At 58.5% G+C, this 69,815-nt stretch overlaps 1 protein-coding gene across 1 annotated transcript; it reads right to left on the bottom strand.

The window, feature by feature from the left end:
• Positions 1–20,424: 20,424 nt before the first annotated feature.
• Positions 20,425–56,934, bottom strand: SH3TC1 (SH3 domain and tetratricopeptide repeats 1). The gene is made up of 18 exons (XM_082653177.1): positions 56,806–56,934; positions 51,054–51,238; positions 47,435–47,506; positions 44,982–45,109; positions 43,599–43,704; positions 42,700–42,846; positions 41,909–42,089; positions 41,018–41,094; positions 40,007–40,202; positions 36,640–36,773; positions 34,926–34,964; positions 31,472–33,298; positions 28,750–28,930; positions 27,490–27,640; positions 26,133–26,255; positions 25,302–25,452; positions 24,236–24,432; positions 20,425–20,769 (listed from the first exon to the last, which is right to left on the bottom strand). Exons 2-18 carry the CDS (start codon positions 51,190–51,192, stop codon positions 20,515–20,517), a joined length of 4,104 nt encoding a protein of 1,367 aa, XP_082509303.1. The 5' UTR covers positions 51,193–51,238; positions 56,806–56,934; the 3' UTR covers positions 20,425–20,514.
• Between the last annotated feature and the right edge of the window lie 12,881 nt (positions 56,935–69,815).

Raw genomic sequence — 69,815 nt, 5'->3', positions numbered from 1 at the left:
GCCTCATGCTGTGACGGAGTCAGCCCCCGCCATCCCACGTCTGTCACCTCTGCGCCACCTGGGGAGATTCCTGCTGGCAGTACTCACCCCCAGGCCGCTGCCCACACTGCTTTCCCTCCGAGTGAGCGCCCACTTCATCTGGGAGTGCCCTCTGTGTTCCCAACCCACGCAGGGTGCCTTTGGGGGACGGGGACACCTGGACAGACGGATGGACAGGGACGGATTCTTGTACAGGCAAAATGCTGCTCGCAGCAGGCTCCTAGGAATGTATCCCGAGGAGATGGACAGTTAAGGCTTTGCACAAACTCTGAGCTGTGATGCGTCCCACGGCGCTGTTTATGGCACTGAAAACCAGGTGTGACTTAACGCCACGTGGCAGGGGGTCTGAGGGATGGTGTGTCATGGGGCACAGCACTGGTATGCAGGCTTCCACTCAGAGCAAGTGGAAAGTGTCACTTTACCTCCTAGGGTGACAAAAGGGGTCACACCCCAGAGGGGCCCTATGATGCCATTTTGGTTAAACTTAGACAGGATGTATGCCTACACATCTTTCTATCAGAATCTGGAAGGAAGTTCTCTGACACGTGCACCACGGTGGAGGGACCCTGGTGATTTTTTTTTTTTCTTAAATTGGGGTATAGTTGTTTTACCATGCTGTGTTAGTTTCTACTGTACAGCGAAGTGAAGTGAGTTCCCTGTGCTATACAGCGGGTTCTCATTAGTTACATACTTTATACATATTAGTTAGTGTATCCATGTCAATCTGAATCTCCCAATTCACCCCCCGATACCCCACAGCCCCGCTTTCCCCCCCTTGGCGTCCATACGTTTGTTCTCTACGTCTGTGTCTCTATTTCTGCCCTGCAAACCGGTTCATCTGTACCATTTTTCTAGATTCCACATATATGTGTGAACATACGATATTTATTTTTCTCTTTCTGACTTACTACCTTTCTCTCCATTGACGCGTATGGAGGGTATAACTTTTAATAGTTGTTTCATAGAGATGTGTGTGTGCGCGCACGTGTGCACATGCATATGTGTGTGCAATGTGTGTGCGTGCACGTGTGTGTATGTGTTGATGCGGTGTGTGTATTGCTTTGGGTGTGCAGGGGCCCACCTATGTGTGCTCACGTGTGCATATGTGTGTACGTGTGTGTGCGTGTGCAGGGTGTGTGTGCTGGGTGTGGTGTGTGTGGGCATGCTCTGCCTGGGTGTGTGTCGGCGTCTGCGCTCTAGCCACTGTCCCGCCCAGCAGACAGTCCTGGTCCCCGAGGTGCATTCCCAGGCCAGGAAGAGAGTTCTTCCCAGACTTCCTGTCCTGGGACTCATTCTGGAGGGGGGAGGCCCATGGCCTCCAGTGGGGTCTGGGCAGGGGCCAGGGTGCTGAGAGCGCAGCGCTGGTCAGTTTCCCGGGGACAGAAACTTGCTTTTCCCTTTGCTACCACAGACCAGAAGAGCAGAGATTGGCAGGGTCTCAGAAAGCACCCACCCGGAGTGTACAAGTGGGGAAACCGAGGCCCAGGGAGGGCACGAACTACGCCCAAATCAGAGCGCACGTGAGCGGCACAGTGGGGACGTGGACTCGCGGCTCAGAGCCCTGCAGCTCCTGCCCCTTCGGCCACCCCCCCAAGGGGTCCCTCCCCCGCAGGCCGGCCGCTGGCTGCGCAGGAACAAAATAGACATGAGCCCTGCCCTCGAGGAGGTAGGTCCAGGAGCATTTATTGAGCACCGCCGCGTACACGGCCGGGACAGGCCAAGGGACAAGTTTCCAGTCTGCATTTGGCCAGAGTCTGCATTGGAAATTGTCCTTGAGACCACGTGCCCTGTGCAGGTCGCAGCTCTGCCACTCCCCAGCTCTCAGCTGTGAGCAACGACCCAACTGTCTGAGATGCTGTGTCCTCACCTGTAAAGCGGGGGTGACCATGCTGACCTGCCCCAGTGGGGTCAAGGGTGACCTCCCCAAAGTGCTGCCTGGACAGAGCTCAGTAAACACGCTCACGGCCTTCCATCTGCTGCTCCCCGACAGCCTGCATCACCCCTGCCATGTCCCCATCCTCTCGGGCCACGGGCCCCCCGCTCTGTGCCTGCACACCGGGGAAATGCCTGTGTGATGATGTCACCTGGGCACACCGACACAGCCACTCACTCAGGCAGTGTCCAGCCCTCTGCCAGGGGCGGGGAGGGCCGGGGGTGGTGGGGGACGGGCATGTCTGCGCACCCGGGAGGGTCTGGCCCTCTGTTATCCATCCTTCTCAACTGTCTCTCTCTCAAGTTGGGAAAAGTAACTGTTATTATTGTGCAGCTCATTTCTTACAGTATTGTGATTCCTACTGGTGCTTCTAATAATAGAATATTCTCGTGGATCATTTAGAAAGTAGGAAAGAATAGGCAGACCGTTTTTTTAAGTGTTTTTAAAAATTTATTTATTGATATATGTACATATGTATGTTTGGCTGCGTTGAGTCTTCATTGCTGCGCACGGGCTTTTTCTACTTGCGGCGAGAGGGGGCTACTCTTGGTTGTGGTGCGCGGGCTTCTCATGGCAGTGGTTTCTCTTGTTGCCGAGCAGGGGCTCTAGGCGCAAGGGCTTCAGTAGTTGTGGCTCGTGGGTTCTAGAGTGCAGGCTCAGCAGTTGTGGTCCACGGGCTCAGTAGCTGTGACACATGCGCTTAGTTGCTCCAAGGCACGTGGGATCCCGCCGGACCAGGGATGGAACCCGTGTCCCCTGCATTGGCAGGCGGATTCTTAACCGCTGTGCCACCAGGGCAGACAGTTTTTAAGGCTACCCCATCATAGTAGGTTGGATGGTGGCCCTGCAAAAGGTATAGCCAAGTCTTAACCCCCAGACCGGTAGGAATAAATTGAGTTTGGGATTGACATACACACACGACTATATATAAAGTAGATAACCAGCGAGGCCCTACTGTAGAGCACAGGGAACTCTGCTCAATATTCTGTAATAACCTAAATGGGAAAAGCATTTGAAAAAGAGTAGATACGTGTGTACGTATAACTGAGTCACTTTGCTGTACACCTGAAACTAACACAACATTGTTAATCAACTCTACTCCAATATAAAATAAAAATTAAAAAGAAAAAAAACAACAGACCCTGTGACTGTGAACTTCCTTATTTGGAGATAGGCTCGGGACTTCCCTGGTGGTCCAGTGGTTAAGACTCTGCACTTCCAATGCAGGGGGCGCAGGTTTGACCCCTGGTCGGGGAACTAAGATCCCGCATGCCATTTGATACGGCCAAAAAATAAGTCAAAAAAAAAAAGGAAAAAAAAGGAAATAGTGTCTTCATAGATGTAATTGAGCTAAGGGTCTTGAGATGAGCTCACCCTGGGTTATCTGGGAGGGCCCTAAATCCAGTGAAGAGTGTCTTTGTAAGAAACACACACACAGAGAAGGAGGAGGAGATGTCCACACAGAGGGAGGCAGAGATTGGAGTGATGGGGCCACAAGCCAGGAACACCTGGAACCCACAGAAGATGGAGGGAGCGGACTCCTTCCGAGAGCCTCTGGACGGAGCCCGGCCCTGTAGACTCCTTTATTTGGACTTCTGGCCTCTGGGGCAGTAAGAGAATCAATTTCTATCTTTTTAAGTCACCACATTTATGGTACTTTGTTATGACAGGTCCAGGAAATGAATACTGACTCCAACCCCAGCAGTCAGGGTGGACCCTGGCTGACAGGCGGTGTGTTGTCCTCTGGTCTTGAGTCTTGGGGCGTGTATGTGTGTGTGAGTTTGTTATGTAGTTTAGATCTTACTGACAGACTTTGTAGTATCTTCATTTTAAAAAACAGGGTTTCATGAAAAATTTCTCATTTTATCCAGTAATTTTCACAGAATGTACTTTTTTCTGATAATCAAATGTATATTACAAAAGACGTGTGTATTTCATAAAATTTGGAAGATACAGAAACATACACATAAGGAGTAAACATTATACTTGACGATGGCAACCAGAGATAGCAATCGTTTGTGCTTTTCTCCGACGCGTGCACCTCGCTCAAAATCTTGTCGGGATGTGTAAAGTGGTGCGGCCACTCTGGAAAATAATCCGACAGTTTCTTAAAAAAAAAAAGAAACCTAAACTAAACCTATACATAGGACTCAGCTATCGCATTCCTGGGTGTTCATCCCAGAGAAACGAAGACTCGCGTTCACACAAAACCTGCACCTAATCCTTCAGAGCCGCTTTCTGGGTAGTGGTCCAAAGCGATGACTTACATGAACGGTGAAGTCAACCGTGTGTGTCCGTCCATCCCATCCGCCCCGTGGACGCCACTCCCAACGCAAAGGAGGAACCCACTGATAAACACTGATAAACTTTCCCCTCCAGGACACCATGTGGAGGGGAAAAGTCAGTGTCACACTTCACATACTGTGTGATCCATTTATGTAAACTTGGAAGGACAAAATCACAGAGACGAAGAACAGATTCGTGGATGCAGGGGTTTAGGGACGGTGGGGAGGGTGTGACGTAGGGAGATGGCCGTGGGGGAGGATTAGCTGTGTCGCGCCTGCAGGGTGGTTGCGTGAATCTATATATGTGATAAAGTGGCACAGACACACACACACGCACACCTTCTAACGTCAATTTCTGTGCCGTTGTTACATAAGATGCAATCAGCTGGTTGAAGGGTACATGGGACCTCTCTGTACTATCTCTGCAACTTCTTGCAAATCAATAATTATTTCAAAATAAAATGTTAAAAAAATCCTCCTGGGAAAACAGACACCAGTCTCGGCATTTCAAACAGGTGATGAATAACAGGCACTGGGGCTTCCCTGGTGGCGCAGTGGTTGAGAGTCCGCCTGCCGATGCAGGGGACACGGGTGCGTGCCCCGGTCCGGGAAGATCCCACGTGCCGCGGAGTGGCTGGGCCCGTGAGCCATGGCCGCTGAGTCTGCGCGTCCGGAGCCTGTGCTCCGCAACGGGAGAGGCCACAGCAGTGAGAGGACCGCGTACCACACACACACACACAAACAAAAACAGGCACTGGTCACGGGACAGCAATGGAGGCACAGAAAAGCTGCAACAGTGCCCGAAGCCACCTCCACCGCTGGGGGCAGAGGAAGGAGGGGGGTTCCCAAGCTCTGGGGTCCCCTGGCCGCAGCTGGGGGAGATCTGGGGATCCCTGTCCCTCCCCCACTCTCCCGGGAGCTGAGCCCAGCTGGAAGCCAGCTGGCAGCCCTGAAGGGCTCTTCTCCCCCAGACACAGGGTGGATACAGGGAAGACGAAGGGGCGCTGGGGAAGCCGGGTCAGTGAAGAGCGGGGTGTGCATAGTGGACGCTCCCATCAGGGCTGTGTGTCACGTTTATCGACTCATGTCACAGAGCGACAATGTCCCCTTTCATTAAACCTTCTCAAAAGGATGCTTTAGGTGGCCACGTGTCACCTAGCCGGGTGGGTGCTGTCATCTATTCAGTCAACCCCGCCTCCTCGCACGGTGTGCTGCCACTGATGACACCGGGGTGAATGTCCCGGGCGTGAATGTTTGCAGGCATCGTGATGGTGTCTTTAGGGGGAAGTTCTGTAGGAGTAGTCGCGGGGTCACGGATATAAACTCCTTTAAGACTTGGCACTGAGGGCCAACTTGCTTTCTAGAAAGGTTCTACTGGTTCATCCCTCCTCCAGCAGGAGGGCCCATCTTGGTGCACCTTTGCCATCCTGGAGTCTTATCTCTGAAAGAATATTTGCTGCGCGCGGTACCCCTGCAGCCCAGCTCCTGCTGCCTGAGGAGTGTCCTTGGAAGGTGACGGGGAGGGTGTCCAGCACAGAAGGCCGGAGAGCCGCCTGTGCTCGGGGACGATGCCTGGGGTCTGGCCGACAGCTGCTCACCTCCAAACCCTCCCACCTGGCGGCTGCTTCCTGGGCCCTCCCTGCAGCCCTGCCCTCGGCCACACCCTGCAGCTGCTGGTCCCAGAGCCCGGCCCTGGCCCTGGCGTGGCTCTTCCTGGAATTGCCCTGGACGCCCCTCTACGTGCTGCTGCCTCACGTGCACTCACCCATCCACACATGGCATCCTGGGGACGCGCAGACAACACTGAGAGCTGGAGACGCTGGCTGTCGCACAGAGTCAGGCCCCTGAATGCTTCCCCTTTGTGGAACCCTCCCCGGTCCCCAGACGGGGTGTCCAGCCCCTTCTCTGCACGCACTTCCTGCTTTCTGTCTGCCTCATCTGATGGCAAGAGGAAGGAGCATCTGCCTCTACCCGCAGCGTGTGCTGCATCGTTCCTCCCAGCGGCCCCAAGGGGACCCCAGACCCAGCATCCACCCGGCAGGGGCTCCGTGAACCCCTCACCTCACTGATGGGACCCAGGTCTCTCAGGTACACTGTGTGGAGCCCGCCCGCTTCCTGTCGCTCTGAAACATGTTCACCCCTTCTCCCATCACCATGTTATAGACGAGAACCCGGGGCCCAAGAGGGGAGCGGCTGGTCCCCCGGCCCACAGCTGGCCGGCGTCTCTCCAACCTGAGGTTAGACCAGAGCGCCCTCCCCAGGTCCCGCCAGCTGCAGGAGGTTGTGATTCTGTGCAGGGGACACCGGGTTGGATGTCCCTGGACTGAAAGAGCCCCCATGGGAGTAGGGGATGCTGGGCTTTGAGTCAGAGGCTGTCGGAGCTTGGGGGCGCCCACGAGAGGCAGTCGACAAACACCCCCCCAAGTTCTAATCACCACTCGCTGAACTTGGAGTTCAGACTTCTGGTCTCCCACACCCCGTGGCGGGGGGCCGTGGTTTCTCTTCCCGTGTGGCTGGTGTTCAAACCGAGACTCAGAAGAGGGAAGGGCCCGTGTTTGACAAGGAGGAACGTGTGGGTTGCAGGGAAGTGAGAAGCAATTTTATGTCTTCTCACTGAAGCGCAGCATCGCGCCGCGGCCAAGGGCACAGGGCCTAGGTGGACAGCTGCATGGATTTCCACAGACAACACTCCCGTATCACCCCACCAGGTCAAGCAGCAGGTGGCGACCAGCCCTAGTTGTCCGCTACTGAAGCCAGGGCGGGGCTCACCGGCCCCGAGAGTCCAGGTAGACTGGACACAGCTCTCGCCCTCACTGTTTGCCAAGACAAACTCTCACGAACTGGGGGCTTAGAACTTGTTTGCTTTTGCAGTTCTGGAGGCCAGGAGTCTGAATCGAGGTCCTGGCAGGGCCGCTCCCTCCTAAGCCTCCAGGGGAGGATCCTTCCTGCCTCTTCCAGCTCCTGCAGGCTCCAGAAGTTCCTGGGCTGTGGCCACGTCACCCCAGCCTCCACATCTGTCACCACCTCTTCTCTCTCTTATAAGAACTGGCCTTTGGATGTAGGGCCCATCTGCATCATGATCTCATCTCCAGGTCCTTAACTAATTACACCTGCAAAAACCCGTGCTGCAAACAAGGTCACGTTCTGAGGTTCCGTGTGGACCTGAGTTTGGGGGATGCTATTCAACCCACTACCTGTCCTCAGGGCCTTCCCAGCCTCCTTGAGATTATAGCTACATTTTAAGCCTGACCAATAGGCAAACAATACTTGGCATGATTTTTTTACCCTGAATCGTGGTGCCATTTTATTGCCCCAGCTGTAGGCCAAGGGCCCTCATGCAACAGTTAAATAAATAAACCATCCAGGGGACAAGGAAAGCGTTGAAACTGATACAGGTGATGAGGGCAGATCTGTGACATTCACAGCCCCTACTGGACACCATCCAGGCCCCAGCTCCACCCCACTTCCCGTAAGGGTAAGCCCACCCCCATGTGCTGACCACCCCAGGGTTACCAGGACACGCCACCCAGGGTGCAGGTCGGGGGGAGCTGGGAACCACAGGCTGGGTCTGGGTTCTGTCCTTGCCAGCCCACGTCGCCTCCTTGGGCCTCAGCTTCCAGAAGGGGCTGGGGTCATACGGTCTCTGCAGGTGCTTCATCCTGAAAAAGCCACGTCTCCAACCATCCAGCCAGGACACGTGCATTTGTCGTGCAGGACACAGGACACGTGTAGTTCAGAACAGAAACTCCCACACGTGCATTCGTCAAACACGCAATTCACAGAAGTAGCCTGGCAACGTCTCTGCAGCAGGAGATCCAACAACGGTCTGCCTGGCCCGTCCTTCGGTGGAAAATATATACGACAATAACTCATGGTGAAAAACATGGCCTGGGAAAGAGGCGCTTAAGGGATTTCTGAGAAGAGAAAAGAACATTCTGTTCTGTGCAGAAATTCTCCGAGTCTCCCTCCACGTGGGTTCAAAGCCCTTTCTCAGCCACGCAAGGCAAACCTGCTGCCGTGTCCAGGGAGGCTGAGAGGCTCCCTCAAACCCCAACCCCTGGGGACACTTCTGTCCGCTTCCTGACCATCTTCACGGGAGGCTTACTCCTCCCGGACCCGCCTTCAGTCAGGAGGTCTCAGGCCCGTGCCTTCCTGTGCTAAGCCTCCTGGGAACCAGCCCAGTGCTGGGAGTGGCACAGACGGCGGATGGACCCACCCCAGGCCCCATGGTGAGCAGGACACCGGCGGGCAAGCCGGCAGTGACAGTCTAGTGTGAAGACTGCTGCACAGGGAGGTGTAGAGAGCAAAGTGGTGTCCTGGCGAGGCAGCCCTGCAGCCGGGAAAGGCTTTACGGAAGGGGCCATTCATAGTGGGTCCTGAAGGGCGAGTAGGAGCCCACTGGGTGGAGGAGGGAGCACGCATGTGCAAAGGAGGTGTGATGGGTGGATTATGGCCCAGTGCATGTGGGTCATCCCTGACATGCTTCTCCCAGAAAAAGATAAGAACAGGGCCATTTATTGAGAGTTTGTACTTTACAAACACACCCTCACATGATCCTTGCAGTAACCCCTGAAATCGACATCATTACCCCCATTTTACAGCTGAGGAAACCAAGACTCCAAGGGGGTTAAGTTGATCACAGGTGTAGGTAGCTCTGAGCTCTGGGCTATGCCTTGGACAGGTCCCACATGGTCCCTCATAGGCCCGGTGTGATTGTCAGGAGTGCCAGTGCCCCTGACAGCTCCGTTCCGAGGTCTGTCTGTCCACGTGGGCAGGCATTTCTGGGGGTTGCCGCTTCCTGAATTAGAGACAAGGTCAGTGCCCTCAAGCAAGGCAATGGAGCCGGGCAGACCTGGGTGGGAACACCGTTCGGCTGCTTTCTCTCCCTCCCCCCGATTCCTCTCCTTCCTCCTTCCCCCCACCACTGTCTCTCTCTCTCTCGCGCTCTCTCTCTCTCTCTCTCTCTCTCTCTCTCTCACACACACACACACACACACACATCTCTCAAAGGAAAAGAAACCCAGATCTCAGGATCCAGACCCCAGCCCCAGCACACAGCAGCCCTCAAGGGCACAAGGGACTCACACACAGCAGCCGGAGGGCTTCCACTTTCCTGGAGGAACGTGCCAGCCCCCGCCCGTGTTCCTGCAGAGCCAGTGGTGCCCACACAGGATCTGCGTTCCCAGGCTCCAGGCCACCCCCTTTCCCTCCCTCTGGGGCACTCAGCCTGCCTGTCCCAGGCTGCTGGTGTGGAGGGGACCACCGCCCCTGCCCACTTCTCTCTGGCGCTTGGCAGGGGGCTGCACACAGACAAGGGTCTGTTGAAAACTGCGCCCACATCCCATCTCCCTCACCTGGCTCTGTAAGTCCACCTACAGGGTTTGAGTTGCCTTAGGTGGCTGTGGGCAGCAGGATGGCGCTCTCTAAAATGCTCACTCCCTAACCTTGGGCTCTGGGACCTTACATGGCACATGTGGTTACATTGAGGACCCTGAGATGGGGCGTTCTCTCGGCTTATCTGGGTGACCCTGCATGCACTCACAAGTGTCCTTATGGGAGGGAGGTAGACCAATGGTGATGTGAAGATGGAGCAGGGTCACGTGAGGATGCTGCCCTTGAAGGGGCTGTGGCGTGACGCGGCCGCAGACAAGGAAGGCCAGCAACCAGCGGCGCTGGAACAGGCGAGGAGCCATTCCGCCCTGCAGCCTTTGGAGGGGGGCCCTGCGGACCCTGGATTTCAAACTTCTGGCCCCCAGAACTGAGAGCATACAATTCTGTTGTTCTAACCCAGCCAGTTTGTGGGCATTGGTTACAGCTGCCACAGGAAACGAATAGGTTCTTATACCTGAATAAACGAGTGAAAAGTTAAAAGGAAGGACTGGCTACCAGCCCAGATCCCTGTGTGCACCTGGTGTGTTTCCCTTGAGCCCCTGCCCCGCCACCTGCATTTTTCCAGAAGGGCCCACCCTGCACTGGAAGCCTGCAGAGGAGAAGGGCTTGCTTTGAACCAACGCTTGGAGCACTCCCAAGTCACCTATGGGCCCTGGCAAAGCTGGCAGGTATGGGTACGGTTAGGGCAGACCCCACCACGTGAGAGTCATGGCCCTGAGCGCTGAAAAGATCAAGGTTCTCTCTCAGGCTGCTCTCAGAGTCATCAGGGAGCGTTAACGAATTTTTTTTTTTTTTGGGCTGCACAGCACGTGACATGCGGGATCTTAGTTCCCCAACCAGGGATTGAACCTGGGCCCCCTGCAGTGGAAGCGCAGAGTCTGAACCAGGATCGCCAGGGAAGTCCCAGCTTTAACCAATTCTGTTGCCTGGTCCCCACCTTGAACCAATGAACGAGAAACTCAGGGCAGTGACCATGCTCGCTCCATTCCCGTGACCGTGTTACTCTCGGCTTTAACCGTGGCAGCCTTAGGATCTGAACCTGGCCACCTGGAGAGGCATTGCCCCCTCCCCTCAGTTCTCGGGGGCTATTAGACGACTCTGCCGTCAGGGAGGACCCCAGCTGCCGAGGAGACCCACACCCCAGTCCTGGATGTCACACTGCTGGCGGCCACGGTCCTGCCCAGGTCACCTGACATGAGCCCCCCACTCCATTCACACCCCTCAGGGGGCCTCTTAGCTCTTCCTGGTCCCCGAACTGGGTTCCGGGTCCCTCTGACTGGCTGTCACCCCAGACACGGCCGCTGCACCGTGGGGAGCCACATTGGACCACCTTCCTCTCGCCCCCCTGCTCCAGTTCGCCTAAGAGAGTTTGATGGGTTTCAGTTTCCAGAGGGCAGGGCGTGGGGCATTCTTCGGAACCGTCACCCTCTTCTGGTTCACAGCACCTCCGCCGCACCGTCTGTCTTCAGTGGACCCTTGACCGATTTTTTTAAAAAAGACTTTATTTTTAAGGGCAGTTTTAGGTTCACGGAAAAATTGAGGGGAAGGCACAGAGAGTTCCCATATATCTCCTCCCCACAGAATGTTCAGCCTCTCCACCGTCAGCATCCCCGCCAGGGTGGTCCCTCTGTCACAGTCACTGAGCTACAGTGATACATCGTCATCGTCCAAAGGCCACAGTTTACGTCGGAGTTCACTCTTGGTGCTGTGCTCTCTATAGGTTTGGACAAATGTACAATGACATGTGTCCATCCTTACAGAATCACACAGAGTGGTTTCATTGCCCTAAAAACTTCCTATGCACCACCTCTTCATCCCTCCACCCACCACCCTGGACTTTTTCCTGTTTCTACAGTTTTTGCCTTTTCCAGATGTCCTATAATTGGAATCACACAGTCCGTAGCCTTTTCAGATGGGCTTCTGTCACTTAGTCATATGCATTTAAGGTCCCCCCCACCACCACCATGTTTTTTAGTGGCTTTTTAGCCCTGGATGGTAGCTAGTTATCTATCCATCACCTACTGAAGGACATCTTGGTGGCTTCCAAGTGTTGCCAATTACGAATAAAGCTACTATAAACACGTGTCTGCAGGTTTTTGTGGGGATATAAGATTTCAGCTCCTTTGAGTAAATACTATTTGATTGCTGGAGCAAATAGTAAGAGTACGTTTCGTTTTTTTGTTTGTTTTGTTTTTTGTTTTTGCGGTACGCGGGCCTCTCACTGTCGTGGCCTCTCCCGTTGCGGAACACAGGCTCCAGATGCGCAGGCTCAGTGGCCATGGCTCACGGGCGCAGCCGCTCCGCAGCACGTGGGATCTTCCCGGACCGGGGCACGAACACGCGTCCCCTGCATCGGCAGGCGGACTCCCAACCACTGCGCCACCAGGGAAGCCCTGTTCCGTTTTATTTTTTAAAACTGGGCTTGTGAATAGTCCAATCAAGTCTAACATTTACTTCTTTTTTTTTACATTTTAGTTATTATGAATTGTAACATTCATACATAAAAGTGTACACATTGTAAGCAAGGCAGTTTGATGAATTTTCACAAACACATTCGTATAAGCAGCCTTATCAAACCCCCTGACAATACCAGCACCCCAGAAGTTTCCTTGAGCCCCTGTCAGTCACTAAGGATAATCGCTATGAACTGATTATGCCTGTTTTTAAGAGTACGTTTAGTTTTGGAAGGGACTGCCGCGCTGCCTTCCGACGTGGCTGCACCGTCCTGCGTTCCCACCAGCGGCGAGCGAGAGCTCCTGCTGCTCCGCGTTCTCGCCAGCGTTTGCTGTTGTCAGTGTTCTGGCTTTCGGTGGCTCTGATCGGTCTGTGGGGCCCTAATCCAAAGTTAGTAGGGACCTGCTTTCTGTGGTACCTTTTCCCATCTGTTAATCTAGGCTCATAATTGTAAAACTGTTTTCATCCCTTTGGCCTTTGCTCCGAACCGTCCAAGTCAAGCCCTTCTGGGATTAAAAACAAAGCCCACTCCATGTCAAGTGCTTCCGAGTCAAGATGGGGCAGAGAGAGGGGGCGAGAGGGGTGCCGTCGGGGCAGGGACAGGCTCTGGACTGCAGGACATAACCCCGGAGACTGGCCGGGACGGGAGGATCTGTGCCCCCTGAACCAGCGTTTCAAGATAACAAACGTCAGACGTCTGGTGTCAGACCGTGTGCAGCGTGTGTAATCTGTGCTTCTCGTTTAATCAGTATTTATGAGATTCATCGAATAATGGCCCTAATTCCTTCACTTTCACTGCTGGATGGCATCTCACCGCACAGATCAGGACGCACTCAATTCTCCCGTTGGATGTCGATGAAGCCTTCAGTGTTTCATTGTATCTGTCAACTTTTGCTGACAGATGCAAGGCAACAAGCCATCTCAACACTTAGTGGGTCTATACAATGACGCTTTTATGTAGCTCAGGCGTCCCTGGGCCACCGAGCAGCTCTGACTGGGCCGGCCTGGCTGGGCCGCTGAGCTCTCTCATGCCCCGGTGGCCAGCGGGCGGCTGCGTGATCGCATGATCTGGGACGGCCCTGCTCACGGGGATAGCGATCGATGAGGGTACCTGGGTCCTCCTCCTTGTGGCCTTTTGCTCTGCAGGAGGCTCGGCTCTCTCGCGTGAACGAGTCATTGCAGCCAAGCCCCCGTGCACAGCGTTTTTCGAGCCTCTGCTCGCATCCCACGTGCTAATGCCCGCTGGCCGAAGCCACTCCCCTGACCAATCAGGATTCAGTGTGCGGGAAGGAGACTCCACCTCCTGAGGGGAGGGAAGAACTGTGTCCGTTACCTTCTGCCACGTTCACCATCACGAAGCCGCTTCTGTGCAATCCTACGCGTCCCTGGGGCCCGTGTGAGGTTTGCTGAATATGAAGGTGTCGTACTGCTCTTGGAAATGGCTGTGCCTGTCCTAATCTCAGCAGCAGCGTATAGACACTACCCTGTCCGCGAGCTCACCAGTGCTTCCGGTGCTCTGGGATGAGCGGGCATCTCACTGGCTGGAGCTCATGGACAGGACTGCTGGTTGAGGCTTTGCAAACGCTATTGGCCTATTTGCTTTCTGCTTCCATAATTTGTCTGCTTCTATGTTTGTCCCTTTATGCAAAATGACTGTGTGTGTGTGTGTGTGTGTGTGTGTGTGTGTGTGGTTATATATGATGTTTTGAGATTATCTATCTTTATACACAGTTATATGTGTACAGTTATATTATGTATTATATACACGTGCATATACATATGTGTGCATTACACATAGCACACGCGCACACACACACACACACACACACACACACAGGTTGTTACCACTGCTCTGGATACGTGCATTGCAAACATCTTCTCCAAGCTTGTGGCTTTTTTTTTTTTTTCCTGAGATGTCTTTTCACGCACAGTGGTTCACAACTTTAATGGTAAACAGACATCAATCTTTTCCTCTTGTGCTCTTTGTGTCTTGCTGGAGACATTCTTCCTTAGCCTGGCTCATGGAAATATTCTTTTTTTTTTTTTTAAGAAGTTCACATCATTTCTTCTTTCCATATTTTGGTTTTTAATCTGACAGGAATGGGTATTTGAGGAGGCTGTGAGGTAGGGATAGCATTTCATAGGTGGGCAACTCAGTGTCCTTAGGTGGTAACTCAAATATCTAACTTCTCCCTGAAGATCTGCACACTTTATACCGTGTCCACATGCTGGGTAGTTCAATTCTAGGCTTTTGGTTTTTTCCATAGTTATTTCTTTATCCCCGTCCCAATACTACCCTGTATCCATGAAGTAACTTTGTAATAAACCATTGGATCTTATAGGGCAAGGATTCTGAACTGTATGATTTTCCAAATGGCATTTCCTAACTCATGTCTGTAAGAACGAAATTGACTTTCGTTCCCTCTTCTCCCAGGAAACTTGGCTTCGTAATAATCCTAAAAGCTGTCTGAGGCTCGCCTGGGGTTTTCTGTGTAAACAATTTCAGTTGGTGAATAATGGCCGTTTGTTTCTTCTTTAACAACCTTTAAGCCTATTTCTTTCTCCTTGGTTTGCTACGTTTTCTGGGACCTTCAAAGCGATATGGACTAGAAGTGGTGGCGGAGGCCACCTGGCCTCATCCTTGAACTTACGGGGAACACGTCTTAGGCTCCAGTAAATATGGTAGAAAACCGTTCTCAGGTCGAGGGGATCTGCTTCTTATTTGCTGAGAGGATTTATCGCGGGTCGGGTGAAAGAACACGCAGTGCGTTTCCTGCACCCGCTGCGGTGGCTCTGGGGGTCTTCCTTCGCTCTGTCGGCTGGGGACTGGGGTGAGACATCAAGGCCTGTGAAAGGCCACGAGGTGAGCAGCTGAGCTCACGGAGGCCCTGGCCTCCTTCCAGCCAGGACCCATCCGCACACAGAGGGCTGTCCCCAGGGGCCTCTCCATCTCGGCCACCCCGTCCCGGGCGGGGTCCTCTGGCCGTGTCCAGGAAAGCAGACGTCCAGGCCCGCCCATCCCCCCACTCGGCTCCCAGATCCAGGCCATGTCGGGAACAGGCGTGTCTGCTCGTGCTGGACAGCAAAGCCTGCGGTGTGCAGCCGTGACCGCGCTCTGCGGGGTCCTGCCTGCTGGCCTCAAGGAGGCTGCCCGGCCGCCTGAGTAGCAGCCGGCTCACGGCGGGATGCGCGATGCAGGCAGGGGCTGCCCCACGGGGTGGAGGGGAGAAGGGGGCCTGATCCTGGGCCTGTCCCAGTCCTGGTGAGGGGACCTGCCACTCCCGCTGCCCTCCCCGAGGGGCGAGCCTGCCGGAGGAGCCTGAGATACCAGTGTTGCAAGAGCTGTTTCTCCCTCCCTCTGACTTCTCTGGAATCCCAGCCCCGCCCTCCCCTAGCCTCATGGCCTCCCCAGATTGAGAGGTCCCTGGAGAGGTCTCCTCACCCTGTGGATGGGGCACCCGGAGCCGTCAGAGACGTGGAGCCCGCCCTGTCTGTGTGCTCCCGGAGGGACGGCCCTCGTTTCCTGGAGACGCCCCTATCCTGCATTCCCCTTCCTGGGACACAGGGCAAACCCAGCCCGAAGCCACAGGGATTGTGAAATTTTGGTTCTGGCCGAGGGAGACGGCTGGCCTGTTGAGCACAGTCCTGGGCAAGCAAGGGTCATGCTTGCGCCACAAGCGACTGCGCCTGGGGGAGAGGGATGCCCCTCAAAGCCCCTCATGCCCATGGATCCAGGCCCACCCCAGAAGATTGCTCTCTGCTCCACGAGGGAGGCCCTGAAGCCCAGGCTGCCCCGGGGGCTGCAGCTGCGCTGGAGGGTGGCTGAGAGCCTGGGGTCCTGACACCCGGGCCCCCGCCCCCACCTTTACTCCTGGTGCAGAAGTTGAACTTCAAGGCCTCACACATGGACGTGTAGAGGCTGGAGAGCATGGGCAGGTGGGTTGTGGGAGGGTGAGGATGGAGGTCTGCGGGGAGGCCAGAACGTGGGTCCTTCAAAGTGGGGCTCCAGGCTGCAGGGACACCTGGGGCGTGGCCTTGGTATTCGTTATCTGTGCCCCATAATAAACAGTCATAAACGTAGTGGCTAAAAGCACATCCGTTTATTATCTCACACTTTCTGTGGTCAGGAGTTGGCAGAGATCTCTGCGCAGGGTCTCAGCAGATTGTATTCAAGGTGTCAGCTGGGCTGTGACCCCATCTGAGAATCAGGGGCCCCTTCAAAGCCACGTGGTTGTTGGCAAAATTCGGTCCCCTGTGGTCGCAGGGCAGAGGTCCCCATACCCTTGAGGGCTACCAGCCGGGGACCACTCAGCTCCTTGCCATGTGGCCCCCTCTATAGGTATTTCACTCCATGGCTGTTTGCTTCTTCAAGCCTGTAGGAGAATTTCTGCAGCTTCAAATCTCTCCCCGCAGGGAAGGCTGGACCCTCTTCTAAAGGGCTCACCTGATGAGGTCAGGCTCACCCAGGGTAATTCCTGTTTGAGTGACTCAGAGTCAGCTGATTAGAGACCTTAATTACATCTGCAACGTCTTCACCTTTGCACATACATTACCTAATTATGAGAGTGAAATCCCATCACATTCCCGGTTTCACTCAGATTATACTGGCCCTTTTAGAATTCTGCCCCTTGGGACTTCCCTGGTGGTCCAGTGGTTAAGACTCTGCACTCCCAATGCTGGGGGCACGGGTTCCACCCCTGGTCAGGGAACTAAGATCCCACGTGCCGTGCGGCACAGCCAAAAAAAAAAAAAAAGATGGAATTCTGCCTTCCCTCTGGGTGAAAACACATCTTCATTCACATCAACGCTGGTGACCTTAAACCTGGGAGAAAATGCTAGGTGTTTATGCTGTTGTTAATCTCGTTAACAGTCTGACGAGGAACGTACCCCCTTTACGGATGAGAAAAACGAGGCTCAAAGCACATTGGCATATGAAGGGCACATGAAGGGTGCCTTCTGCTGGGTGCTTCAGGTCACACCAGGTTGGAGGGAGGTAAAGCCTGGACTTGACCTTGCACAAACAGACCCCCACCTGGCTGCCGACAGGTCCCACCACCTACACAGCCTGTGACTGACAGCCCCTCCCCAGCCAGGCGCTGGGCATCCAAGGAAGCACAAGCTGACTGCTCTCAACTCCCCCAAAATGCGGTGGGATCACGGACGGTGCAGACCCTGGTCCGAGGGGCATCTTACATCCCCTGAAGACTCTCAGACTCCGTTCAGGAGGAAGAGCTTCCGTGGCCTGCCTGAAGCCCTCTGCTGGTGGAAAGCTCCCTTCTCCCTGAGGTAAGCTTCCCCTTCTCTTGAGAACTCAGCCGGAGAATTCAGCTTCATGCCGAGACACACCCACCTCCTTGCAGCTCCCACCCGCCCGTTATTCGGAGGTGATGGGTTGCTGGGGCCCCACCATGATGACGAAGATGACAGATACGCACATACTTGAGATGTCACTCTCCCTCTCTGAGCTTCAGTTTCCTCATGCAAAGCTGGGGGCCAACCTGAACTTGGTTCTCCAAAGGTGGAGACAGCGTGCTGGCAGGGAGCTTCAGGGCCTCGTAGTCAGGAAGGGTGCTGTGTGACCCTGGGCAGGTTGCTTTCCTTCTCTGTTTGGGAAAGTGAGTGGGAGAGTCTTCAGGGACCCCCCACAAGGAGCGCGATTTTTATCCCCAGCCCCGGGGACTTCTCCAGGAGGGGCCCCTTCTCCCTGCTTCCATGGCTCCGCCCTGTGCCTGGCCCACGGTCGTTACTGAGCCTGTGCACAGTAAGGGCACAGTGAACCTGAGTGAGCAGGTGACTGGATGGACCCAGTGGAGACACTGTTTCTAAAACTGGGGCAGCAGGGCTTCCGGGCTGTGTGCCTACTGTGCGCCAGACGCATGCCCATCTCACACCTACTCTGCTGAAAGAGGAGATTGGGGCATTGCTGCCCGGGGCCCCGGCCACCAAAGGAACAGAGGAGGACCGGAGCCCAGTTGGCCTGGAGCCCAGCTGGCCTGGGGCCCAAGCCAGCCGCGCGCTGGCCTCCAGCCGCCTGCTTCTCGCCTTGGCCACAAGCGGGGGGCCAGCCACCCTGTTCTGCGTGCCTACTGTGTGCGGGCACGGTTTCTCTTCATGCTCAGAACCTTGAGGTAGGGTTTGGTTTTGGTCACAGATGCAGAGGAGACTGAGGGTCTGAGAGGCCGAGCGACCCGATCAGAGTGACTCAAGCTTTGGTTCGGGGCTCTGCAGCCTGCGGTTGCTGGAGCTCTTCCCGTAGCAATAAGCACCGTTAATAGGAAACAGGCCACTACTGGCCTGGACCTGGCCCTGCGCTGAGCCCTCTGCCTCTCGAATACTCACTTCAACCCTCATCCTCGCTTTAGCTGCGACCAGACTGGGGCTCAGAGAAGTAAACTTTCTCACCCCAGAGCCCACAGCTTCTAAGTGGGGAGCTGGGATTTGAACCCAGATGTTGGACAACCGAGCCTCGCCTGGACCTCCAGGTCTGCTGCCCGAGGGCAAGGGGTCCCAGGAGGCCAGAGCCCCCAGGGGGGGCCTGGGGTGGGGGACCGGGACCCCAGGCGGGAGGGGCAGGGGCACGACAGCTTGTGGAAGGTCAGGGAAGGCACGGGTTCCGAGGCACGTGGTGGGCCAGGAGTGAGCCGGCCACCGTCCCAGCCCATGCGGCGAGGCTGCGGGCCCATGACCTCGGAGAGCTGTGTCCCTGGGGTTACTGTGATGGGGCTTCCGGCTGCATCCAGCGCAGGTCACCCCGCCTCCGTGTCTCCAATTACAGCTGGCCTCCTCCTACCTTCCACACCCGCCCAGCCCACAGAGAAGGCAGCCTGGGGTCAAGGTTAGATAGAAGTTTTGTTGGCAGTTCTGCTGGGACCAGCTCCTTCCCCCAGGAGGTGCCAGTTCTGGAAGCTCTCTGCTGCCCCCTGGTGGGGGAGGCCTGGGAGGGGCCTGCAGCGTGGCAGGGCCGCTCTGGGGCTCCCCGACCCACCCCAGGACCAGAGGAAGGATGATGGAGCCCCCCTGCCCTCCTTCCCCGGGCCTTCCAGGCGCTGCATCCCGGGCGCAAAACCAAACCAGGGCTCTCCTGCCTCGGGAACCCCTCTCCAGGCTCCGTTTTTTTCTGTTAATGGGGAGGATGGGAAGTACAATGACTGCTTGAGGGTCCAGGAGATTTCTTTGGGGACACGAAAATGTTTTGAGCTAGACAGAGTGGTGGCTGCACAGCACTGCGAAGCCCTAAGTGCCACTGAACTGTTCACTTTAGATGGTTAATTTTATGTTACGTGCATTTCATCTCATGAAAAAGAGAAGCTTCGGGACGTCCCTGGTTAGTCCAGTGGTTAGGAATCCAAGCTTCCACCGCAGGGGCATGAGTTCAATCCCTGGTCGGGGAACGAAGACCCCATAGGCCACACAGCCAAAAAAAAAGAGAGAGAGAGAAGCTTGGAATAGTGCTGTGGGGTGGGTGAGAGCCACGGGGGATGCCCACGGCCTCTGAACCTGGCACCCTGTCTGGAAGTCAGGGAGCTGAGTTCAACCCTGCCTAGATTCCTGGTCCTTGGCGGGTTGCTGGGAGGGAAGGGGAGAGAGAGGGCGGGGAGGGCTGGGGTAGACGGCCCAGGTAAGCCTTTAAATACACTCAGCAGTGGACGCCACGTCGGGCTGGAGGCCCTGACACCACGTGTCCTGAGGGCCGACTGGGGGCTGGAGGTGGGACTGGCCAGGCTGGGCAGGAGGACAGCCAGGTGAGGGGCACTTGGACTCCCTTCTCCTGTCTCCATCACTTTCAGGACACAGAACTGGGGTAGAGAGGTATGGAACCATGTACCCGCGCTTGGGTCCTAATGGGACACATCACGTGGGGCAGGCTGGCAGAGTGGTGCAGTGGTTACTATGCTGGACTCTGGAGCTCTGCCCCTACCTACCTGCTGTGTGACTTCAGGCAACAGACCTAACCTCTCTGTGCCTCTGTTTCTTCAACTATAAACAGATATAACAGTCCCGACTTCACAGAGTGGTTTGAGGATTAAAGGCAGACAGAGCACAGTGCTGGACGTTCAGTGAGGGTCCAGGGAAGGGAGAAGAGGCCCAGGGAATCCCACCACCTGAAACTGGGGTTTGAGGGAAGGACTTGCCCAAGGCCACACCGTGAGTGACTGGCTGGGGGGACCTGGCCTGGGTCGGCTAGACTCACAGTCCTGCCCGCTCATACCCGAGGACGGGATGCAGCAGCAGCGTGGCCCCCGGGGACAGGGCCCAGTCCCCAGACACTCCCGAGGAGGCAGCCCAGGGAGGGGAGCCTGAGGACTCCAGGTTTCGGCAAAAAACATTTATTGCTATTTGACCCCTGCCCTCGTGCCCGCATTTCCCAGGAAGCGAGCCCCCTGAGACACTGGGACAGACGGAGGCCACGGCTCAGGACGGGGGCCCGGGGACCAGCCAGGCCGCCCGCCCGCGGCACCGCCCAGGGGCCACGTGTCCCCGGCGGATGTTAAGCTCGGTGGCAAAGGTCCGAGCCTTCTGGTAGAACAGGGACTTCTCCCGGTCCAGGAGGAAGTTGTGGTAGACGGCAGCCAGGCGCGCGTAGATCTTCACCTGCGCCTTCTTGTTGCCCAGGTCCACGGCCGCTGCCAGTGCCAGCTGGTAGTACCCGGCCGCGTCGAGCGGGTCCTGCCGGGGAGACGGCATGTAGTCAATAGGACGGCTCCGCACCGGGTGCTTTGGGGGAGCTGTCTCCCCCAAGGCTGTGCCCTGCCTGCCTCTCCAACCCCAGGGCTGCGCCCACGACAGAGCTCCAGGGGCACAGGACGCTTCATCGCCCCAGACGGGCCACACCCGGGGCTGCCTGAGAGCACCTGGAGGTCTGCGGGGGCCTGGACTGGTGTCTCGGTGGCCCTGGTCCCTCCTGTGCTCTAGACCCACTGGTCCTCCCCCTTCCTGGAGCCAGGGTCTCGAACCTCGTAGCACCCAGCGTCCCCTCGTCCTGGAAGCCTCTTCCCTGCTCACTCCTGGGACCTGGGGGGACATCTGTGGCTTCCCCTTGAACTGAGCTGGGGTCTGACCGGCTGCTCTGAGAGCGCCCAGCAGGGCTACCCCGGCCCAGGGTGGCCACGGCTTGACTCCCTCCAGCCCACGTCCACACTGATGCCAGCACGAACGGCCTTCCCCAGGCCAGGCCCAGTGCAAAGCCGCTCATGGGTGTCATCTCAGAATCCCCTGCAGCTCCAAGGGGGCGTGCCTCCCCCCAGGTCATGGGATCCCGTTTCAGACACATCTTTGCCTCAAACCCAGCGTTCCCAGGCTGGGATGTTCCCCAGCCCCGCCAACTCCTGTCTCCCACCCCAGCATCCCCAGGTCCTCCACCCGAGGTCACCCAAGGGACTGCTCTAAACCCAAACCCAGCCCGGCCACCCCCTGCTCACAACGCCTGCCCAGGACAGAGGACAAAGTCCAAAGTCACCAGCCCTGGCCCCTCACTACCCCCCGCCCCCCGCCGAGCAAGGACCCAGAAGACAATTAAAGCAGGTGTGCGTAGCAGTTCAGCGACACTGTCCCAGCCCCGGCCCCGGCCAGGCACAGGACCCTGTGTGGATGGCAGGGACGGGGAGGCCAACACGCCTGATTCTGGAACTACAGGACCACAAGGGTCGACCAGCATTGAAACAGAGGGAAGCTGTGGGAGCCTGGGAAGCACCTGACTCAGCCTGGGGTGGGATGGGAGGGCTTCCTGGAGGAGGAGGCATCTCAAATAATGGAAGGAATTGGCCAGAGTGGGCGGTTGGGGGTGGTGGTGTGCATTCCTGTGCATGTGTGCACATGTGTGTGTAGAGGCTAGCGGGTGGCAGACCCAGAATTCACACCCAAATCTTTCCTATCCAAGCCTCGCTCTTTCAGCTACGACCCACCACACACAGGCTAAAGATGGTCCTGCCTCTGTCCAGGTCCTCTTTCTCCTTCCCATCCCTGCCCCAAGCAGGTGAGCCCCTTGGTCACACACAGGGCACGAGGGGGCCGCTTTCCCTCCTGGGCACGTGGAGAAGGATGGGAGGTGAGGGAATTCTAAGGCCTCAGCGTGGTAAGGCAGGCGTGGCCTTGGCAGGGCGATCACGGTGAGGCTGTGGATGGTAGCACAGCCTGGGAAGCCCATTTGGAGGGAAGCGAAGGCGTTCTCTGCCCCTTGACCCCAGCTGCCCAGCCAAGGGAACCTGGCCTCAGCTGCAGCCCTGCCCTTTCCTTCCTGCCCGGAGTGACCGTGGAGGGATTAGCCCCCGTCCCCAGGGCTCCCTCCCAGCGTCAGGGGCCAGCGAGCGTTCCGCCTGGGCTTAGATCAGATACCTGGGGTCTGGAACTGACCCTGGCCTGGCTCACCCCCCCTTCCCCATCTTGGGTAAATCTGTTCACCTCCCCAGCCTCAGTTTCCCCTTCTTGTTTTGAGCTGAGGAACCTCACACGGCTCCCTGCTGAGGTACAGAAGTGATCATGCAGAACCTGGGGTGGTACGTGCTCGATGTGGCCCTATCCTCAGACCGTCCAGGGCCACAGGGCTCGGGGCGAACGGAGAGGTTGGCTCAGGAGAGGCTGGCCCCAGTCGCTCCACCACCAGGCCCCCCGCCCAGGAGGGGGGCCCTGATGTGGAGAGAACGAGCAGGGTCGCAGGGCCCCAGGGTGCCAGGGTGTGAGTCTCGGAGGCCCATGCCCGCAGGGCCACAGGGCTGCAGAGTCCCAGGCGCTGAAGGCGAAGTGCGCTATTCCTCATTCTACCGTAATTAGCTACCCACTCCTGGCCTCAGTCTCCGCCCTGTCCTGTGGACTCACCAGCTCCTCCTACAGCAAAGCATTTGAAGAGCCAACCACACAAATCCCGGACAGCACGGAGCCCGGACAGCACGGAGTCTGGACAGAATATAGCCCGGACAGCATGGAGCCTGGAGAGCACGGAGCCCGGAGAGCACGGAGTCTGGACAGCACAGAGTCTGGACAGAACGGAGCCCGGACAGCACGGAGCCCGGACAGCACGGAGCCCGGAGAGCACAGAGTCTGCACAGCACGGAGCCCGGACAGCACGGAGCCCGGACAGCACGGAGCCCGGACAGCATGGAGCCCGGACAGCATGGAGCCTGGAGAGCACGGAGCCCGGACAGCACGGAGCCTGGACCCCGGTGGGGCTCAGCCGCAGGGGTCATCACTGCCCTTGGGATCCCCCAGCACTGCCTGGCTCTGACAGAGCAGAGGCTGCAGTGACCACTTCTGACCACCATGTGTCACCAGTGCACAGGCTGGTCTGCCCTATAGGCAGGGGACTGGGGGTTGCCTGCAGGGAGTGGGGAATCTTCCAGGGCCATGCCAGCTCCTAGATGCCATTAGTTGGGGAGGGGAAAGGGAAGTGCTCAGCCCCTGGGCTGGGGCACCCTCACCCCTCAACCAACACAGAGCAGGGACACTGTGCAGGTGCTGTGCTAGACACAGAGTGGGGGTGATGGGGGGTGTCTGCCTGGACGGGGAGTGGCGGGGAACAGTAGAGGAGACATTTCCAGGCCCTTGTCTGCATCCACTGCGGGGCTCAGAGACAAATGGAAAAGCGGTCCCCTTCTCCTCCCAGTCCTGTGGCACCCCACCTCGAGCCCCAGGTTCCCTCTCTGTGAAGTGAGGTGATAACAGTGCCCCTACCCCCATCCAGGTGATGTGAGGATTCCAGGAAGGAAGCGCTCTGCACAGACTGGCGAGCTTCCTGGAGGAGACGCCAGGGCTTGGGTTGCACCTTGCAACGTGGGTCTCTGGGAATAACGGCGACCCTTCCCCTGCCCCAGGAATTTCTTTATCCCCCTCCCCCATTATTCTGTGGCTAATTCCTGCTTGACTCCCGAGACTCAGCTTTGCTCAGCTCCTCCAGGAGCCCTCCGCCGCCACCACGCACCATTTTGTCCTTTACCCAATGGCTGCATCATCTGTTCACACGTCAGCCTCCTGCACTGACCCTGGGCACTAGAGCGCAGGGCCTGACCCGCAGGGGGACTCGGAGAGTGTCCGCTGGCCTTGCCTCTCCTCACAGGAAGCCCACTGGGACCCAGGCCTCCCCGGTGTGTGTGCACGATGGCCGCCTCACCCCAGCGTCCCAGCCCTGCCTGCAACCGCCCACCTTGAGGTCGTAGAAGATGATGTCACCGAGCACCAGATACACCTTCACGTAGTACAGGGTCTCCTCGTCAAATTCCAGTGGCGAGGTGCAGAGCGAGAGTGCCTTGAGGTAGAAGTGCTCGGCCAGCTCCCCGTGGCCCAGCTGCTGGTGCAGGGCGGCCAGCCGATGGTAGGCCACCCGCTCGTTCAGCCGGTCCCCTGGAGACGCAGGGAGGGGTCACGGGTGAGGACACGGCTGCTCAGGGTGGCGGGGCACAGGTCAGCCAGGAGCACCCGGCCGTCACCGTCTCCGAGCTCCAGCAGGCCCCTTCCTGGCCCCAGACTCACTTTCCCATCTGTGAAGGGGACCTGATGAGGCCCGCTCCCCTTCTTCCTCGGGGATGCGGCAGAGTCATGGGTCACGCTGCCCTGGCTCTGGGCCTGCACGGACCCTCCTGGACGGGGGGCTTTGGTGACTGTTTTGACTGGAGAACCCAAAGTCCTGCGGTCTGTGCACCTGCAGGTGCCAGGGCTCTGGTCAACCTGCAAACACGACCTTTGGCCTCCCGCTGTACAGTCAGCGGCCCCTACCCCGCCCTCGGGGAGTCACCACACGAGGCTGTCTCCAAGATCTCCCCCTTCCAGGGCTCCCTGCTGAGCACCTACTGTGTGCCCAGCCCTCCTGGGCTCCCTGTCTCGGGGAAGACATTAGGCACCGAGGGATGCGGGCACTGAGGGACCGGCCTCTGGAAAGGGGACCGGGATTTGGCCAGCCAGCAGGGGCTGCTGGCGGCGAGTGGGGAAGGGACAGCGGGAGGGGACAGCAGGCAGAAAGGCACAGGGTTGGCCCGCCTGGCGCCTTGGCCAGCCTTGTGGTCAGCAAGGTGGGGGGCGGCGGGGGAGCCGCAGAGCTGGCGTTGCTCGTCCAGCCTGCAGCGCTTCCTGAGACCCCGGGCGGGCGGGCAGGGCGGGTGCGCTGCTGCCCGTCTCAGCAGCCTGGCCCGCAGGAGAGGCGCCTGCAGCCCGGGAGACGCGCGGCCGCGCTCAGACCTCAGAGGTGGAGGCCCTGGGCCCGGGGTGCGGCTTACCGAGGGTGACGCTGAGGGCCAGGGCCGTGTGGGCGAACTCCAGGCCCTCCTGCGGCGCCTCCGTCTCGGCCAGCAGCGCTGCCAGCTTGTTGCAGAGACGCAGCTCGGCCTCCTGGCTCCCCGTGTTCACGGCCAGGGGCAGCGCCCGGTCCTGCGAGCACAGGCGGGCGGGTCAGGCCTCCGCCCGCAGCAGCCAGCCAGGCCCGGTACCCTCCTCAGAGCCCCCACTAACCCACTGGAGCTTTACACAGCTCTGCCCCCCCAGGAAAGGCCAGCTCAGAGTGGTGTGACACCCCCAGCGTCACTGGGCCACGAGTAAGCTGGGTGTGAGCCTTGCCCATCGAGCTACACCACACACACTCAGGCCAGCCCTGACCCTCCTGGGTGGTGGGCGCCTGACCAGGAAGGTCCAACACCCCTCTAGGCTCTAAATACGCCGCGTTTATCTGTCCCCTGGGGCTGAGCCACACGCACTAGCTGGGCAGACGGACGGGGAGGAGCTGCCCTCCCTGGCAGGCACGTGCAGACCTGGCCCTGCTCCGGGTCCTCCCCCTGATGTGCTGTGTGTCCTTAGGCACACCCCTGTGCCTCTCTGAGCCTGTTTCTTCATCTGTAAAACGGGGACAGTCCTCGCCTCCCAGGGGTGTTTGGATCACGGAGATGCACGTCCTACGATGGTCCTTCTTTGCTCTGTCCCTCCCAGGCTGGGGCTGGGGGCCAAGGTCATCCCTGACCAAACCACCGGGAAACTAAACATATGCGTGGGGGACGCCGCCTCCAGGAGGGATGCCCCCTGAGGCCCACCCGCCTGGACCCACAGCCGCCGCTCACCCGGTAGAAGGACACGGCTTTCTCCCGCTCCCAGGTCCCGTTGAAGAAGATGTCTCCAGCCGCCTCAAAGAGCTGCAGCCCCAGCTTGGGGTCCCCTGTGTACAGGGCCGCGTTCTGTGCCACCTGTGGGGATGCAGAAACTCTCATGGGTCCCCCAGTGACCCGGCAGGGCGAGGCGGCAGGGCCCGCTGGGGGAAGCTCACAGCCACCTGCCGGCCGCCCGGGACCCTCTATCACACCGACACGGAGCGAGGGTTCTTTCCTCTCATACACCTCAGTCCCTGTGCATGCGGGGCCCTTGTCCCCTGCTGGCATGAGGACAAATCATCTAAGCTCTGTGTCCCAGGAGGAGGCCTTTCCAGCTGAGGCCCCAGGAGCCGGCACGTGTGGGCTGGGGAGGCGCTCGTGACGGAGCTCAGAGCCAGCCTCTGAATCCTGCCGGCCGTGCCCAGACCACAGCACCCTCTGTGCGGCTTCACCTGGGGCTCCCAAATCCTGGCTCCTTGGGGCCCCCTATCTTCCCTCCCGAGCACTTAGAGACACCCGACCGCATGTCCACTTGTCTCTCCCTCCAGAGGACTGAGGCTGTCGCTCCTCTGCCGCATCCAGGGCTTCGCACGTGCCTGGCGCGTAGTAGGTGCTCAGAAAAAAACGCCAAGTGACTGAGGGGACCAGCCCTGGTCCACAGTCCAGCCACACCCAGCGGCTCGCAGCCCAGACCTTGCTGCACTCCCGGGCACCTCTGGGCCTTTGCACCTATGAGTCCTGGTGCAGGAATACCCCATATGCCTACCACCGCCCTACAATTCAAACAGCCTCCGTGACCCCAGGCTGACCGAGCGCACCCCCTGCTCCTTTCTGTGCCGCAGCCCTGGCCCCAGGCAGCATTCCCTGTAGAGGAGGCTGTACCCTCCACCGGCCGCCAGCTACTGATCTGGTTCGTCAACCCCGGCCTGGCCCAGGGGAGGTACACAGCAGGTGCCCCCAAAGGAAAAGACCCACAAGGCTCTTGGGTCTCTCAATTTGTCACAAATCACGTCATGTTTGAGAAACTGTCAAAAAACGGAGCTTCTGTGATCAATGTGTTTTTTAAGGAGAAATGCCGTGCACTGCTGAAGCGAGTTCTGTGTGTCAGTTGAGCGGGCACGACATTTGCACATTTATCGAGCACTTGCTGTGTACCAACACAGCCGGGGGCACTGTCCCCAGAGCCCCTGTCCCCAGAGCTCAGCTGGTTATGGAGGATGCTGGAGGTCTGGGGCGGCGGAAGATGGCGCGGGCACCTGGCACGCGGCAGCTTAGGGGTGAGTGGGCGGGTGGGTGAGCGACCGCGCGCGCACGCCCGGAGCCCTCGCACCTGGATGTAGACATCCACCAGCTCGTTCTGCTGGAGGATGTAGTAGATCTTCCCCGCCTGCAGCCAGGCGTGCGCCTCCTTGTCCTTCTTCTGCAGGTCGATGTATATCCCCAGACTGCGCTTGGTGTAGTCCAGCGCGGATTTGTAGGCCCTGGAATTAGACGTGGGCGGTCAGAACAGGTCTCCCGGGCCAGCCGCCCATGTGGATTGGACGGGGCTCTCCCCGGGGCCGTCTGGTGACCATGGACCTGAAACGTCAGGAGCAGGAAAAGAAGCTGCCCTTCCCAGGCTGCTGGGAGATCCGGGATGAACGTACAGCAACTCGTCCAGCAAAGATGAAGGAGGCCCTTGGGACGGAAGCAGGCAGCACAAGGCAGGAGGAGCGTGCCGTTCGTCTGCCTCACTTCCCCAAACACAGGCCCGTGTCCCTTCCAGACGCAGCAGGGATTGTGGCCACTGGGCAGAAATTTAGAGATCGTCCAGGCTACTGGCTATCACACCAAGGGAAGATCGGAACCACCCAGGGGGGCTGTTCAGACACAGATCGCCGGGCTCTGCTCCCAGAGCTGCTGACTCAGGAAGTCTGGAGTGAGGCCTGGGAATGTGCATTTCAAGCCAGCGCCCCGGCAAGGTGGAGGCTGCTGATCCGGGGTCCCCGCTTTGTGGAGCATCGATCTAGGTCGCTGGCCCATTGGCCCTGCTGTGAAACTGAGGCCCGAGGATGAGAGGCGGAGGCCAGGACGGGCACACCTGAGTCCCGGGGAACCTGGCTCCTTCCCCGCCCTCGGGGAGCCCCCACGCTGCCGGGGGTGTTGGGAGACTCTGCAGGCTGTGTGGTCCAGCCATGTGTCACCCACCCCCGGTCAGGATGCTCTGGGTGGGCTTCTTCACGTGTGGTTCTGAAATCCTGTCCCAGGGAAGCAGGTGGGACAGTCAGCTGTCTCCAGTGGATGAGAATCCTCTGGGCACACGTGGCTGCTGTCCTCACATCTGAGGGGACAGACGAGGACCAGACTACCTCGCCCAGAGCTGGGCCAGCGAGAAAAGACTCAGGGCAGAGCGGGGTCAGCTTCCAGAAGCCACCACGGCAGGAAGAAAGGTCCAGAAACACATGCTCTGCCTCCCTTGGGGATGAGACCAGGCCTGCTGGCCCAGAGCCCGTCTGACCCTAAGGGATGAAATGGCCCTTGAGGAGGGGCTGTCCTAGGATGGTGGTCCAGCATCCTCACCACCCTGCCCGCTCCCAGGGCCAGCCCTCACCTCTCGGTGCCCAGGGACAGGTAGAGCTGGCTGATGGCCTCCAGGAGCTGCCCCTCCAGCACCTTGTCGGCCACCCTGCGGGCCAGCGAAAGCTGGAACTCGTGGTAGACGACACACTGGGCCTCACTGGGCATGACTGTGCTGTAGAAGTGACACAGCCGCTGGACGGCGTGCAGCTGGCCTGGGCGGGAGACAAAGGAAAAGGCTCCCATCATGCATCACAGCAACGTTTGCAGGGTCAAAGTCCCCTGCTGGGTGCCCGCCTCTGTGCGCTGGGGTCATTGCACATGCAGAGAGGCTGAGCGTCCTGCTCAAGGTCAGACAGCTGGCGAGCATCTCGAGACAGGGCCAGGCCAGGCATGTCACAGGGGCTCCAGGGACAGCACCGACCACTTTTATAACCCTCAGGCTGGGCCGTCCTGGCCGGGCTCTCCCACCGCGCCAGGGTGCTGTTTCTGCTTCACAGAGCTCCTCCCAGCCCAACAGGGGCTGCCCTCACACCGAGCGGACAAGGCAGGGATCACCGGCACCCCCTGTGGCAGAGGGGCAAGCTGAGTTCAAAGCTGGGGCACACGGCATGCGGGGCAGAAGGGATTCAAATCCAGCTCCGCTATTCCAGAGCCGATGCTCCCTCATGAAGCCGGGCTCCAAGCCCTCAGCCGTACTTGCCTCTCCTAAAACCAGAGGGTTGGGAACCATTGGGAACTTCCACTCTTAAAAATAACCCGGGGATGAACAAGCCACGAGAAGACGTGAACGACACGGCGAACCAACCAGACCTAAGAGACCCCAGCAACAGCAGAACACGTGTTCTTCACGTGCCCACGAACATTCTCCAGGACGGACCAGAGGCTGGATCACAGAACTATTCTCTGCAAACGTAAAAGGACTGAAATCATGCGACGCGTGTTCTCCAGGTGCAACGGAATGAAATCGGGAATCAGTAACAGAAGGGAGTTTGGGCAATTCACAGGCCTGTACACATGGGCAGCATGTTCCTCCATCACCAGTGGGTCAAGGAAGGAAACTAAAAGATATTGGAGATGAGTGAGCATAAAAGCACAACGTACCACAATTTAGGGGATGCGGAGAAAGCAGTGCTTAGAGGAACTTTATTACTGTAAATGCCTGTGTCAAACAAAGAATAAAAACTTCAAATCAAAACCCTAAACACCCCCCTTAAGAAACTAGAAAAAGAAAAGTTAATTAGACCCAAAGCAAGCAAAAGGAAGGAAAAATAAAAGTTCAAGCGGAAATGATAAAATGATAGAGAATAGAAAGATGGAGAAAATCAATGAAACCCAGGGATGGTTCTTTGAAAAGATTAACAAAATTGACAAATCTTTAGCTGGACTGACCGAGAAAAAAAAGAAAGAAGATGAAGATCACTAGAACCAGGAGTGAAAAGGGGACGTTACTACCGATCTCACGGAAATAAAGGGCATGCTGTGAACAGCTGTATGCCAACAAATTAGGTAACCAAGATGGAACGGACAAATCCTAGGAAGACACAAACTACTGAAAGGGCTAAAAAAGGAACCAGACCGCGCACGGAGCGACCCTGGGGTGTCACCCTAGCCCTTAGTCTCCTCGCTGTTCAATACGGGGGAGGAGCAAACAACATGACCCTCTGGGTCCCCCAGCTCTGCATTCCCAAGTCTGAATCCCCCAGGGCCCGGGTTTGGGGAGGTGGGTCAAAGGAGGTTTCTGACAGGCACACGGGGGGCCACGTTCCACTGCCGAGCACCGCCAGGACCTGCCTGAGGGCACGGGGAGGGTCAGGGACCCAGCTCTTGGTTCCTTCTGGAGGTCCAGAGGGACCCCTTCCAGCCTCAGTGAGTGGTCTACATCCCTCAGTAGCTCCCCAGCGCTCTCAGGAAAAACACCAAACCACAGCCTGGGCTCCTGGGCCCCTGCCTAGCTTCCCACCTGAGGTTCTCACCACGCCCCCACCTTACCCTCTCACCCCAAACTCTGCACCTCCCTGCGTGGCCCAGCTCACTCACCCCAGGGCCTTTGCACTGGCTGCTCCTTCTGCCAGACCCCCATCCCGTGCTTGGCTAAAGCCTCCTCCTCCCTCAAGTCCCAGACTGATCAGACCTTCCCGACCTACGAGCTGAGGCCTGGGCCCCATGTTTAAGCTGAGCTCCTGCTTTTGTCCTCTTGTGACCCAGGCATCTGTTTCCCACGCTTGGCCGCCAGCCCCCAGTGAGGACCGCTCGGGTGCCTTTGCAGGTGGAGCCCCGCACAGAGCCTGGAGTATTCACACAAGTCGCTGTTGGATGAAGCAACTGTCTTGCACCCTCTGTGCAGGGGAGACACCAGGGCTGCTGGGAGACGCCAGCACCAGCTAAAGCACCCAGCATTCAAGGCCCAGGTGGCTCCTCCGCACGGCTGCCCCCCCCCCCGGCCTGGGCTACGTCCAGGGTCACCACCGCCCATTTGCCAGAGATGGCCAGGATTCCCGGCCTCGGGACTTTCAATGTACAAAGCAGGACGGTCCCAGGCAAATCGGGATGAGTCGTTTGCCCTGGTGACATCTGACCCGGCGTGGGACACCCTCAAGGCGTCTGCAAACGTCTGCTGGTTTCCAGCACTCGGCACTGTCAGTGCAAAAACAACCGCTCGCCTCTGAATCGCAAACCCCAGGTGTGTTCTGAACAGAGGTGGAAAGGAAACGTGTTTTCTTTCTTTCCAGGAAGCCAGTGTGGCCCACACTTACTCTCCAAATGGTCCGTCTCCACGGCGACCAGAAAGGCCCACTCGTAGTAGCACTTGCCCTGCCGGGTGAGGGCCCTGCGGGTGCACAGGTGACCCAGCCGCAGGAGCACCTGGGTGAAGTCTGGGCCGCACTCTCCGCTGGGCAGCCGCGAGAAGAGCTTCACGGCCTCCAGGAAGTAGTGCTGGGCCAGCCTGCCGGCGCCGGTCTGCAGGCACAGGGTCCCGAAGTTGGCCAGGACCACCGCCTTGTTCCGCTGGCGACCCAGGCGCCTGGCGACCCGCAGGGCGCGGTAGTAGCCCTCGGCCGCCTGCTGGGTCCTGCCCATCCTCTTCAGGGCGATAGCCGCCATGTTGGCGATCACACCCTCCTGGTCCAGGGCGGCCACCGCCGCCTCCAGGACGGACTCCAAGATGTCCAGGGCTGCCGGGATCTGCCTGTGAAGCACATGCAACCAGGCGAGGGCCACCAGGCGGTCCACGACCGTGCGGCCGCCAATCTGGGCGTCCGTCTCCGCGGCCCGCGTCATGAAGGCGATGGCCCTGCCCTGTCGCCCGTGCTGGCTGTGCAGCCGGGCCAGGCTGGCGTAGATGGGGCCGCGCAGCGCCCGCCCCGCGCCCGAGGCCGGGGAGGCCAGGGCCTGCAGGAGGTAGGGGGCGAGCTGGGCGGGGAGGCGGGGGAGCTGGGGGCTGCCCCGCAGGACCAGGGCCGCGCTCCGGAGCGCGCTGTCCAGCGAGCCCCGCGCCCGCCGCGAGGCCACCTTGACGCAGCTCAGCGCCAGGTGCGGGAGGCACTTGCGGCTGTAGACGTCCGCCAGCAGCAGGTAGCAGTCGACGGGCCACGAGGCGCCCGGAGCCCCCGAGGCCCCGTGCAGCTGCAGCAGCCTCTCCAGGAAGGGCAGGGCCTCCTCGGGACGCTTGCCGCGGGCGTGGTGCTCGGCCAGCAGGAAGCAGGCCCGGGCCTCGGCCTGCGGGCTGCGGGCACCGATAGCCCTCCGCAGGCCCAGCTGCAGGAGCCCCGACTCGGCCTCGGAGCCGCCAACGTGGCCGGGCGTCCCCAGGAGCAGGGCCAAGGCCTTGGGCACCACCTGCGCGCACTTCTCCCTGTTCTTCTGCCGCAGGTGGACGGCGGCCAGGCTGGTGTACACGGCCGCCACCAGGACGAGGTCCCCGAAGTGGCCCCCCAGCGCCCCCAGGGCTTCCTCGAAGTACACGCGGGCCTGGGACAGCTTCAGCCGCCGGACGCACAGCCGCCCCAGCAGGAAGCAGAGCCTGGCCAGGGCCATGGGCAGCCCGGCCTTCTTGGCCACCCCCCGGGCCTCAGCCAGAAGCCGGGCCAGCTCCTCATCGTCGGTGAAGCCGCCAAACACGCCGCTCAGCCCGGGCGGGGAGAGGTCGTACAGGCCCTGGAAGCCGGCCTCGAAGCCGGGCTTATCCAGGAACTGCAGCAGGGAGCCCAGGGCCTCCGGGTCAGCCCAGGCATCCCCGGCGTCCAGGCGGAAGGAGAGGTCCTTGGTGTCCGGCGAGCTCGCACCACCGGATGCCCCGTGGACGCCCGGGGACGTTGGCTCCTTGGGGCAGCCCCGGCAGGACTTGGCGTCTGGCGAGCTCGCACCACTGGACGCCCCGTGGACGCCCGGGGACGTTGGCTCCTTGGGGCAGCCCTGGCAGGACTTGGCGTCTGGCGAGCTCGCACCACTGGACGCCCCGTGGACGCCCGGGGACGTTGGCTCCTTGGGGCAGCCCCGGCAGGACTTGCATCGTTCTAGGACATTCTTCACCTTCTGCAGGGTCTCACGTGGCTCTGGGTGCAGGCAAGGCGGGGGCATCTCTGCAAGTGACCAGAATGCCCACGTGGGTTAGAGTGTGGCCTGAGTCCAGGCTGGGCCAGGGGGCGTCCCTCCCCAAGCCGCAGGGTCCCTGTCACCTCTCCCACGGGGCTGCCCTGAGCGTCTGAGATTTCTGCGGATTGTGGAGCGCAGAGCTGGGCGCAGTGCGGGGCCGCAGTAGGAGTGACTGCTGGGGGGACACAGAGCAGGTTGGCCAAGCTTTTATCGAGGGATGCTCCTCGCCTCTGCCCTTCCCTCTCAGCCAGGTGAGGAGCCCCCGTGAAATCAATCAGTAGCCAATCAGCCCTGCTGGCCAGCGTGAGCTCAAAAGCACCCACAGAACCGACAGTGGCCTGTGTGCCCATCTGCCCGGCTCTAGCGTGGGGGTCATTATGACGGGAAACACCGGGAATGGCTCCCAGAGCCCGGGGCTCCCCCTTCGTCTTGGCTGGTTTGGGAATCTGAGGCTCACGGTCACTAAAGGGTTAAAGAGGAGTGCCAGAGAGCCTGGGGACAAGGAGGTGCCCACAGCTGCCCGCCAAGGGACTGTTGGCCTTGGATGGACTCAGCGCCCGGAGGCACGTCCAGCCTCGAGGAGCAAACACGCTACATTTCCTGTTGCAAAAACATGGGCTTTGAAGGGGAATTTGTTTGGAAGGAAAGAACCCGGATCTAAAGACTCTTCTGTTTCGAGTTCACTTGTAGAAAAATATGTTCAGAACTGTCTGTTAGTCTGTAAAGCCTAAGAATTTAAAACATTAAGTACGGTTGAGCGGCAAATGTGCGACGTGACCGTGTACTCGATTAGCTAAGAAACGCCTGCACCCAGTGGCGGCAAGTGGGCTCCCCAGGGCATCTTCCCACGTTATCCCGGTTATCCTGTCCCCGACAGCTGAGATCCTCCCCGAAGAGAAGCCTGCAGAGGGTCTGGGGAGGAGGGAGGGCCCTGGCATCGCCCTGGGGCCCCGGGGGCTGGCTTCCGGGCCTCTTCAACCACATCCCACAGTGGTCCGTCCGTGTTTGTGCTTAGATGGGGCCCATCCCCAGGGAATCTCAGAGGGTCCTTGGCACCTGTGTCCCCAGGCTCTCCCTGCCTCCGACCCCCTACTGTGGGGAGGGGGAGTGTGGAGGGAGAAGGAGGGGGTCTCCTCGAACCAGCCCCCCACAGGAAAGAGCAGATCCTCAAGGGACTTTTCCAACGTAAGCCTCCAAATTCAGCAAGCTCCACACCCCCTTCACCCCTCCAAGCAGGGCGCGGGGCAAATTTCAGCGGCTCTAGGTTACCTGAAAGGAGCCCAGAACGAGGCATGAGCTCAGACAATGGCGGGGACGGTCCGTCTTTGCTGGGGACAGTGCAGGGGGACCCGGCATGGGCTTGGCCGTGGAGAGGTCACCCTCCCCACAGGCACAGTGCAGGGGGGCTGGCACGTTTGTTGGGGACTTGCCGCGGCAGTGGAGGGGAGCCTCACCTCCACCTCACCCGACGTCCCCCCTCCAGCCCTCCCCCACGGAGGAGTAAGGTCCATGGCCAGCACCCATCCAAGCCCAGCTCCGCCCTCTCTGTCTGGCATCACCCCACGGCCCAGCCCCGTGACCGGAGGGACCCCAGGCCGTGTGGGAAGAACGTACCATGTTCTTCCTGTTGCTGCATCTCAGCTTCTTCTGTGTCTGAAAAGGGAGAGAAGGAAAGCATCACCGTCCGGCCAGCACCCTGTGTGTCCAGGGCCAAGTCGGGGCGGGGCGGGGGGGGCGCACCAGAATCGTAACGTCCCTGACACCAGCTCCCTGAGGGGAAACGGACTGGGCCGGGGGTGGGGTGGGGCACTGGCCGAGGAGTCATATCTTCCAGGACGTGTCCCCGCCCTAGGCCTCCCCTGCAGGACTCCATCCTCCCTGAGAGGCCGCTGACTTCTGTAGCTCCCGCTCTGGGAACAGGGGACGCGCTCCCCACTGATCCCGTCAGCTCTCCCAGGGGCAGGGCGGCAGATCTGGGATTGAACCCCCTGCTTTCCCACTGCCAGCGCTCCCCTGCGCCTCAGTTCCCGCCTCCTGAAAATGGGCTGGCGCTAATTGCCCACGGCGTTGCCATAGAAACCAAAGGAGAAAAAGAGCTGCAAAGACACATGGGAAGTGTGACGTGCTGCCAACTACAGAGCACCCGGCAGAGAGGATCCCACAACACCCCGCAAACGAGGGTCCCAGTGCGGCCTCCGCAGAAAGAGAAGAAATCGTGTGCCAGGCTGGCTTAAGCCTGATATGCCAAGGTCAAATTTAAGTATGCCTGTTTAGGAAGAAAAACTGATTTGTGGGATCTCGAAAGTTTAAATCTAACATTGGCAGGAAAAGCCTTTACCCCTAAATAATGCGATATGTGTTTCCACGTGTCAGCAAGCAGGCAGAAAAGATGTGTGTGTGCATGTGCACATATGTGTGGATGTGTGTACATAGGTACACGTATGTGTACATGTGTGTGTGTGTTCACGAGTGTGTGCATATGTATATGTACATGGTGGGTATGTGGGTGTACGTGTATGGCCCTGAGTGTGTCTGTATGTATTCATCTGAGTGTGTGTGCATGTGTGTGCATATATCTGTGTGGGTGTGTACACATGCGAGCATTTATCTCCATCCAGAGGGGTGAAGGAATGCGCTGTAACGTTACGTCCCCACGACCCGTGGGAGCTGGGGGTAAGTTTGCTCCAGCACCGTCCCCTCTGCTGCATTTCCTTTCGCTGTGGCTGCTGACACGCCTCCTTCATCTATGATTCGCACTGCAGCCCGGGGCCCGCACGCTGGCCCTGCCCCAGTGCAGCAGGGGGCCTTAGGCGGGCACCTGGAGTTAGCGGAGGAAAGGCTTCGCTGAGGCCCATCCTCGGGCAGCTGGGAGGCTCGGGCCCGCTTTCCTGCATCTCCCGGCCCCTTACCCTGGCTTCTCTGTGTCTGGCCCGGCATGTCCCCACCTACCGGGAGGGCAGTGACAGCAACTGGCTGGTCACCCTTAAGAGCCCAGGGGCTGGTATTCATTACTGCGGCGTGACGGAGGAAGCAGAACATTCCCGAAGGGAAGCGGGGTGGGTGCCGCTGTGAACAGTGGCTGAAGCAGGTCCATCCAAAGCTCTGCTGAATGGACAGTCCAAACTCACAGAGCCCGGTGCCGACTGAATAGGGCTGATGGGGTCTCAGCCACGGGACAGCTCTGCACCCTTCGTGGTCTTTGCAGAAGTCTGCCCCGAGAAAACTGTCCTAAATCATGGGCTGTAGGGTGTAACCAGCGGCGGGTCCTGAGAGGGGCCCACAGTCATCCCGAGGGGGGTGGGAAGAGCGCCTACCCAAGCACACCTACCCAAGCTGTACACAGTGCAGACGTCCGTGCTGGACATCCTCCTGAGTAGCTGCCTGGCATCCTCCTCGGAAAAGCGTCCTTCGCTGCTGAAGAAAGACCTTTCCTCTTCATTGAGAAAAATCACATTTTCCAAGCTGGAAAAAACAAAGTGCATTTAGATTGCACGTTTCCAAGATTTCACACAAAGACCCTTTTCCACTCCCTCACTTGACAGATGGTCCCTGCATACCTATCCTGTGCCCAGCGGTGAAGACACCAAGATAAAAACAAAATAGATCCTGCCCTTAAGGTTGCTTTGTCTGGCCAGAGGCAGACGCCCAGGAGTGGGAAATGCCATGACAGATGCAGCTGGTCACAGCATCCTGGGAAGGTGAGCTCCTGGACAGCCTTCAAAGCCCCACCTTAAATGCCCCTTCCCCTGCAAGGCCGGCCATGACAGCTGCAGGCAGACTCAATTCCTCCACACTGTAAGCTCCACACAGAGCATCACACAACACGAGCTCAGGGCACGTGTGTGCTCTGAAAACTCAGGGAGAGGAAAACAGGAAGGAGACAGGGAGGGGGAGGCAACTTCTGCTTACAGGGCTAAATTACCAGCAAAATATGAAACTTTCACACGTACTTTGGAACTTAGAGGGAGCTCTTTTGAGAAGTTAAAGAAAACCTTAGGGTAGATTGCAGGACATTCGATAAAATAGGCCTGTATTCCTCAAAAGTGTCGGTGTCCTAAAGGACAAAGAGAACAGGGAACTGTCTCAGATCAAGGAAATGAGACTAAAGAGACAGACAGGTGCTCACATGGGGTCTGGAATTTTCTTTGGCTATAGAGGGAATTACTGGAAAATTTGGTAAAATCTAAGGTCTGCAGATAACAGGATTTTATCAACGTTAACTTCCTGATTTTGACAGTTGTGCTGTGGTCACGCAAATGATGTCCTGATTTCTGGAAACACATATCGCATTATTTAGGGGTAAAGGGACATTGTGTTTGCAACTGACTCCCAAAGAATTTAGAAAAAAAAAAAAGAGGAGAAAGTAAACGTCATAACATGTCAACATTTGGGCAACCTGGATGAGGACATCCAGGAATTTTATGTCCTTGTTTTATCTTTTCCCTAAGTCTGAAATTATGTCAAAATAAAGTTAAAAGAAATGAATAGCTACCAGAATGCTCATTAAACAGAAGATAAAAGACTCAGATCTGGAATAGGAAAGATGTTCCGTAAACATCTGTTGAGTGAATGAGGGAAGCTGTTAGGGCTTCTCCAGCTGTAAACTGGACCAATGGCACTGGGCCCCGTCACCCTTCTGGGTTAAGGGAGGGCAAAACAGACTGGCTCATTCCCACAGCAATTGCAGCTCAGCCCGTTAGCAAGCTCAGGACAAGTTTAAGTCACATGGAGCCCAGACATCTGTTGAGCCGTTGTGGTCTCCCCAGAGATGATGACCAAGGGTGCCCAAGGAGTGATCCACAGAACAACAGCTAATAGTGTTGTCTGGGGCTTCCCTGGTGGCGCAGTGGTTGGGGGTCCGCCTGCCGATGCAGGGGACACGGGTTCGTGCCCCAGTCTGGGAAGATCCCACATGCCGCGGAGCGGCTGGGCCCGTGAGCCATGGCCGCTGAGCCTGCGCGTCCGGAGCCTGTGCTCCGCAACGGGAGAGGCCACAACAGTGAGAGGCCCGCGTACCGCAAAAAAAAAAAAAAAAAAAAAAAGTAGTGTTGTCTGGAGGTCCAGTGTGAAGAACGCACTTCAACAGGAGAAAGAAAAGTTTCAGACTCTGGGTGCCTTCCTTGTGCTGGGAATCCCCGTGGACCAGCAGCCAGGGCGTGTGGGAAGCACACCGTCACTGATGAAGTTTGAGATGGAGCCCTGGGGGGAACACACTTTGGGAAACTTGGGTCTAGCTGCTGCTCTGGGCATCCGAGCCCAGCCCAGCTTCAAACAGTTTCTGATGAACAGGAGGCCATGGAGCAGACAGACACTTGAATTAGGAAACAGAGGGACTGGTGGGACATGTCATGAAGCCAGAGTGGCCTCTGAGACTTGGTTTGGGAGGCGTTGGTCTGTCCGAGGTGTCAGACAAGAATGAGACGGTGTGTACGTCAGGGCTAGCGGGGCGCCGAGGACGAGCACCTCACGATGCGTCCGAGGGGCAGACGCTGACCCAGTGAAGGGTCCTTTCTCTACACTGACTCCCGGGCTGAGGTCTTAACAACAAAAGGTCAAGAGCACAGCTGTGCCGGCTGACCACTCTCTCAAGACCCCCCTGCTGCCGCCCAGGGCCAGGCAGTGGGGACTTGGAGGTGACCAGACAGTCCTGGCTCAGAATCCCCTGGATGGGGGTGGGGAGGTCACATGGGGAGTAGAGCACAGCCAGGAAGGGTGCGCCCAGGGATGAGCCATTGGAGGTGAGACTGGGGGCCATGGAGAGCCCCCAGGAAAACGGGATGGTCGGGGTGGAGGGGACATCTCACGTAGAGGGAGGCGCATAACCCAGAATCGTTCCAGAAGGGGTGAGCCAACCCGCACGCTGGCCTCAGGGTGACGCAATGGTGAGTGGTGGCCTTGAAACTGGGGGTGACCAGGGCCTGGGTTTCAAGAGGCCTTGAAAGACAGGCCCAAAGCTTCGAAGGGCTTTATGAAGGGGAATGGCAGGTGTACTGGCTTGAATAATGTCCCCCCCAAACCCACGTTCCCCTGGACCCTCAGAAGGTAACCTTATTTGGAAATAATAGGGTCTTTTCAAATGTGACCAAGTCAAGGATCCTGGTATGAGGAGATGGTCCTGGTTATCCGGATGGTCCCTAAATCCAAGGACTGGTGCCCTTACAAGAGACAGACGAGAGGACACAGATGGAGAAAGCCACGTGAAGACAGAGGCAGGGGTTGGGGTGATGCGGCCACGAGCACCGCCTGAAGCCACAGGAGCTGGAAGAGGCGGGAAGTCCCCTCCCGTGGAGCCCCCAGAGGGAGCTCGGCCCTGGCCACACCGTGATTTGGACGTCTGGCCTCCAGTCTGTTGTTTTAAGCCCCCAGTCTGTGGTGCTGTCCCCGCAGCCCCAGGACACCCGTGCACGTGGACACCTTTGTATTTCAGGGACCAACCCTGGCAGCACTTGGAGGAAGGGCAGGAGGGGTCCAGATAGGAAGCTGAAGCCATGCCCTGGGGACAGTGGGGTGGCCCTGGGCTAGGCCCAGCCCTGGGGACGGAGGTGGGAGTGACGACCAGGAAGAGGGACGAGGGAGGGGCAGGAGGTGCCGTCCAGGACACTGCGGATCTGTCACCTGGGAAGCAGGTGGACGGGGTAGGCTTCCCACGGGGGCGGGGGGTGGAGTCAGACGGGGGCGAGGCCTCAGCCACTCACTCAGACGCTTGGCCCTGTGCTCTGATGAGGCTCGTCTGCACAAAGGCGACCTGGCCGGAGGCCGCGTGCCGGCCCAGGCACCAGGGCAGGCCAGGCACCTGGGCGCCCAGGATCTCGATGTGGTCACCGCTTCGGAAGGTCATCTCTTCAGGCCCTGAGCCCTGGCAGTCCGCCACGGCCGAGGCCAGGCCCACAGCTGCAGGAAGGAGGCCACACGGTCAGTGCTGGGGGGGATAGGGACGGGCGGCCCTCGGCCACAGGGGTGGTGTCCCAGCCGGGGAACATGCCGTCCTGCTGAGGAACTGATTCAGTACCTGGCCAGGGTGCGGGGCTGCCGCACACGAGGGGCTGGACATCCATGCGGTACCTGAAGCGGGGGCCTGTTTATCCCCACGCTGAGGATAAGAAACTGAGGCCTGGGGATGTCGATTAACTTGGCCCAGGGCTGTCGGCCTCCAAGGCCAGGGCCCACCCAGGGCAAATCCAGCTGTAAGTGTCCTCCCATGGGGCCTTATGTCCACTTAACAGGTCCACAGGCCACCCAGACACCAAGCAGCCTGGGGCAGAGCCAGTGCACTGGACCAGGGACCCAGGCCGTCTTTTCTAAACAAGACCCCTGCCTCTCGCTCCTCCATTTGCACACGTGGCGAATTCAGCCGGGGCCCTGCCCGCCCCACCTCCACCGTCTGAGGGCCCTCCGAGGTGTCTGACCCAGTGCCAGAAAGAGAGCAGAAGTTGCAGAAGTGCTGGTCAAATAGGGTGTGGAAGTTACTCCCTAGAGGTGGGGTGCCCAGGGACCCCGGCCTGGCCTCCCCGCGTGCTGTGTGAGTTTGGACCAGCCAGTGGACCTCTCTGAGCCTCTGTTATTGCCTCAGGAACTGGAGGGGATTCTAGCTACCTCTTCTGCCTTGGGGAGGATTCAGGGTGGGTGCAGAAGCTTCGGGAATTCTGGTGCCTGCCCTTCCTCACCCACCTCTTCCCCAGGGGAGGAGGGCCAGTGGAAATACTTACCCATCGGCTGGATGTCTGGCGTCACAGGTCCACCCATGGAGTCGTTGATGGGGTCCCAGGGGACCCTAAGAGCCCACCTGGAGTGGGATGAGAGAGGATTTTAGGTTTAGGGCAGATTGAAACTGTCTGTAGGCTGGACAGGTCAACGGCCCCCAGGGACCCGAGCGAAATCCACCACCTGCCCCCACTGCACGTGTGCGCACACACACACACATACGCCCAGGTGTGCGGCCTTCAGCTCCAGCCATGCCCCACGGCCCCCAGCCCAGGTGTCTCCTGCCGCCCCTCACGCTGGCATCCTCGGGGACCTCCCACCATCACCCCGGGAGAGAAACTCAGCCACAGACTGTCATTTCATAGACACTGAACACGAGGAGATGCAGTTTCTCTCTTTGCTTTGGCCGCCAGGAAGCTCAAGCCAAGTTTACGCCCCACGTTCAGCACACGAGCATGAACTTGCGTGTTACCTGTCCCTGCCTTCCCCAGGCCGTCCCTGCCTTGGTTCTTATCTGCACACATCCCTGCGTGCTCCCTTACTATGAGCACAGGCTACGTAGCTCCCTCAAAAGCTTTCCAGAACAAGCTACAGCAGGAAGCCAGAGCCCTATGTTGTACACTCCCAGGCCATCTCATCCCAGGACAGCCCTGCCTGGAGGTGTCGCTGTCCTGTTGTGCAGGTGGCAGCCCCGAGGCCCAGAGAGTTGGACTGGCTTAGCTGAAGCCACACACTGAAAATAGCAGAAGGGGTCGTGGCCAGGCCTGCCTCGGGTTCACACCGGTCCCCGTCTACCCGCCTTGGCCTACGGTTGGACCCGGGCCTGGGGGAGTCTCCGGGAGGCCGGACAACACGCTGGACCCACAGGAAGCAGAGAAACAAAGGTCGGTACCTACTGATGGAACGGAATCAAGGGCTCCGCGGCTGTCCGCTCCTCTGAGGATGTGTTGTGGCTGGGGGCCAAAGAGTCCACTGGCAGCGCCGCCTCTGCCCGGGGAAACCCCGAAGCCTGCCCGAGGGGCTGGAGGCCATTCATCACTTTCACGTGGTGGTCAGGACACAGCACAAAGAAAGGCCCTTCAAAGCGGCAGAGGGTGGTCATTCAGGCGGCTGGACACAGGTGCAGCTGTAGTTTGCAGGCGGGACTACCTGTTCTCCACCCGGGATACCTGCAGGGGTTCCCCCACCCCAGTTTCTGCATTCACAGAAAGACACTGGAGGCCCCAGGGGCCCAGACCTGGAGGCTGGACCTGGGTTGGAGTCCCCACTCCGCCGGGACTTGCCCGGGAGCCTGGCTCAGCCTCAGGCTCTCTGGGCCTCAGTTTCCCTGTCTGGGCTCTGAGGGGCTCGACATGTGATCCCAAGGGCCCTTCCTGCTTGGACCGCAGCGGCCTCCTCTTGTCCGCTCTGTGGCTGGGGAAGGGCAGGCAGCCAATGGCCTGTTTGCTGCGGCCTCGGGGCCCAACTGTGAGGCCACCGAGGTACTGGGAGCAATAGCTCGGTCAGGAACTCGGGCTTGGGGGGCGCTGGCCAAACCCCTTTTCTGTTATTTCTTGGGGGGCTTTTCCTTGCCCCAAGTGCCCTCAGTCTCCGGCACCTCCAGAGCCCTTCTGCTGCCCGTGGCCCCGGGGCGTCCCCAGCCCAGCGAGGAGCTGCCCAAGGTCACCATCGCCTGCACAGCACTCACCTTCCTGGAAAAGGAGGCTCTCGTGCGTCAGCTTCAAGGCCTCCTCATCCACGTGGACTTGGATGGCCGTCTCCTGGTCTTCATCAGGCTCGAGCAGCCAGAAGGTCTGGTCCACAAGCAGGTTTTCCAGGCAGTGATGAGTGAAGCCTGGAGCAGACAGCCCTGGTTACCAGTGGGCTCCAGGCCGGCGGCAGGGAAGCCCTGATGGCTGGGTGTTGGCCGAGCCCTGCGCCGGCCAAGCCCAGGGAGATGGACCACCCGGTCCTTGGGGACTCGTGGTACCGTCCACTACCTGGGCAGGCCACAGGTCAGACCATCTGGGCTGCGAGAGGACCAGCCGTGATGGTGGACAACTCATCTGCCTCCCTGTGCCCTGGGAAGTTCGGGCGGGGTCTAGTTACTTCTTCTAGGACCCTCGGTCTCCTCTTCTATGAGATGGGACGGGAGATCAAGGAGATCACGTGCGCTGCAGGCGTGGGCACAGCCCTGCTCCAGGGGCACAAGAAACGGTCACTGTGAGTCTAATTTCTCACTTCCTCAGCCCTCAGGTTCCTGAGGGAGTGCGGGAGCGGGGCAGCAAGTTTCCCCAGGAGAGGCACTTAGACGGCCAAAGTCTCCCTTAGAACAGGGAATGTTTCAGAAAGAAAGCACTTGGGTTGAGGTTGAAACAGGGTTTCCTGGTCTGTGCTCGGCCAGTGAGAGCTCAGCTGCCCCGGGGGCGAGTCGCGCTCAGACCCGTGTGCATCTGCGACTCCGCCCATCACAACCTCACTGAGAACAGATGACGTCCGCAGAGGCCATCATGAACTAACTTAGTCTAAAGCCCCGACTGGTAACATAAAATGCTTGGTGTGTGACACGCGTCCCCATGACGGGGTCTGCGAGGGTCACCGCCTTACCGAGAGCGTGGTAGGTGGAAAACTTCCAGATTTCTTCAAAAGTCTTAAACGTCACCACAATCCGATCCTGGTCACTGTGGATGGACAGCAGCCTGGCCGATAGCTCCTTACGGGGAAGAAACAGAAATGAGAAACAGTCCTAGTGGCTTTGGGGCGTCTGCCCATCAGGAGGACGGAGCCACGCAGTAGAAACGTTTTGCAGAAGTGACCCTGGCGGGACTTCCCTGGTGGGGGCCAGTGGGTAAGACTCCACGTTCCCAATGCAGGGGGCACGGGTTCGATCCCTGGTCAGGGAACTAGATCCCACATGCCGCAGCTAAGAGTGCATGCTGCAATGAAGATCTCGCTCGCCGCAACTAAGACCCGGCACAGATTAATTAGTTAATTTTTTTTTTAAGTGACCCTGATATGGACAGCAAGCACAGAGCTGATTCCTTTACAACCAAGCTGCTCCTCTCCTGCTTCTCAAGCCAGCTGTGGCTCCCCAGGGCTGTACCAAGCCCCACTCCTTCCCGGAGCTCACAGCCTCCATGCCCTGGACCTGCACCCTCTGTGGCAGGTCCAGCATCCCCTCTCCTGACACCCATCCCATGAACACTCCTGGTGGTGCTGGGGCATTAAAAGTGATTCCAGCTGACGCTGACCAAGGGGGAGAGGGTACTATTATCATCTCCATCTGGATTAAGAAATAAGGTCCCGGTTCCTTTCCGAGGTCTGACCCTGGGACAGCCGGGATTCAGCCCAGAGCCAGTGCGCACCCAGGACGGGCATCACAGGGGCAGCCCCCCTGCAGAGCACCGAGCTGGGTGCACCGTGCCTGCTGCTCGCAGGTCCTCACGGCAGCTCCGTGGCGTGATAAAGCTAAGCGTCTCCCATATGTGGCTGAGGAAGCTGCGTTCACAGAGGCTGAGGGACCTCGGCCAAGGTCAGGCCAGGCTGAGCGCAAGGTCAGGTTGTGGCCTCTCAGCCCTAAGCCATGGGGAGGTCGCCCAGCTCAGCCTCCTTCCCCCCAACCTCCTGACAGACCGTCCGTCACCAACAAATCAAGCAGAGAATAAAATCAACTCACAGCAGTCCTTTTTGCTCCCTATGAAGAGACTCAAACTCCTAGCAGGGTGGGGTGTCCATGGAGAAAGGGACTGGGGCATTCAGAAAGTGGTGGCCCACATGTGTCTGGGCCTGTGTGACCCTTGTTCCCGGAGCCAGACAGCCAGGAGAGCAGACGGGGGACAAGTCACCCCGGCGGTGGTACCATCAGGTAAGGTCTGGACACCATGGACAGACCTCCTCCTACGCCCACTGCCCTCTCCTCCTCGACCCCATTCACAAGCGTGGATCCCCTCCACCTCTGCCCGCCCAGGCCCCCCGAGGAGCCAGACTCACCCCGAGAGCACGGGCCACCTCCCAGCTGTCATTCTCCAGAAGACGGAGCCGGCCCCGCAGGACCTGCTGCAGGCTGGGGTCGGGCAATCCGCTTTTCCTCTGCACAGCCAGCAGCTGCAAAGTCAGGTCTGGAAGGGGAAGATGAAGGTGGGCAGCTTCCCTGGCCCAGGCCAGTTCTGTGGGGTGCTCTGCCCTCCCTGAGGGCCCTCACCCACAATCACGGGGACCCGGATTCACAGCCCACGTGCACTGCCTGTGAGAACTCTGCACAGGTGCTTTTCTCCCCTGAGGCCCAGTTTCTTTGGTGGTAAATGAGTTACGTGCTACCCACATCTTACAGAGATGGGAGCAAGTGGACTGTGTCACAGCGCCAGGACAGGCCAGCACAGGGCAGGCATTCAGCAAATGGTCCCAAGTCACCGTGGCCTCCAGTCCCGACTGCTTCCACGCCTGGGCTCCAACGGGACATCCAAACTCCAGCAGACACCCCACGGGCATCCTAGAACTCTTCATCGCCCCCCGCACCCAAAACTGGCTTGTCCTCCTTTCTTTACCATCTCCAGAAGGACCGCCTCCCCCACCCTGCTCAGACCAACGACACCTCCTTCCCTCCCACACCACTGGCTGGTCCACAAGCGAAGCCCACTGACCCACCTGCAAAACCAGGCTGAGCGCACCGTGCTCACCCCTCACCGTGGCCCCGCCCCATAGGGCCTCCTGAGCAGTGTCTGAGCCCTGGCCCTCCCTCCAGATGGTTCTCTGGTCCACAGAGGGCCAGAGGGTCCCCTCCCAGCCAGCTCTGGCTTATGGAACACCTTGGCTCTCAGCCCTCCAGGCATTGCTGTTCCCCAGAAATTTCTGCAGCAATGGACATGTTTGCTCTCTGCACTGTCCTGCACAGAGACCACCAGCCACATAGGGCCCTGAGCTCTTGAAATGTGGACAGTGTAACTGAGGAACTGGATTTTTAATTTTATTTAAGTTAAATTTAAACATAAACAGCCACAAGTAGCTACTGTATTAGACAGCACAGCCCCGGTGGTTTTGCCTCTCAGGAAGAATAAAATGCGGATCCTTTCCACCTTTCCAGGCACAGCCTGGAGCAGCCTGCGCTTCACTCTGCCCCGCAGAGGCGCAGAGCCCACCCCCGCCCCGCAGAGCCCCACCTCTCCTCCCCCTCCCTTCCAGCCTGTGGCCGCCTCTCTGATGCCCTGAGACATCGAGGCATTGCCCCGCCCAACCCACCCCAGGGCCTTTGCACTCACCCTGTCCTCCGCCTGAATCACCCTCTCCCAGACCAATTCCTGGCCTGGCTGGTGCGCTATGATTGGATCCCAGCTCAAATGTCCCCTGCCCACCCACACCCCGTCCCCCTGAGAGGCCTCCTGGCCGCAGGGATCCTCAGATCATGGGCTGTTCCAAAACTGGAGAGGGGAGATGAAGGGGAGAGGATGGGAAGGGGGAGGGGAGAAGAGAGAGGGAGAGAGGAAGAGGGACAGGATGCGGAGAGGGGGAGGGAGGTTCCTCACACCCTCTGAATAAGCCTTGCACCTGCCTTGGAATTTTCCAGCTAGGGGACCCTCGAGCAGACATCCCCATCCCGTCCTGGGGGGCAGGGCCGGAGCAAAGGAGCACATCTGGGATCTGGAATCAGGCCCCTCCCCCAGCAGGAAGCCAGCCCAGCATTTCCCAACCGGTTCTAACAAGTGACCCCTCCTACTCCCGTAAGAGGGTGGGGTTGAATTGTCAATCTCATAATAATCTCCCTCGTTGCTCAACAGTCCTGCTCATCCCGAGTGACCACAGGCAGCGCTGCCCACCCGAAGCAAAAGCCGGAGGACGGCGGCTGTCACGGCAAAGGTGGGCGGCCGACGACGCTGGGGTCTCCATGCCCCCCACAGCTGGGGCTCGGGAGTCGGGTCTCCGGCGTTAGGGGCTTCTTGCTGCCCCCCTCCGCCCATCAGCGCCCTGCGGAAGTCCCGCCGTTCCGTCCTCGGAGCCCCTCCCCGGAAGCAGTTCCCCGATGCCTCTCCCGAGGGCCCTTGCCATCCCCCTGCCCCCCTAGGGTGTCCCTCCTGGGGTTTCACTTCCCCTGCAGTGCAGCCTCCAGGGCCGTGCCCCCCTCTTGTGTGGGCAGATGCAAACACAGAGTCGAGGGAAGCCCTTTGCACGTGCAGGCGAACCCTGTCCCCAAGTGAAAAATGCAGAGTCCTGGGCCCTACCCCAGACCCCGGCAGGACCCAGGCATCTGTGTTTAACAAGCCTCTTCTCCACATTCAGGGTGACCTTAAAGCAGGGCGTCCACATTAGAGAAGCCTGGGTTAGACGCTCCTGAACCAGAAGCCCACGGGATGGGTGAGGCCGGAGGGAAGGGGGGACGCCCAGGGATCCCGCATTCACGTCCCCAGCCCAGACTTAACCCCGACGCGTGGTGTAGCGCCCAGGACGTCTACCTGTGGGGTAGGAGCCCATCTGGCCAGGAGAGGGCCCAGCAGCCGGTGGAGAAACGCCAGGGGCGGCAGCGTCTGTAACAGAGCAGGATCCTGTGATTAAGGTGAGAACAGGCAACTCTCAGCTACAGGCGCCAGCCCCCAGGTATTTCCAGAAGAAAGGTATGTCCACACCCCTATAAACCACCGTTCACACCCTTCCTCCAGGGTCATAAAGCCCAACAAGGTCGGAGGCTGAGTCTCCTACTGCCCCGTTACTAATTACCCTACCCTAGAGGCTTCTGGAAACAACAGTGTTATCTTGCTGTTCTGGGGTTTGAGACGGGTCTTGCTGGGACAAAACAAGATGTGGGCAGGGCTGGTTCCTTTCTTCTGGAGGCTCCAGGAGAGAATCTGTGTCCTTGCTTCTCCAGCTTCCAGAGGGGTTCGCATTCCTTCGCTCGAGGCCCCTCCTCCATCCCCAAAGCACAGCATCTCCAACCTCTCTGTGACTCTGACCCCAGGATAATCTTCCCGTCTCACGATCCTTAATCCCCTTTGCAAAGTCTCTTTGGCCGCGGAGGTAACGTGTGTGTGTGTGTGTGTGTGTGTGTGTGTGTGCACAGGTTCTGGGGACTAGAATGTGGACTTCTTTGGGGGCCTTTACTCTGTTGACCACAGAGGACAGGTGACAGCCCAGGGGGAACTCGGGGTCTGTGGCAGATGGGGCTGCATTCTGATTTTGACTGGCCTGTGAGGCCGGTCCTCTGCTGGTTGTCCCGGCCCCCAGCCCCCAGCCGGGAAGCCAGCTCCCAGTCTGCATCTTGGCCAGGCCCCTCCACGCACACACCCGTCTCTGCCCTGCTCGGTTCTCATCTGTACAATGGGATGAGCAATCAGGGCCTTCAGATCAAAGGGGATCTGATCTGGAAACACCTGTGGTTCCGAGAGACGGTGCTGAACCTCACTGCAGCCTCTTCACCCCGGGGAAGTACCGCTCAGCCGTGGGCACGATGCTGCCACGTTGGCCTTGGACCGTGCAAAACGATAGGCTCATTTCTGCTCTCTCCCCACCTACGTTATACCAGCCCTAAGCCTGTGTGGTCAGAGCCCATTTCCAGCCCTTCCTTGCTCTGCATCCCCAGAGCGGGGGCTCAGAAATGCCTTTCAAATCCAAACAAGGGCACGGCACCCAGATCTCGGCTTTAAGCTCCGTCCTCCCCCTGAGAAGCCAGGGCTCCTTGAGGAACGGCTGATTCCAGGGCTGCGACAGGGAGAGCAGAGATGAGATGTGAGCCTCTTTTTGTCCCAGAAAGTAGGATGTGCTCACAGGATGCTGGAGGTGCATCACAAGACCAAATCGGGGGCAACATGAACAACAAAATAAATAATGACAGCAACTGGTAGAGTCCAGAGAATGAAATAAAGACCTCTGAGCCCACCCACGCTAAAATAAATCAATGAATACCTGGGGAGAGGGGATAGCTCTTCTTTTCAGTGGAAGGTCCATTAACAAATGTCAAAAGAACGCAGCATTAGAAAGTCACCACTTAGCAACCGTCGTAATGTTATGATTTCAGTCAAGAACCTTGCACGGATGATAAAACTGTTTGATTAGGACCAGAGGAACTGGCTAGTCACAAAGTCCCCAAGTATCTTCCCACGGGCTCCTTACTCATGACAAAGGGAAGAAGGGTGACGTTGACAGTGACATGTACACTGTCAAACATCTCCTTAATCAAGCGATGGACGTGAGCCGTGAACGTCACCAGAGACCAGACAAATGGACATCGAGGTCTCCTGGTCGGCCGCACGGAGAGGAACCGAACACTTCTGCGGTATTTCTGCCCAGAGTGCCTGCCTGCAATCCTGAAAAAACAGCCACGCTTGAACTGAGCTGTACCCAAACGTTCTACAGAATATACCTGGCCCAGAATCTTCAAAGTATCAACCTCCAGGTTAGAAAGCTCCACAGGCACGTGGCCACAGCATGCAGAGCATGACCAGGGTTTTCTTTGGTGGAAAGGACATTACGGGCACAGATGGCAGGATGGGAGTGAGGTCCGTCTGCAGATTAGATAATGGTGTTGTTTAAACCAGGAGAGTTGGAAGTTTGAAAAAATTGCACAATGGTTCTGTACGAGCAGGTCCTGGTTTGAGGAAACACACACGCCAGAGCACTGGGGGATAAAGGGGCATCGTGTCTGCAGTTTACTCTTAAACTGTCCTGAAATATAAGTAGATCTGTAAATGCAGAAAGACAGAAGGCAAGCATAGTAAAATGTCAACATTTGAGGAACCTGGGTGGGGTACATGGGAATTATTTATATTATTTCTTGTGACTTTTGTTGTCAATTTGCAAAAGAAGCTGAAACGGGAAGGGGCTCTGGGTGGATGGGGTGAGAGTCCACTGGCCACTTGGCTACTCGGGGCCAGAGAGCCCAGGAAGACAGGAGGGGCTCCCAGACCCCGCTGCCTGGGCTCACAGGTCCACCCCAATGCCAGCCAATGCCAGCTGCGCTGTGGGGCAGCTAGGGCAGGAAACACTTGGCAACACGGTCAGAATGCTTCTGGCTTGGCCGCGGCACCGACGGCAGGAATCCCCGTGCTCCAGGACTCACGGCCCCTCCGGGGCTGGGCTGCCGTGCGGGAGGCTGGTCTGGCCCCCAGGCATCCGGCGGAACCCAGCTCCTCTGTGGCGTGCTGGCGAGCACTGGAGGGCGCCCGGCCCAGTGGGATCCCCAGGCCAGGCAGGTGTCTGACTACAGGAGTCAGCACCCACGAGGCCACCCCGACCTTTCCCATCTCCGCTAATCGCCAAGGTGTAAAAATTCCGCTAATCGCCAAGGTGTAAAAATACCTCTAATCGCCAAGCATGCACGGCGTCAGGCTCTGGGCCAGGCACCGAGTATGAGGTTTTGTTTCCATCCTCCCAAAGCATCGATCCTTCGTCATTCCAATATGTGCTCAGCTGCTATGTGCTGAGCCCTGGAGGCAACTAAGCAGGTGACCAGGCTGAAGGTGATGAGGTGACGAAGGGAAGCCCAGGGAGGGACAGGAGGACAGGCTGTCCCGGGCTCGGGGAGGGGCCTGGGCCCACCTCAGCCTTCCCCCCGCCCTTCCCTCCTCGCCTCCAGGACCCAAGAAGTTAGGGAGAGGGGTCCTGGAGATCTCCTAGGCCACCCCTCGGGTTTCCACGTCACGTGGCCCAGCCCTGCTCCCGGCACAGCCCCTCTCGCGCGCACATGGGCAGGTCGGGTGGGAGACGGCTCTGCCCTGGTCACACCCCTCATCCTCCGCTGTTCAGGAAGTAATCCTGCCCGGGGCCTGGCCCAGGCCCTGCTTCCTTCCCCTCCCTGGGCCTTGGTTTGCGCTCCTGGAAGAATGAGGGACGCCCCGTCCTGAGGAATCCCCGGGACTCACCTCCAAGGACAAAGCAGAACTGTGGGCACCCAAAGCTGCATTTCTAGAGGTTCCAACCCCTGCCCCTCCCGCCGTGCCCTGGAGAAGCACCAGGTGGGCCCCCATCTGTCGTAAATGCTCACTGGGCATATCCTCCTTCAACACAAGCACTGACAGTGCAGGCGTCCAGCGGCATCCTGGGTGCAATGGACGGCAGCGTGGACGCACACACCGCACTCACCGCTTCCCACGGTAGCCTTGGCCTCCTCAGGCCCTGCTCGCCCCCAGACGGCTGACGCACTCGCTCCCGCTCTCTGGACCTCGCGGCCACCGCTGCCTCCCGGGGGCCCCACGGGCCCCCTCCCCGTCAGGCCCTCCATGACGCAGTGGACTCAGCGCCAAGGGCCCGGCATGCCGGGCTGGCCTCTGTGGAGAGAAGAGAGTGCAGGGGTCAGCAGTGGGGACCTCTCTAAGAAGACAGGCGGCCGGCACCAGCACAGATCTGCCGCCAGAGTTGGGGGAAGAGGAGAGAACGCCTCCTCTTTGCCTGGTGGACCCTTGAGCATCCTTCCAGAGCTCTGCTCACCGGCCACTTCCCCTCCAGACAGCACAGTCTGGGCGGGTAGGGGCCATTCTCACTCATCAACAGACCCTGAGGAGGTAGCTCAGATCCTGGCACCTGGAGGCTGCTCAAAACCTTCCCACCGGGGCTCCCCTAGTGGCGCAGTGGTTAAGAAGCCACCTGCCAATACAGGGGACACAGGTTCGAACCCTGGTCCGGGAAGACCCCACATGCCGCAGAGCAACTAAGCCCGTGCGCCACAACTACTGAGCCTGCGCTCTAGAGCCCGCGAGCCACAGCTACTGAGCCTGTGCACTGCAACTACTGAAGCCCGTGTGCCACAACTACTGAAGCCCATGTGCCACAACTACTGAAGCCTGTGTGCCACAACTACTGAGCCCACATGCCACAACTAGTGTAAGCCTGTGCGCCTAGAGCCCGGGCTCCGCAACAAGAGAAGCCACAGCAACGAGAAGCCCACGCACCGCAACGAGCGCGACACGGAAGCAATAAAGGCCGTGTGGGAACAGGGAACAGAGCAGGTGTCCTCTTGGGACATCCCGGGACCGTGGTTTAGAGATAAGCCCACTGCACCTCCCACCCACCGAGGGCTGGGAGGGACAGACTCCCCCAAAGACAGCACATCTCCTGAGAGAAGAGTACGCAGCTCCATTGCATACGGGGCTCAGCTGGGCTGTGACTCCAGCCTCGGATTCCCAGGGGGTCCTGCTGCTCCTTATAACTAAGTCCGCGTCCTGGGGGCCTCAGTGGGCCCCGTTTCTCTCACCGGAAGAGGACTTCACCCTGTCCAGTTTTGCAGGAAATGGGCCAGGTCCCACGCTGCCCCGTGAGGGGAAGAAGCAGGTGGCAGAGGGAGGGAAAGGAGGAAGTGGCCGGGGAGGAACCAGAGACCGCTCCCCACTCCCGGGGTGCCCTTGGGCCTCCCCCCGAGAGCCGGTCATTATGCACCACTCTTTCCTGGGGCCAGAGAGGAGTGAGGCCCTTTCCGACCCGACAGACGGTGCTGCCAGGGTCTGGGGTTTGGTCACCAATTAGAGGACACAGCAGGACACAGAGCCCCTTCCAGGCACAGGTGACAGGGAGGGCGGGTGTGCAGCCTGGGCTGGGGGCTGAGGCACAGAGGCAGAGCCCCTGCCCCCATCCACAAGGACGGGAGTCAACTACGCCCCCCTCAGTTTCCACCTCGGGGACAGAGGGGACAGGAATGGCCCCGCTCACTCACACGGAGGTGGGCAACAGCAAGGCCGGGAAGCAAGTGCAAGAGAAGGTCCTCTTGTCAGGTCTCTGTTCTCTGATGAAGAGCTGGGAGGGTTCAACCCCAAACCCCGACCAGGCCGGCAAGAATTCCCTCTGCACAGAGCGGGATGCACAGGGAGACAGGAAAGCGCACCTCTGAGCCCCTTTCCTGGGGACAAAACTGCAAACTGGAGAGCAGGTGTGGCCTCCTCCAGACCCACACCCCGTCCTGCGGTGGGTGCTGGGGAACAGGGGGCCCAGCAGAGACCAGAGGACGCTATGAGGAGCATGGGGCTCAGAACCCACTGGGCCTGCACAACTCCGAGAGCCCCTGGCCGGCCTCCCGGCTCCACCGGCTTCCTGCAGCAGAGAATGGGCAGCAGATGCGGGGGCGGATGGCGGCAGCTGTCGCGTCACCTCGGGGCTGGGGGCTCGGGGCTGGGGGCTGGGGCAGAGGACACGGGGCACGCAGGGTTGCGGGGGGCACAGCACTGAGCGCCCCGTGAACGCACAGAGGAGCCACCAGAGCGTCTTAAACCCTGAGAAGGGCTGCGTTCTATCCCTTGGAAGTTTCGTTCCTGTATTTGTGCAGAAAGGACAGAGGAGAGAGTGGAGGTGGGACCTGCGAGGGGTGGAGCCTTGGGTTCACTTCCCTGCCTCGAATTTTCACCAGGGTCAGGGAAGCTGGACCTCCGTCAGACCCAGCAAGGAGTATTTTCTTCAGAACTACGGACCCAAGGCTGTCCCAGGGCGGTGGCGAGTCTCCACAGGCTCCCAGAGGGCCTCAGACGCAAGTATTTGTCAACACCTGCATGCGCCAGGTGCCTCAGCCAGGTGCACTGCAGCCGGCGGGGAAAGGACATCACCCCGTTCTACAGATGGAGAAACCGGGCTGGGCTCCGAGGCGGGGGGCAACTCAACCCCCTACACACACACACACACACACACACACACATATATATACTCTCACATTAACACTCTCTCACACACTCACATCCCCCCCCACACAGACACCCCTGTCCATGCCCACCCTGCTACCCTTCTAGGCAGCCCCTCGCCCCCAGGGAGGAGGGAGGAGGCCGGAGGGTGCTCCCTTGCCAGAGGAAGAAGCAGCGTGGACCGGCAGGTTCCAGGAACGCAGCACTGCTGCAGAATTCTCCAGCAACCTTTGTTAAATGTCCAATGTCATTTCAAGCCCTGGTGCCTTGCACTCCCTGTGCCCTGGTCCCCGGGGGCCATCCCCGCCCTTGTCACGCACGAAGACCTCCTGGCATCTTTCAGGGTGCCGCTCCATCTGCCTGGCCCTCCTCAGCCCCCAGCCAAGCCATCGTCTGTTTCCTTTCTCTCTTTACTCTGAAAACGGCGAGCCCCACACCTGTCATCGAGGGCACCGTGGCCTGGTCACAGGTGGGTGTCGGGACCGGGAAGCACGCGGCTACGCGGCTTGGAGGCCAGGCTGCTATCCCCGCTGTTCTGCTCTTCTGAAGCATCTCAGTAGGGCACTTGGACCCGTTGTCCTGCACAGGTCCTGTTTGTGGGGTCTCTATAACCCCCAGCCGGGGTCCTCGTCCCCCCCTCTCTACAGCCAGGCATCTTGCACAACCCACACCCAGGGCGTCTGACTCTTGTCCCCGCCTCCGCCCAGGAGTCAGGACCAGCCCATCAGCGCCTGTGTCCCTGCCCCACAGGGCTGCCCCCAGCAGCTCAGGGCTGGTTTCCTGAGAAAACAGAAGGCTTCGGGGCTCAGGGGACTTCCCACTCTTGATGAGGGGCCTGCCCATCAGGCAGGGCTGCCGGGGACAGTCGTAAGCGTGGGGTTCCTGGTCACAGCCCGCGTGAGGAAGTGGGCTCTGTCTCCCTGGGAGGGTCCCTCCCTGCTGGGTCCTAAAATAGCCTTGCTCAGCCCAACAGGCTGCCGGCTCCCGACTGCAGGAGGGGCCGCCCAGCCCGCAGCCTGGCGGGTGTCCAGAGCCCCCACGGGCGGCCCTGCGGAGACTCAGGGACTGTCCTTCCCTGTGGCCTCTGGCCCCTTTGCTCTGTTCACTGTTGGGCCACCCGATGCGTCAGCAACAGGCCCCAGGTCCCAGCCAGCACCCAAACCCAGGGGACGGGAGTTTGGCACCAGAACACCGCCCCATGCCTCAGTTTACCCACCAGAGAATGAGAATGAAAACACCACCTACAAGGAGGTCAATGGATTAAAGGCTGGTGCTCCTGGGTTACAGCTGCGTTTAATAAATGCGGACGGGACAAAGGGAAGAGGTGGTTTGGGGAGGTCTGGCCAGAGCTTTCTCTGGACCCGTACTGAGCAAATGCCTCGAGGGCCATGCAGACCTCGTCCACCTCACCAAGAAGCACCTCTTGAGGGTTGTCTGGTCACCCCCTGTACTGGGGTGACCAGTGCACCCCCAAAGTCATGTCCACCGCTAACCTCAGAAGGTGACCTTATTTGCGGTACGTGGACCTCTCACTGTTGCGGCCTCTCCCGTCGCGGAGCACAGGCTCCGTACGCGCAGGCTCAGTGGCCACGGCTCACGGGCCCAGCCGCTCCGCGGCAGGTGGGATCTTCCCGGACCGGGGCACGAACCCGTGTCCCCTGCATTGGCAGGCGGACTCTCAACCACTGCGCCACCAGGGAAGCCCAGGTGACCTTATTTGGAAACAGGGTCTTTGCAGGTGAGGTTAGGATGAGGTCACACAGGACCGAGGTGTCCCTGCATGCCTGGGGTCCTTATAAGAAGAGGAGGGACACAGACACACCTGGGATGCTGTGTGAAGATGGAGCCGGAGGCCAGGGCGATGCGCCCCACGAACCCAGGGTCGCCTGCAGCGGCCAAGAGCTGAAGGACCCTCCCTCAGAGCCCACCCCCCCGGGAGGGGGGCACCCTCCCCACACCTGGGCTTCAGACTTCCAGCCTCCAGAACTGGCGGAGAATTAACTTCTGTGGTCAGTCGCCCCCAGTTTGTGGCCCTCTGTTACGGCAGCCCCAGGACAGTAGCCGCCCTGGGTGCCCCGCGCCTTGAATTTCTCTGCCGTAAAGTTGGCGTTTTGGGAGGAGGATTAAGTGACCTCAGGCCTCAGACGCCGGCTCAACACCGGATACAGGAAGCCTTGTCATGGTCGGGAGCCGCCGCCCCGCAGCGCTGAGTGTCCCCGCTTAGTCCTCATGACGGCCTGCGGGAGCAAGCGCTGCGCCCATTGCACAGAGGAGCCATGACGGCTCCGTGAGCAGCTGTGCTGACTCCGCCCGGCCGGGGCGGCTCTGGTGGGATCTAAACCCAGGAGGGTCTGAGTCCAGCCCTCCACACCCACCCTGAACCTGAGCTCACCCTCTACGGCTACGCCTCTATCCACAAGCTCAGCCACAGCAGGGCCCCCCGTACCCAGCCCCCCGCCCCGTGGGAGGCTACGCCCCAAGGGACCCGCAACACTAACTCCCGCCAGTGTGGCTTTGCCATCTGTCATCTCTAGGAAACTCCCACAGACAGGGCTTGGGGCTCCCGGCGGAGGGGGCCGGGGGTCACTGCAGGCCGGGGGAGGGTCTCAGTGATGTGCTGGGACCACACACCCAGGGCAGGACCTGGTACTCTGAAGCCTTGGGTCTGGGTTTCCCTAGAACCTTCCGGTTGGGGCCCCTGGTCAAGTCACTCGTCCCATTTGTTGATGGAGAAGAGGCCCAGGGGCGGTGACCTCAGAGTGGCCAGGTCACAGCTACAGCGCCACCCGGGCCGGGACACGTGGTGTCTACCAGAGGTGGCGTCAACCCAGGGTGGAGGCCCACTTGAGGCTCCCTAGACCCGGAACCCTGCTTGCTGGCGATGTTCCTGCGTCCTGGCCAGACCTTCGGGACGCGCTGGCTGGCTGCCTGCGTGAAGTGGGGGACAAGCGAGATCACGGGAGCGACTGTGCTTTGTCAAACCCGACATCATCACTGGGGCCATGGCTGCCGGCCAGCACGGGGTGCTCCCAGAGCTCTGCCCGGGAGTCCGCTAACCAGTGCCCACAGCCTTCGGGCCTCCCCAGACTCCACTCCTTCTCCCTCCCGATCCTAAAAGGTCAGAAAAGTCTCCAAGAAAGTGAAAGGCAAGACGGCTCAGATCCGACCGTGGCAAGACCCAGCTCTGTGGACGACGCCTGCTCGGCCGTCCTCGCCCGCCCGTCAGCGCCCCGTACCTGCGCCCCGCTCTGCAGGACCGCGGCACCAGGCGGCCGCTCCCAGCTCCTCGCTGGCTCGCCCCGCAGGCCGTCTCCGCCGCCCGCAGCCCAGCTGACTGCACAGTGGCCGCCACCGGCCCCTCTTCCTGCCCTACTTCCTCCCTGCACCCGTGCCTCCGGAGAGAGGCAGGCCCCACGCTGCTGCACCGCCCCCAAGGGCTGGTTGATCATTAGCTCCGTCCTGGACCAGCTCCAGGCCTTGCCCCGCCTGCCCAGGGCCCGGCACCCAGGCTCAGATGTGGAGGCCACACCGCCTCAGCTGCCAGGATTGGGGAAGTCTGACAGCTGCCCCGCCAACCTCAGCTCTGCTCTCTCTTCCTCTTCCACTTACCGCACACACGTGCACACACACGTGTGCACACACAAGACATACATGCGCACACGTGTGTGTGTGCGTGCGCATACGTGCAGCTCCTTCCCTCTGTCCCGGTGCTGCCCCGGCCCGTTGGCCCAGTCAATGGGAACGCACACAGGGGACGGCTGGGCGTCTGCTGTCCTTCCCTCTTTGTCTTTCCGCTGGGCTCCAGGCCCGACCTGGGTTTGACAGCAGGGGACCTCAGCCCTGCCTGGGAAGCCAGAACTGGGTCTCCTGGGTCTCAGACAAGAAGCAGGAACTGAACACGGGTCGGCCCCTGGCCCTAGCCTCCCATGTGCTCTCAGGCCCTCACGGAGGCAGGGGTGTGGCTCTGGTTGCTGGCCCCAGCCCAGACCCAGGAATCAAGAACAGAGGGCCACCTTCTCCGTCCTGTGCTTGAGAAAGGCTGGACTTTCACTCATGGCCTGGCTTCATGACCAGGAACGTCTCTGAGTTCAGTGGTAATGTGCCCATTTTACAGACAGGGAAACTGAGGCCTGGGACATGATGTGGCATGCCCAAGGCCGGTGGTAACTAGAAGGTGAGCCCAGAACCAGGTCTGACCGACACCGAAGCCCCCGGGCTTGGCTTCTAACTGCAGCACTGCTGGGGCGATTGTTCTCTGTCACGGGGAGGGGGTTGCCATGTACGCTGGGATTTTAGCAGCATCCCTGGCCTCTACCAGCTGAAGCCGACCCCAGCTGTGACAACCATTCACATCTCTAGACACTTGTCTCCTGGGGGCAATGTCACCCAGAGTGAGAACCACTCAGGGCCGAGATATTTCTGGATGACCCCCTCCCCGCCCCGTCCGTCCTTCCTCAGATCAACTCCCAGCATTAATGCAGTCACCCCAATGTCACAAACTTCCTCCCCTCCCCAGTGGGCCAGAGCCCAGGCGTGAGGGGGCAGCTGGAGGCGTGTGGGCGCGTGGCCAGCTCACACCAGCGAAGCCCCCACTGAGGGCCAGCATGAGGCTCGAGCCCCTCTCGGAGCAGCTCTGGCCGCTGAGGTCCAGGGCAGGCAAGCCACTCCCTCCGGGGGCCCCAGAAAGGCCAGGCCCGGAGCTCGGGCTGCCCACACCCCCAGCCCAGCCGGGCCACACCCCACACGCCACCAACATGCTCGGGGACCACAAGGCAGGAGCCAGAGGTTCTAGGTGGCCATTTTCACAGTCCCCTAAGACCACAGGCCAAGTAATGGGGGAGGATTTCACGCCACCCCCTGGGTCCCAGGGGGCCAGGCAGCCGCTCCCACCAGCAGCTCTCCCTCTCCGCCCCAGGGAGGTGCGGCCTCCCCAAGCCTGGCCTCTGTCTGTGGATTGGGGCCCCCTAGTTCTCCAGCCGCCTCTCCAGAACCCCACATTGTGCGGAACATGAGCTGCTCGCTTCTGCTCCCTTTGTTTTTCTGGAAACTGTGTTGAAAGAGGCCCCAGATGGGCTCCACAACCATAAAAGGGTCTGGACGCGTTTCCTCTCCTGGCCATTGTGCCCCGCTGCGGCCCGAGCCCCCGTATCCTGTTTGTCTCTGTAGCTGCATTCTTGGCCCAAGGCCGAGGGGGTTTCCAAGAGCCTCCCCCACTGTGCCCAGCATCCTTCAGCTCTGCATACCGTACCCCAACTTCACAGCGTGTACCCCAACTCTACAAGTGCACCCTAATAGCCTTCCAGAGGAAGAATGTGAGCCTTTCCAAATAAGGGGTCCCTCCTGGAAGTTGCACCACAGGGCAGCCCCGTACAGCCCTGTGTGCAAGAGGCTGGTTTCAACCCCAGCCCAGCCCAGGTTTCGGGTGCCCCTGAGAGAGCCTGTCACCCCCTGGGCCTCACTTCCTCCCTTTTAAATGGTCAACTTGGGCTTAGAGATCTCTAAGTGCCCTCCCAGGTCAGCAGCTCTGATCCCTGCAGGGTTGTAATAAATTCCAATTATCACTTGCCAAAAAGATGCTGGATGCATGGATTGTAGCCATTCCAGTGTATTACCACCATCCCACTGGACTGAGTAGCAAACGGGCTTAGGAGAGGCGGGACCTGCCCTGGATCAGGTCACACAGTCCCCAGGCTGACACCAGGGCTGCCCAGGGCCAAAGCGGACCCCTGACACTCTAAGGCATGAGACACACGGCCAGAGGAAGAGCTCTCAGGAACTTCCTGTGGGAAATCCTGTGGCCACCCGCCAGCAACCCAGCTGCAGCTTCTCTTTAACCATCCCTGTGGGTCCGAGGTTGCCCCCTCCCACCTTCAGTCCGCCTGGACCCTGCTCTGCCATTGTGGACGGAGGTTCCCAATGAGCTCCCAGGACGGCTCCCGCCTGATTCCTAGACCATAGACGCTGGCCCTGGGCTGCCATCCAGAGCTGGGGGACAGGGGCTGTGGGGTGCCCTGCCTTCCATCCTCTGCTTATGTTTTAACTCATGGAGCAAATAGCAACAACTGTGGTCCTACAAAGACAAAAAGCAATTTCTAATTTTATCATGTCATCTTAGAGCATTTTCAGTCCTCTGGGGCTGTATCAGCACAGTCTTGGGCCAGGAAAGGTGACCTAGCCCAACCCCCAGGCCCAGCTGTGATCCTCTGGACAGCCTCCCTGGCACGTGGTCCAGCCTCTTGGGGGGTCCCACACTCTGCCTTGTGACTGCTCTGCACTTTGGGGTTCAGAGCTACCCCTGCCACCACCCATCTTGGCTCCATCATCCCAGTTCTGACTTCAAGTCCCCACCCACAAGGGGGCTCAGACAAGTTGGGGTTACAGACTTGGAAACAGACTGGGATGATGTAGCACGATCTGTGCAGTGCCAAAGGAAGGGGAAGAAGAGGGAGGCGAAATCTAGGAAGGCTTCCTGGAGGTGGAAGCGCCTCAGCTGACTCTTGGAGGAAGAGGGACTAGGCAGAGAGAAGGTGTAAAGGTCTGCCTGGGGACAGGGCCAGCCAGAAGAGCACATGAGCCTGGCCTGCTCCAGGTAGGCAGCTTGCTGAAGCATCCCACAGCCACTTCTGGCGGCTGCAGATTCTGGGGGCAGGTCACCCTCTCGCCCTGAGGGTTACACTGCAACAGGCCATAAACATAAATGGTGAATCCCAGGAATGCAGAGGCCCTGGGGAGGGGGCGGGTTAGGGTTGGGGGACAGGACGACTCCCTGCTGGGTCTCTGCAACAGCCCAGACAGTGGAAGCAAGACGTACAGGTGATTCTAGAACAGGGGCAGCAGATGCTTTCCACAAAGGGACAGAAAACAAATAGGTTTGGCTTTTCAGGTCGTAATGTGGGATCCACCAGAACCCTGCAGTTACAGCCTGAAATCAGGCTTAGGTGATAGGAAATGACTGGGCCTGGTCCAGCGCCAAGAAAACCTTATTTGCAAAACAGGTGGGATTTGGCCCTGGGTATGGGCCCTGCTCTAGAGAATGGGGCGGGATGGGGAATTCATGGAAAAGCCCCTCAGGATCACCCTGCCACTGACGCAGGAAGGAGTCACCACAAAACATCCCTTGCCACCCTGGCATTGGGACATGGAAAGGTTCACCATTAGGGAAACAGGGAAGAACGGAATCTGACTCCATGTTGGATCTGTTTCTTTTACTTTAATCTTTGCTTTTTGTTGCTTTTGTTACTATAATCGCTAAAAGGATGCTGCCTATAGCTGCAAGCGTAGGTAATGGCCTGCCTCGGGGAACCCTGCCCCTCTGCCTGAATGTTAAACGAAAGTGCCTTTGTTCACCTCACAGGAAGACATTCTGACCCTGCCCACCTGTGAATGGCTGCAGAAAAGAAATTAACACATCCCCTCCCGGAGGCTGGCCAGGCCAGGAGATATTTTGCAAGACAGGCAAAAAAAAAAGCCTTTTTGCTTTACTTCCTCCCTGTCTCTGTTCTATAAAAAAACTGGCGTGAGACCCAGATAAGATGGTACTCTAGGGGACTCCCCTGGTACTCTAGGGGGCTTCCCTGCTGGTGCAGTGGTTAAGAATCCACCTGCCAATGCAGGGGACGTGGGTTCAAGCCCTCCAGGAAGTTCCCACATGCCGCGGAGCAACTAATCCTGTGCGCCCCAATTACTGAGGCTGCGCTCTAGAGCCCGCGAGTCACATCTACTGAGCCTGTGTGCCACAACTACTGAGCCCGTGCACCACAGCTACTGAAGCCTGCGTGCCTAGAGCCCGTGCTCCGCAACAAGAGAAGCCACCGCAATGAGAAGCCCGCGCACCTCAACAAAGAGCAGCCCCTGCTCGCCGCAACTAGAGAAAGCCCATGCGCAGCAACGAAGACCCAACACAGCCAAAAATTAAATAAATAAATTTATTTAAAAAGAAAGATGGTACTCTAGGACATTAGTCCGCCATCTTCTCAGACGCCCGGCTTTCCAAATGAGGACGCTATTCCTTGCCTCAACATCTCGTCCCGATTCATGGGCCTGTAGTGCAGCGAGCAGACCGGGCTTGGATTCGGTAACATTAGGAGAGCATCTCAGTAGGGAACGGTGGAGCCTGGAAGACCAGTAATGACCAGAGCTGAAGACCGTCCTGTGCTTGATGCCGGCTCAGGACACGATACAGGAAGCTGCACCCTTCCTCCCTCCTCCCGCTGGTTAGGACTGCAGCTGCTAAATTATCGAGGGTTAACGAGAACCGGCACCTGAGAATGTTCCCAATAAAGACAGGTGATTGGGCTGCGAGGTAGCAAAGTCCGTCCTTCAGGCTTCGGGGGAACTGAGACTCGGGCAGAGAAAGCCCCTCACCCAAGGTCACAGGAGGGGGTGAATCCAGTACCCCCACTGGTCCACGCCAGGCAACGCCCCGTCACCTTTCCTGGTCTCTGGCTCCACATCTGTCAGATGCAGATGGGACCCGACTCAAGCAATCTCGCAGAAAGACACTCTTGCCAAGGCCAGCGCATTCCTGAGCCCCACCCGGGTCTAAGGAGCAACCTGCCTGAGACGTCCTTCCTTTGCACAACCAAGTCTGAGGTCGGAGCCCCGGACGGAGAGAGAAGCTGCTCGTCTGGAACCAGCACCCGGCTGCCGCTGGACCTGCCGCAAGGGCTAGAACCATGCGTGTGCTCAGCAGAGCTCGGTCTATGTTTGTTGTTTCTGGCCTTAGCAGCTGAAACCAGGCCCAATCAAAGATGAGCAGAGCTCTAGACCCCGTGATTTCAGGAACTGCTCTTTGCAAAACAAGGATATCGGGACTAAACAGCCTTTCCAGATGACTGATGGCCACCCGGGCCGGGTCAAAGGCCTGCAGGAAGCGGTCAGCAGTTCCTGTGGACCGGAGACGCCACCCGCAATGGCCGTGGCCCCAGCCCGTCCGGCTCTGTCCGGGCAGGCGTCGCCCTCTGTCCAAGAATCGCTGACTCTGCTGCCCTGTCTCCCCTCCTCGGCCCACGAGCTGGCCAGGTGCCTGGGTGTATTTGTGCCTGGGAATCTTCCACATTCAGAAGAGGGGTGCTCCCTCGTCAACACCCCAAATAATGTGACAGGGCACTCGGAGCAAGTTGGTAAGAAAGGACAAAGGTTGTTTTCACAGCCTATAAGGGAGCAAGGTCCGGACTGGCATGTCCTCCTTGTCACATCTTTAGGGGGGCCCTGTGGTACCCACCAGTTCAAAGTAGCCCCCTCCTTTAAAAACTAAGGGACGGGGTGGAAACTCCCCTGGTGGTACAGTGGTTAAGATTCCACACTCCCAATGCAGAGGGCCCAGGTTCAGTCCCTGGTTGGGGAACTAGATCCCACATGCCACAACTAAGAGTTCGCCTGCCACAACTAAGGAGCCAGTGAGCCGCAACTAAGGAGCCCTCGAGCTGCAACTAAGACCTGATGCAACCAACCAACCAACCAAATAAATAAATAAATAAATAAAATATATAAAAAAGAATTAAGGGATGGGGTTCTAAGCGGCCACACAGCTGGCAGTGGCCGTGTCTTAGAGGTTCCTCCCATCATAGGACAGGCTCGCCCCACTGCCCTGGACCATCCATCCCCTGAGTCGTGGGTGACCAGGAGGCGGCTGCTTGGAGGAGATGGGAGTAGGGGGCTCCAGACTGGGATGCACGGTATGGCCTTCCTGGCTGCCGTTTTCCCTGGGAGCCTGGGGAAGTCACCCAGCTTATAAATGAGACCCCAGGGACACCCCGATCCCGTGGGCCCTCACCCTCCGGGGTACCAGCATTCCCGAAGCGGGGTGTGGCATCCACTGGGATTCTGGGCGTTATCCCAGCCCAGGCACCAGGGGATGGATCTCGAACTTGGCTGTGCAAACATTAACCCAGGCCCCAGCACACACTTCCCAGAGGCGTCCCAGACAAGACCCACCACTGCAGGTGGGACAGGGCAGGAGGGCTCGGGGGGAATTTCTGCAGGCCCCCCCGATGCCGCTCCCTGCTGTGTCAGGACTACACATGGGTGATGCTGGCTGGGGGCGTAGCCCCCGTTTCAGCCCCCGTGTCATTCATTTTGCTCCCTCTGGCGAAACCTCTAGAGCCTTCTACCCCAGCCAGCTCTGACCCCTCCTGAGCCTCTCCTCACCCACTCCCCAAAACTGCCCTTGCCCAGGCCGCCAGCACCTTCCGCGTTGCTAAATCCAATGGTTTCGCCCCGTCCTCATCTCGCTGGCCCCTCAGCGGCCACCCTCTGCCTACCTGCCACACTGCTCTGTCTACACTCGTTCTTAGGTGTGAGCGTGAAGGTCGGGGACTTCAGAGCCCTCTGCCCACACCGACAGCCCAGGTGCCACCTCACACCTGAGGGCGATGCCAGGCCTTCCTCTCGGTGGGACTGGACCACTGCCCCCATTGCCCACCACCCACCCCTCCATCCCCCGAATCTCAGAAAACAGCACCACCGGCCACTCAGCACCTGGTCCTTCACTTTCCACTGACCTGTCACACTCAGGCCACCCCGTTCCCCCGATGGTTGGGGTCCTTGGGCTCCCTGATCCCCTGTGCCCCCCACCACTTCCTCTGCATTTGCACATCCTTTTCCTGGTCACCTTCTCCTCCAGGCTGTGACCTCAACTCCTGTCTGTCTCCTTCCTGCATTGCCTCCTTCTGAGGCCTCGCTGACATGGACAAGCCACCCCTTCCCCAGCCCTGAGGGTCCTGGGCACATCTGTGCTGTAACTAACACTCGAGGACCCTCAAGGGCACTGCCGGGGAAGTCTGCGAGCGTTTGTTGAATGACTAACAAACAGGCACCTGAACAGGAGCCCCTGTGCGAAGGACCTGCCTGCCCCAGACTCGCAGAAGGGGTAGCCCCCTGAGTTACCGCCTCAGATAGGGCAAAGCCATACAGGACGCTCACCCGTCTCCTCCTGGCCGATTTGTAGTTCCCCCCTTTCTTCCTGGCTCTCCAGGGTGGCAGCTGGGTGGGATGGACTCAGGTCTCATCCACGGGCCACCGCAGGCTCCGAGCAGCAGCCCCGCTGCAGGTGGACATCCGCACCCGAGCCCTTCACACGCCCAGCCACCCAGCGGCAGGTTTCACAGGCCGCGGCGTGGGGGGCCTGGCTGGAGCACCCACCGATCTGGTGCCACGCCCTGTTTCCGCAACATCATCTCACGTCGTTATGGTACGTTTGTCACAACTGATGAAGCGATATTGATTGATACATCACCATTAACTGAAGTTCATACTTCATTCGGTTTCCTTAGCTTTTCCCTAGTGTCCTTTTCTGTCCCCAGAGCCCACTGGGGACACCACCTCACACTTCAGTATCGTGTGTCTTTAGGCTCCTCTGAGCTGTGCTGGTTTCTCAGACTTTCCATGTTTTTCATGACTTTTGACAGTTTTGAGGCCTGACCAGGTACTTTTGCAGACTGGACCTCAGCTGGGATTTGTCTGCTGTTTTTCTCAGTCCCTTTACTGTTCATTTTCAACAAACAAAATCTGCTGCGGGTTTTGGTTCCCAGTCAGGCTGGACCCGGCCCTCTCCCAGCAGGTGTTTCTAATTAAACCGCACCCGAGATGCTGACCCCCATATTCCATGCTGGAGGAAGAAGCCAATGACTCTACAGAAAACCTTGGGGACTGGACACGGGTCCGTGTCCTCGAAATGCATGAAATGATGCTTGGAAGTGGTCCCAAGAGACCCTTTGTCACCTCCCAGCTCCACAGCCACCGGCATCTGTCAGGACACCCTCAGCGGGGCTGCGGCGAGCCCGGGGTCAGGCCCACCTGAGGCTGGGTTACCAGCCAACTCCTGTAAAGCCGCAGTGTTCACCCTTTGCCTGGCAGCCTCTGGCATCGCTCCGCAGATGACTGCCTGCTTCTGAGACGGCAGGGCTCCGAGGGGGCGGGGGCTCTATAACAGTGACTTCTCGGAAATGACCCAGGTGTCAAATAAATCAGCGGCCGCAGAGGGTTGAGTAGGGAAGCCTGGGAGATTTTTTTCAGGTTGCGAAACTCTGTGTGATCCTGTGACAGTGGATACCTGACACCGTGCATGTGTCAAGACTTTAAACTTTATAGCACAAAGTGAACCTGAACGTATGCAAACAAAACAAATTTAGGAGGACAGGGGAATGCCAGGTTGGAGGCAGAGTAAGACAAAACAGTGAACAGTATCACAAATGTACGAAACAGCGTCACCGAAGAGAGGGGAGCGGTACCTGCACATCAGGTTGGCAACGAGTGGAGGCTGAAGGTTGAAGGCAAAAGACCTCACACATGGGCCCTGGGCTCAAGCTGGTCGTGTTGTTCCCCACGGGGGCCTGGGTTACAAAATCTTATGCTTCTATACGTGTGTCCAGTAATCAGAATATGAATAATTAAGTAAATGGGTGGTGGGTGGTGACAGCCGGGTTTCTCACTGTTGGAGTGGGAGCTACAGAAAACCAAGGAGAGGAGGCTGGAGTGATCCATGGGTGACGGCTTAGAGGTGGAGACATCGCTGTGAATTCGTGTTTCACTTGATAGAGATACACAGGTTACATATAGATACACTTATTAGGTATGTGTGTATACGCGAGTTAGTATACATGATATATACATGCTAACTTACAGATCTGCGTATATAGATGGGTTAGTATCCACATACGTACACACTAACTTATAGATACGTGTATATATACGGATACATGTACACACGAGTAGATACTTACAGATACGTGCGTATGCACGGGCTGGTGCACACATATATACAGGCTAACTTATAGATATGTGTATTTACATGGATACGTGTACACATACGTGTACACATACATGTGTGTTTATACATGGGTTCGTATACACATACACATCTGCTGAGAGGTCCTAAAAGACACCCAGGTAGCAACAAGCACACACAGAGTGCAGGTAAATCTTGGTTCCTAAGACTTTTCTCCCACAAAAGGAATCAGGACTCTTGGAGAACTGGCTGATTCTAGGACTGGGCCAGGATAGAGACACGATGAGCCTGGCTTGTAGTGGCAGAAAAGTAAGGAAGGACATGAATGAAGCAACAAATGAATGAAATCCCACCATGATGAGATGTGTCAGAGGGAGGCAGGGCCAGCTGAAAGAGCCCTCCGTGGCCAAAGCTAGAAAGACTTGAGTAAAAAAAAACTAATTAGCGTTAGATTATAACCCATAATCCCTGTCTAATCAGAAAATTCCTAATTGAGGGGAATTTTACAAAGCACCAAACCAAAACTCCTCAAAAACAAAAGAATTCAAATAAGAAAGGCTATACAGGTGGCCAACAGGCACATGAAAAGATGCTCAACATCACTAATTATTAGAGAAATGTAAATCAAAACCGCAATGAGGTATCACCTCACACCAGTCAGACATCATCAAAATGTCTACAAACAGTAAATGCCGGAGAGGGTGTGGAGAAAAGGGAGCCCTCTACACTGTCGGTTGGGAATGTAAACTGGTGCAGCCACTATGGAAAACAGAATGGAGGTTCCTCAAAAAACTAAAAATAGAGTTGCCGTATGACCCAGCAATCCCACTCCTGGGCATGTATCCAGACAAAACTATAATTCAAAAGGATACACCCACCCCTATGCTCATAGCAGCACTATTCACAACAGCCAAGACATGGAAACAACCTAAATGTCCATTGACAGATGAATGGGTAAAGAAGATGTGGTACATATATATAGTGGAATACTACTCAGCCATGAAAAAGAAAGAAAGAATGCCATTTTCAGCAACATGGATGCAGCTAGAGATTATCATACTAAGTGAAGTAAGCCAGACAGAGAAAGACAATACCATATGATATCACTGATACGTGGAATCTAAAATATGACACAAATGAACTTATCTACAAAACAGAAACAGACTCACAGACATAGAGAACAGTCTTGTGGTTGCCGAGGGGGAGGGAGGTGGGGGAGGGATGGAGTGAGAGTTTGGGATGAGCAGGTGCAAACTATTGTATAGAGAATGGGTCAACAACAAGGTCCTACTGTAGAGCCCAGGGAGCTATATTCAATATCCTGTGATAAACCAGACTGGAAGAGAATATGAAAAAGAAGATTTATATGTATAACGGAGGCACTTTGCTGTACAGCAGAAATTAACACAGCATTGGAAATCAACTCTACTTCAAAAAATAAAAGAAAAAAAAAAGAAGAAGAAGGAAAGTCTGGGAAATTGTCACAGTCCAGAAGCCCTGGGAGATGTGACTAGTAAATGTCACATGGGGTCCTTGATGGGGTCCTGGGGTCCTGGGACAGAAAAGGGACATTAGGTAGAAACAAAGGAAACCTGAATGACGTATGGGCTTCACTTAGTAATAATGAGTCTATTGGTTCACTAACTGTGACAGATGTATGGAACCGATGTAAGATGTTAGTAATAGAGGAGACTGGGTAGGGCTTACAAAAGCTCTCTGTGCTATATTTGCAATTGTTTTGTAAATCTAAAACTGTTCTTGGACTTCCCTGGTGGCGCAGTGGTTGAGAACCTGCCTGCCAAGGCAGGGGACACTGGTTCGAGCCCTGGTCCGGGAAGATCCCACATGCCGCGGAGCAACTAGGTCCATGAGCCACAACTACTGAGCCTGCGCGTCTGGAGCCTGTGCTCCGCAACAAGAGAGCCCGCGATTGTGAGAGGCCCGTGCACCGCGACGAAGAGTGGCCCCCGCCTGCCGCAACTAGAGAAAGCCCTCACACAGAAACAAGGCCCCAATACAGCCAAAAGTAAATAAATAAAAAAATACGGGAGTCCATGTATTTAAAAAAAAAAAAAATCACATCTTTTTTTTTTAAAGAGGCCCAGTAAGGTGGAACAACCTGCAAGTGGAGAGAGAAGGATGGAGGGCGTGTCTCAGGCCTACTTGCCGTTTGGCCTCGGGCCAGCCTTGGAGCCGCCCAGCCTGCACGAGGAGGCCGAGAGGGGCCGAGCCTGGCTCTCCTTGTGCTCTCCTTGCGGTCCGAGGCACTGGGAGAGCCAAGGCAGGCCTTCAGCGGAGGCCCCGGTTCCAGCCACGACCTGGTGGTGATCTCCGGCAAGTTACGCCCCCTTGAGCCTCGGGGCCGGGCCCCTCCACAGGTCACCTGAGAATTGTAGGCTCTGTTTTGTGTAAACAAAACTCAGCCTGGGGCCTGACCCGCAGCCCCTGAGGTGGGGAGGGAGAGAGGGAGAGTCACCAGGCTCTCAGTGCCTCGCCTGGGCCACAGGGCTGCCCCTCACCCCGCCCGTCCCCGCCATCAGTCTACGTGAGGTCTGCAGTGCACCCCAGGGCCGCGGGGCAGGGACGTTCCCCACCCCTTCCACCTCCGCCCCGTCCCCATTCAAAACCCACTCTCGGGCCCACTGCCCAGTGTTGCAGGGACTTTGGCCCCTGGGGGGTGGGGTGGGGGCTGGGGGAAAGAGGAAGAGCAGAGACCCCTGGTGCTGATGCCCAGGGCGGGCGGGGCAGTCTTAGAGGCAAGGGGAAGCCAGGACCTGGCCCCCAGCCCAGGGCTTCTGTTCCTCTCCAGGGCTGTGGGCGCCGTACCCCCTGGGCACACCGTCCTGAGCCCCAGCACGGACGCTCGCCTCTCCCAGATGGCAAACTGAGGCTCAGAGGGGGAGGCGCTTACTCGCAGGCCAGGGGCTCAGCCAAGATCGGAATCCCTGGGGCTGCTGCCTCCTGGGCCCTCGAGAGCCCTCCCCGCTCCCCGCTATGAGCCCCACCCCGGGGAGGCACCTCCTGCCTCACAGCTGCCACCCTGACAACGTCCAGCTTCACCACCAGCCCTTGGCCCCTTTCTCAGGCGCAGGACCAGCTGAGCACTGCCCTGCCGCTCCCCGGCCAGGACTGTTTTGGGGACACACGCCCACCCTCCCCTGGCCTCACCTGCCCCAACAGGTGACCCTCAGCGTGGGGCTGGGGGCTGCAGCGTAGGGGCGGCTCCTCCTAGAGCAGTCCTGCCCGGTGGTCTGGAACTCACCCTTCCAAGGAAGGGAGGGAGGGAGGCTCCCGGGGCCCCTCGGGACGGTCGCTGGCTGTGCGATGCCTGTCGCGGGCAGGAAGGCGCACATCTGCAGCAAGCTGGCCCTCCAGGCTCCGATCAGGCGGCCCGAGCTGTCAGCCCGGGTCATTGGCTGTGCCCGCGGTCAGCCCGCCCCGCCAGGAAGGGGCCGAGTCTCCTCCACGACCTTCCTCCTCCTCACTGGCCCGTGGAAGTCAGCAATCCCGGGTCAGCAT

Source organism: Grampus griseus (genome assembly GCF_964374135.1).
Source record: "Grampus griseus genome assembly, chromosome: 4".
NCBI lineage: Eukaryota > Metazoa > Chordata > Mammalia > Artiodactyla > Delphinidae > Grampus > Grampus griseus.
The sequence above is the reverse complement of the archived record's forward strand: the minus strand, read 5'-3'. Positions and strand labels throughout refer to the sequence as shown.

Excerpts from the sequence above, each read along its gene's own strand:
- SH3TC1 (XM_082653177.1), bottom strand. The coding sequence starts at position 51,192 with ATGGAGGGCCTGACGGGGAGGGGGCCCGTGGGGCCCCCGGGAGGCAGC. Across the intron at positions 47,507-51,053 it reads CAAGGCTACCGTGGGAAGCG|ACGCTGCCGCCCCTGGCGTT; the intron begins GTGAGTGCGGTG and ends GCTCTGTTACAG. Across the intron at positions 40,203-41,017 it reads GCCAGACATCCAGCCGATGG|CTGTGGGCCTGGCCTCGGCC; the intron begins GTAAGTATTTCC and ends TCCTTCCTGCAG.